Here is a 72,089-nt window from a genome sequence, read left to right as displayed (position 1 = left end):
CCTGCTGTAACTAAAAAATTAAAAAGCAAAAGTGCATTTAAATAACTCACGGTTCTTAATAATACTGCTTTTGATCAAAAATAGCATAAAAGCCATCCCACCATCAACAAGGTGACCCTGCCCGGGATGGGTCCTACGCTGTCTAATATTTAAAACCTTACCATGTGTAAGAGTTGACCTCAGTGTTTGAATAAGGGCAGACAAAAGGACCGGTTCCCAACCTGGAACCTGGGGAAGCCTTTAAATGTAATTTCCAGCTCAGGAGAGGGAGGCCACACCCTGGCTTGCACAGAATGCAAAATTACAAATAAAAAACACAAAAACCTAGCAGAAGGAGTCGTTTGGCTCCATAAAGTCTCTGTATCAACAGTGTCTTTTTTTAGACGGGCACAAAAGTATAGTAGACTGCGCTTTTGAGCTCACAGTAAACAAAGCAGGCTCTTGCACGATCTTGAGTTTCACCTAGTTTACCCCTGGAAGAAGCAATCACGCAAAACTTAGGATCGGATAAGTGCAGGAGTGCCAGGCATTTACCATTGATTTTACTACTCAATGCTTCTATCGAAAATGTAATTTTGTGAGTGAAATAAAACCCTCAGTTTGGATTAGTGTACCTGGTTATCCCTTACAAAGCTATTATGGAGTCAAATAACGTACCCGAACAGCACGAGTGACATTGGACATCTTCATACCGATGTTGCAAGTGTGTTGGAGAAAGAGGATTTAATGAACAAGTTTGGATGTGCCGAATAAAGACAATGGATGTGATAAAGTGTATTTAATTAATGTTTTTAGATTACCTTTATGTAGATTGAGTGTTGGATAATAAAGAGTTAAATAACGCCATTGTAAGACAAAATGCAGACTCAGCTCTGCTGCATTTATTAATCTCCAAGAGCCTTTGAGGCTTTTTATGCCACTTTTATGGCACTTTAGAAAAAAATATACCCTTCGCATTCTTATCCTATTACGTGAAATTTGACATCTTGCCACTGTCAGCTTTCACTCGGGAAGTTGGCAAAGATCTGCGCCGTACCATTTTCTGCCCGTAATGCTAACCAACAGACTAGTGTTTGCTGTAACACAACAGGTCTCATTCTTCAAAAAGAAAATAATGTAGTTGTAGAGGTACGACTGCAAATCTTCACAATGTACTTCTTGACATTAATAGTGGCATGTCATGACTATAGCCAGCGGGAGAAGAGCCAGATCGGTGTGTGAACCAGCAATTGCCACATCCGTTCATGGGCCTTGGGGGCTGCATTGATCGGTGAATTTATTTTTCTTTCTAGGGTTTTTCAATGCCGATGTCACCACTACTCCTGGCTTCTGAACAGAAAGTTTTTGTACATTACATTCCTGGATCCTGTCTGTCAATCATTTGCAGATTACCACACAGGAAGGGTCACTCACTGTGGTATGTTCTACACGAGGAAGTGATGTCATCTGGTCCACATTTCTTTCTCATATATTTAATATTAAAATTATGAAGAAATGTACATTTACAGAAGAGAATGGAATGTCCGGTGCATCTCATTAGACTGTCGAGACGCCATGCTAATATGTTGGCCTACATGGAATACTATATGTGCCAAGCTGATCTACATCTCTATTTTTGACGTTCACTTGTCCACCTGATCTGTCAAATATGTCACCAGTGTTGATCTTGAGACTTGAGATTTCAAAAAAGAATAATTACCGAATTTCTGGTTAAAGTAAGGCAGGACTTAGAAAAATGTGATATCAAGAACAGACGTTCGAGAAGGACAGATTTGGACTGGATTGGACATCAGTACCAGTAGATCCACTGGTGAGTCTCTAACTGAACAAGGCACTAAGCAGAAGAAAACCCCATTCCAAGGTAATTTTTATGAATGTCACGAGAGGCTTTTTGAGTTACAAATTTCAATGGGGTTTTTCAATTTTGTTTAATAAAGTTCAATTAAAGTGATGGCTAAATTTTTTTGACGAAAGTATCTCGTCCAGAGCTGGACATGGTGATGGATAATCCTGTCCTTAGCAAATAATATGGAACCATGGAGATAGTATGTTGCTGTTAATTTTTTGGCTTTGAACAATAACCTGAATAACCTGAAATTTGTGGCCCCGATGCAGTACATCCAAGAGAGCCCTCAAATAGCACATGCATCCTTTTATAGGATGCAGGTGTAACATCCCAGGTAACCGGTTGTTACAGTGATGTTGCCTTCCTTTCAGGGAGGGAGATGTCATGCCTGGAGGAAAGGAGGATTCCCTTTAACAGGTAGTACATCTACATGCAACACATTCTGAATCCTGGCCAGAAAGGGGAGCTCTAAACCCGGACTCAGGGGAGCTTCCCCCATATATATATTCTGATCTGGAGGAGGAGTTAGGTAGTTGGAGTTGAATGAGAGAAGAGTGAGAGCAGAGAGTGGGGCCGTGCAGCCACGTGTGGTGTTGCAGCTCCAAGACTGAAGAGAACCATTTAGGTTGCATTGATAGCAAGTGTCAGAGGGGAGAAGCAAAGGAGAACAAAGGAGCTGGAAGGGAACTGTGATTGGGCACCCTCTAAGCTGAAGCGCAGGAATCAGGCCCGGGAGCCCGAGGCTGAGTAGTACTTCACATCCCACAGCAGAACTGGAGGGCAGAAGACTCCAAGTTGTCTGTCCACACCCACACCAGAAAGGTGCAGCAATACACAGAGCCCGGGTCATGATAGAGACCCTGTAAAAAGGCTTGCATTGCCCACCATATGGATACTGTCCCAGAACAGGAGAGGACCTTGTAAAGGAGCCACAGGCAGCAAGGGACTCGCATAGAAGCACGATAATGAAGGCTTATGAACCTCACCTGGGAGTGGGATCCATCATTGCTTCCAGGCTGACCGGACCAAACTGACACCTGTTGCGAGTACCCTGGAGTGAACATGTCTTCTTTCAGTAAACCAGGTAAAGAGACTGCAGCCTTGTATCCTCCGTTTATTTCCGGCATCACACCATCCTTGCCAAACACACCGGGAGCCCTGGGGACCAAGCTTCACCTGTGGGAAGCCAAACCATCCCTGGTGCCGTAACACCACTCCAGAGGACCCCTTTATGCAGTGTTGGTCACCTCTGACCGAGTACCACAGGTGGCGTCACAAAATTTAATTACTTTACAAACCCCTTTAAAGACAGTCCCTTTTACTAGGACGCCCAAGGACACGGATTGGGTCACTGCCATCGTGACTTCCCCTTTAATAACTACTGGACCAGGTACTGAGTAACCCCAAGGCCCTGGCTGGGCGCTCCACAGGACCTTTTAATCCTCCAAGACTGCAACCACTAATGCTATGCCCCAGATCTTTGAGTACAAGGACATAACCTTGATGGTGCCATTGGAATCCATTTCCTAAAGCTAAACTAAGGTGATGACGCTACTTTTTCAAAAGTCCATACTTTTGCCCATCATGTTGGATGAACGGATCCTGACCTAAATATTATGGGAACAATGGAGGTAGATGTGGTTTGCTAGGTCACACAGTTTGGAGACTTAAACTGGCTATATGCATTCGAAGACTGTCGACCGAACAGTGCTTCAGCCGATTGTTTGGCCAACAGTCATCAATCTCTCCCATACACCAGAGTGCTTGCTCAGCTGCGCGTTCCTGTGTTCTGACAACTTCAGTAAGCGGCTTACATCTGGGAGTACAATGTGATCATCAGTCCAGAATCTGACATGGTCAATCAAAATGACTCTTTACCAACAGTCGGCCAGCATCCCCATACAGATATCAATGGGTACAACTGACATGAGTCTAATGTGTATCGGGGCCTTTATGTTATGCCAGCCACTCACATGCCTTCTAAGGGCCGCCCTACTCACCGTGTGTTTCACTCTGCTCCACCCAGTACCTGACGATTGCTCTGCTGTGTCTAAGTCATAGAGAGGCGTGGCCAAACAGGAATTTTCATCCTTTCTGTCCTTCAGAGATCTGCTTCTTTGGCCTATCACCTACCAGCAGGCCACCTCCACCCTCCATTCGTCACCTGAACTTAGGTTCTAGTTGCTCAGTCTCTAGCTTCCTGTACTGGTGTATTCCTGTTTTATCTCACGTGTTATCGACCCGGCTTGCATTCTCATTTATCCTGAACTCGGATACAAATTCTGAACCTGTGCTGCCTGCCTCGGTCATGTGACTATGTTTTTTTCTTGCCCATTTGTACCCCGTACCTGAGTCTCCGACCCTCCAGTCAGCTGCTGCAGTTCCGAAGACTGCCCTGGAGTGGTACTTGGTGGTTACTGATGGCCCAGCCTATCCTCACCATCAGAGGCTCTAAAGGTACCGTTACACTAAACGATTTACCAACGATCACAACCAGTGATACGACCTGGCCGTGATCGTTGGTAAGTCGTTGTCTGGTCGCTGGGGAGCTGTCACACAGACATCTCTCTCCAGCGACCAACGATCAGGGGAAAGATTTCGGCATCGTTGAAACTGTCTTCAACGATGCCGAAGTCCCCGGGTAACCAGGGTAAACATCGGGTTACTAAGTGCAGGGCCGCACTTAGTAACCCAATATTTACCCTGGTTACCATTGTAAAAGTAAAAAAAAAACACTACATACTCACATTCTGATGTCTGTCACGTCCCCCGGCGTCAGCTTCCCTGCATTGTGTAAGCGTCAGCCGTAAAGCAGAGCTGTGACATCACCGCTGTGCTCTGCTTTACGGCCGGCCGGCGCACTGTGCAGGGAAGCTGACGGCGAGGGACGTGACAGACATCGGAATGTGAGTATGTAGTGTTTTGTTTTTTTTTTACTTTTACAATGGTAACCAGGGTAAATATCGGGTTACTAAGCGCGGCCCTGCACTTAGTAACCCGATGTTTACCCTGGTTACAGGGGAACACATCGCTAGATCGGTGTCACACACGCCGATCTAGCGATGACAGCGGGTGATCAGCGACCAAAAAAAGGTCCTGATCATTCCCCAGCGACCAACGATCTCCCAGCAGGGGCCTGATCATTGGTCGCTGTCACACATAAAGATATCGTTAGCGGGATCGTTGCTATGTCACAAAAAGCGTGACGTTGCAACGATATCCTTAACGATATCGTTATGTGTGAAGGTACCTAAAGGAAGTCGTGCTGTGGTTCACTGGTTTACACTTTAGCCTGGAGGCCTTCAGACTGTGAGTCCCCCATTGTTCACATAGGCATTACATCCATGGCAACAGGCATTTCTGCTATCATAGGGTCCAGCAATTAATGGGAGACACCTTAATAAGATGTAACTGTTACGGAACTGCGACACAGAATTAGGATAGAAGGGAGAAAACTGAGTGGGCGACCCATTCCTTGCGAATAGACCCATGACAATCCTAGGTTAATCTCAGCGAAGAGCTATAAATAGGGGGAAGGAGGTCCCTGAAAGATCTAAGGACTGGGTATAAAAACAGGTCACCTCCTATAGAAACACAGAGACGGCTGCAGAAACCAACTGAAAACAGAAACTAAAGATAGCAGAACCAGAGACCCCAAACTGCACAATATCAAAAACAGAAAGCTATCAAAGCACCTAGCCAGAATTCAAGTGGAGTAACACTGTTGTCCAGCAAAGAATGGGAGGCAGGTGCTGGGTAAAAAAGGATGATACAATCACCTGACCTAAAGGTACTGTCACACTAGACGATATCGCTAGCGATCCGTGACGTTGCAGCGTCCTCGCTAGCGATATCGTCCAGTGTGACAGGCAGCAGCGATCAGGCCCCTGCTGGGAGATCGCTGGTCGGGGAAGAAAGTCCAGAACTTTATTTCGTCACTGGACTCCCCGTAGACATCGCTGAATCGGCGTGTGTGACACCGATTCAGCGATGTCTTCGCTGGTAACCAGGGTAAACATCGGGTAACTAAGCGCAGGGCCGCGCTTAGTAACCCGATGTTTACCCTGGTTACCATCCTAAAAAGTAAAAAAACAAACGCTACATACTTACCTACCGCTCTCTGTCCTCCAGCGCTGTGCTCTGCTCTCCTCCTGCTCTGGCTGTGAGCGTCGGTCAGCCGGAAAGCAGAGCGGTGACGTCACCGCTCTGCTTTCTGGCTGCCCGGCGCTCACAGCCAGACCAGAGAAGCAGAGCGCCGAGGACAGACAGCGGAAGGTAAGTATGTAGCGTTTGTTTTTTTACTTTTTAGGATGGTAACCAGGGTAAACATCGGGTTACTAAGCGCGGCCCTGCGCTTAGTTACCCGATGTTTACCCTGGTTACCGGGGACCTCGGGATCGTTGGTCGCTGGAGAGCTGTCTGTGTGACAGCTCTCCAGCGACCAAACAGCGACGCTGCAGCGATCCGGATCGTTGTCGGTATCGCTGCAGCGTCGCTATGTGTGACGGTACCTTAAGACAACCCAGCACCAGAGGAAGAAGACCAGCATCCAGAAAACCTCAACATGATGGCGGATGGTCAAAAAACAAAACAGATTCTAACAGTAACTAGTGATCACTTTGTAGGCTATAGTGAAATATGCAGCGGAGAAGACACGGAAATTCAAAGAGGATAAAACAAATAGGACATGTTTTAGACCAAAATGTCGACAAGATTTTTAAAACCTGAATTAATTGTCTGCTGATGGTTATCTTAATACAGGCCCATCCCAAGTTTTACTTGTCACACTCCATTCTCTGTACAGATGGGAGATGTCTAAGCTTTGTATTCTGGATGAAGCAAAAGAGTGATCAGAGTTTCAGCTGAGCACTGCAGCTGCTACGCCTTTTATAATCGCCAACTACTTTATATTTCTCCACATTATTATTGCTTTTATAGTTTTCTTAAATTTGCTGTTTAAGAACTGAGTACTGGACTTCACAAGAGCTTTTTGGATGACAAACTGTAAGTCACAGGGTGGCCAACACCTCCACTGGATGGGCACCAACAGGAGAGGTTAGTACAGAAGAAGGTGAAGGAGCTCCAACAGGAACATAATAATCCTGAAATGTTCTACGTCCTAACAACATTCATCATGACTGAATTTCTGGTGCTTTGGAAAGAGACTCAGTGACTTTTATGTCCACTATGTCTATACTACCCACAGTGCACCGACATTACCACGCAGACAAGGATATGAACTGGAAATCCATTGTTGAAGGGTATAAGGTGTGCATGGCTCAGTGTCAGTGCTGGGATTATCATCAACTTCTTTTGGTATTGTGAAGATAATATTTACCGTATATACTCGAGTATAAGCCGAGATTTTCAGCCCAAAATTTTGGGCTGAAAGTGCCCCTCTCGGCTTATACTCGAGTCACGGTGGGTGGCAGGGTCGGCGGGTGAGGTGGAGAGGGCGCTGAGGCATACTCTCCTAGTTCCGGCGATCCTAGCGCTCCCCCTGCCCGTCACACTGTCTTCGGTGCTGCAGTTCTTCTCTTCAGCGGTCACGTGGGACTGCTCATTAGAGAAATGAATACGCGGCTCCACCTCCCATAGGGGTGGAGCCGCATATTCATTTCTCTAATCAGCGGTGCCGGTGACCGCTGATAGAGGAAGAGCTGCGGCACTGAAGACCATGTGACAGGCAGAGGGAGCGGGACGCCTGGAGCAGGTAAGTATGTCATATTCACCTGTCCCCGTGCCACACGCCGGGCGCCGCTCCATCTTCCCGGCGTCTCTCCGCTCTGACTGTGCAGGTCAGAGGGCGCGATGACGCATACAGTGTGCGCGGCGCCCTCTGCCTGATCAGTCAGTGCGGAGAGACGCCGGGACCGGATGCTGGGAGCTGCAAGCAAGAGAGGTGAGTATGGCATTTTTTTTTTATTGCAGCAGCAGCAGCAATGGCAGAGCTTTCTATGGCACAGCTATGGGGCAATATTGAACGGCGCAGAGCACTATATGGCAGCTATGGGGCAATACTGAACGGTGCAGAGCACGATATGGCAGCTATGGGGCAATACTGAACGGCGCAGAGCACTATATGGCAGCTATGGGGCAATACTGAACGGTGCAGAGCACTATATGGCAGCTATGGGGCAATACTGAACGGTGCAGGGCACGATATGGCAGCTATGGGGCAATACTGAACGGTGCAGAGCACTATATGGCAGCTATGGGGCAATACTGAATGGTGCAGAGCACTATATGGCAGCTATGGGGCAATACTGAACGGTGCAGAGCACTATATGGCAGCTATGGGGCAATACTGAACGGTGCAGAGCACTATATGGCAGCTATGGGGCAATACTGAATGGCGCAGAGCACTATATGGCAGCTATGGGGCAATACTGACCGGCGCAGAGCACTATATGGCAGCTATGGGGCAATACTGAACGGCGCAGAGCACTATATGGCACAGCTATGGGGCAATACTGAACGGCGCAGAGCACTAAAATGGCACAGCTATGGGGCAATAATGAACGGCGCAGAGCACTATATGGCAGCTATGGGAAAATAATGAACGGCGCAGAGCACTATATGGCACAGCTATGGGACAATAATAAACGGTGCAGAGCACTATATGGCACAGCTATGGGGCAATAATGAACGGCGCAGAGCACTATATGGCACAGCTATGGGGCAATAATGAACGGTGCAGAGCACTATATGGCACAGCTATGGGGCAATAATGAACGGCGCAGAGCACTATATGGCACAGCTATGGGGCAATAATGAACGGTGCAGAGCACTATATGGCACATCTATGGGGCAATAATGAACGGCGCAGAGCACTATATGGCACAGCTATGGGGCAGTAATGAACGGTGCAGAGCACTATATGGCACATCTATGGGGCAATAATGAACGGCGCAGAGCACTATATGGCACAGCTATGGGGCAGTAATGAACGGTGCAGAGCACTATATGGCACATCTATGGGGCAATAATGAACGGTGCAGAGCACTATATGGCACAGCTTTATATGGCACATCTATGGGGCAATAATGAACGGTGCAGAGCACTATATGGCACAGCTTTATATGGCACATCTATGGGGCAATAATGAACGGTGCAGAGCACTATATGGCACAGCTTTATATGGCACATCTGTGGGGCAATGATGAACGGTGCAGAGCACTATATGGCACAGCTTTATATGGCACATCTATGGGGCAATAATGAACGGTATGGAGCATCTATTTTTATTTTTGAAATTCACCGGTAGCTGCTGCATTTCCTACCCTAGGCTTATACTCGAGTCAATAAGTTTTCCCAGATTTTTGTGGCAAAATTAGGGGGGTCGGCTTATACTCAGGTCGGCTTATACTCGAGTATATACGGTAGTTCATGGGGTGGCATGGGGTTATTAGCAATGGTTTTAAAATTAGAGATGAGAGGATCTGCCAAGATTCTAATTTGGCAAATAAAGTTTGCAACAAAAATTCGATTTACAGCTGAGCTATTTGATGTGAATTGAATGTTCCTTGTGATGTGTTGTGGCCTTTCCAGACCTCAGAGCATAAAAATTTAGAAATTAAAACAAATAATAATACTCGGCTCGCCATCTCAGCAACTGAATCTCTGTTCTTCTGGTAGTTTCCTTTTCACCTTCTCTTGTTGCGTGGATTCTCTTTGGCTTGTCCACTCCAGGCCAGGACTTCCAGGAACTATCAGACCTCAGACGTCACCATGTCTCCTGCCCTAACTAAGGCAGCACATTGTTTTTAGTTTTTTATGAATCCACTGTATTGTTCCAAAATGTGGGGCCCTTTTATTTAGTAATACTTTTTATGATCTTTACAACAGGGGCGTGGCCCACAAGATAATTATGCAAAGAAGCCTAAAGACACGCCCCTGCAGAGCAATTTGAGCACACTCTCTTGGTAAAGACCACAAACATTAGCACTAAATGAAAAGTCCAATATCTCTGGGATTATATGGCAGATGTATAAAAAACAGACAAGGAGAATTTCTGAGGCAGCAGTGAGAATAAAGTAAGGGCAAAAACTGGACACTTTTGACCAGGTAACAGGTCCTCTTTAAAGGGGCACTTTACAATTACTATTATATGCAGACTGCCTCTATATTACGTTCCTTGTTTATTAAGTATACACATGGAAAGAGATAGAAGACACAAAAGAGCACAGTGAGGTCAAAAATACTCTGTTGTAAAAAAAATCACAGTAATAAGCAAGTGCTAGTCAAAAGATGGAAAAAAACACAGGGTATTTAGTTGATACTTTTTTTTGCAAAAAAATGTATACTAAACTGCTCCACCATTTGTCAAGGTATACCCATACAGAGCAGTCCCAACTAATGTATATAATCCCTATCTGATGTATTTAAAACCCGATCTTCTGTATAGTACCTGTATAAGCAGGGTTCGGAGAAGGAATATCCATGTGGACCTGCTGGATGGAACTGCTTAAGTGCAAATAACCCACAAAGGAGTGGTGGACTCCCCAGTCTTGTAGAAACAAGAGAACAATTATAGAACCAGAAACACATGGGCTCCTTGCACATTGAACAAGTCTGTAGGAACCTGTTCACACCACCAACAAACTTGCAGACACAAAAGAGCACAGTGAGGTCAAAAATACTATGTTGTAAAAAAATCACAGTAATAAGCAAGTGCTAGTCAAAAGATGAAAAAAACAGGGTATTTAGTTGATATTTTTTTGCAAAAAAATGTATACTAAGCTGCTCCATCAATCGTCAAGGTATACCCATATAGAGCGGTCCTAACTAATGTATATAGTCCCTATCTGATGTATTTAAAACTTGATCATCTGTATAGTACTTGTATAAGCAGGGTTCAGAGAAGGAATATCCATGTGGACATGCTGGATGGAACAGCTTAAGTGCAAATGACCCACAAAGACAACAGAGTATTTTTGACCTCAATGTGCTCTTTTGTGTCTTCAAGTTTCTTGGTGGTGTGAACAAGTTCCTACAGACTAGTTCAATGTGCAAGTAGCCCGTGTGTTTCTGGTTCTATAATTGTTCTCTTGGTTCTACAAGACTGGGGAGTCCACCACTCCTTTGTGGGTCATTTGCACTTAAGCTGTTCCATCCAGCATGTCCACATGGATATTCCTTCTCTGAACCCTGCTTATACAGGTATTATACAGATTATCAAGTTTTAAATACATCAGATTTGCAAAAAAATGTATCAACTAAATGCCCTGTGTTTTTTTCCACCTTTTGACTAGCACTTGCTTATTACTTTGATTTTTTTTAACAACAGAGTATTTTTGACCTCACTGTGCTCTTTTGTGTCTTCAAGTTTCTTGGTGGTGTGAAAAGGTTCCTACAGGCTTGTTCAATGTGCAAATAGCCCATGTGTTTCTGGTTCTATAATAGAGATAGATAGATAGATAGATAGATAGATAGATAGATAGATAGATAGATAGATAGATAGATAGATAAATAGATAGACCAAAAAAACCTGACCAGCAACTCCTAAGTGTAAATATATGCAAGCTGTAGTGACTGCAAAATATGTATAAAAAAGCACAGCAGCACTATGTGAATACCAAGACATACAGTGCCTTGCGAAAGTATTCGGCCCCCTGGAATTTTTCCACCTTTTCCCACATATCATGCTTCAAACATAAAGATACCAAATGTAAATTTTTGGTGAAGAATCAACAACAAGTGGAACACAATTGTGAAGTTGTACGAAATTTATTGGTTATTTTTAATTTTTGTGGAAATTCAAAAACTGAAAAGTGGGGCGTGCAATATTATTCGGCCCCTTAACTTTCAGTGCAGCAAACTCCCTCCAGAAGTTCATTGTGGATCTCTGAATGATCCAATGTTGTCCTAAATGCCTAATGATGATAAATATAATCTACCTGTGTGTAATCAAGTCTCTGTATAAATGCACCTGCTCTGTGATTGTCTCAGGGTTCTGTTTGAAGCACAGAGAGCATCATGAAGACCAAGGAACACAACAGGCAGGTCCGTGATACTGTTGTGGAGAAGTGTAAAGCCTGATTTGGAAACAAAATGATTTCCAAAACTTTAAACATCCCAAGGAGCACAGTGCAGGTGATCATATTGAAATAGAAGGAGTATCATAACACTGCAAATCTACCAAGACCCGGCCGTCCCTCTAAACTTTCATCTCAAACAAGGAGAAGACTGATCAGAGATGCAGCCAAGAGGCCCATGATCACTCTGGATGAACTGCAGAGATCTACAGCTGAGGTGGGACAGTCTTTCCATAGGACAACAATCAGTCGCACACTGCACAAATCTGGCCTTTATGGAAAAGTGGCAAGAAGAAAGCCATTCCTCAAAGATATCCATAAAAAGTGTTGTTTATAGTTTGCAACAAGCCACCTGGGAGACACACCAAACATGTGGAAGAAGGTGCTCTGGTCAGATGAAACCAAAATCAAACTTTTTGGCAACAATGCAAAATGCTATGTTTGGCGTAAAGACAACACAGCTCATCACCCTGAACACACCATCCCCACTGTCAAACATGGTGGTGGCAGCATCATGGTTTGGGCCTGCTTTTCTTCAGCAGGGACAGGGAAGATGGTTAAAATTGATCGGAAGATGGATGGAGCCAAATACAGGACCATTCTTGAAGAAAACCTGTTGGAGTCTGCAAAAGACCTGAGACTGGGACGGAGATTTGTCATCCAACAAGACAATGATCTCAAACATAATGCAAAATCTACAATGGAATGGTTCACAAATAAACGTATCCAGGTATTAGAATGGCCAAGTCAAAGTCCAGACCTCAATCCAATCGAGAATCTGTGGAAAGAGCTGAAAACTGCTGTTCACAAACGATCTCCATCAAACCTCACTGAGCTCAAGCTGTTTGCCAAGGAAGAATGGGAAGAATTTCAGTCTCTCGATGTACAAAACTGATAGCGACATACCTCAAGCGACTTACAGCTGTAATCGCAGCAAAAGGTGGCGCAACAAAGTATTAAGTTAAAGGGGCCGAACAATATTGCACGCCCCACTTTTCAGTTTTTGAATTTCCACACAGGAAAGAAATATATCTTGGTATCAACCACTGAGGGCTTTCAATTCTAAATATTTTTGAATTTCCACAAAAATTTAAAATAACCAATAAATTTCATTCAACTTCACAATGGTATTCCACTTGTTGTTGATTCCTCACCAAAATTTACATTTGGTATCTTTATGTTTGAAGCCTAATATGTGGGAAAAGGTTGAAAGGTTCCAGGGAGCTGAATACTTTCAAAAGGCACTGTATAGTGTGAATGGAAAAAACTACCTCCAACCACATTGTCCCTCAGCAAGGTGTACTTACAAAAAAGTGAAGCTTCTTAGCGCATAAATTGGCCAATTCATGTATGTCCATCAACCATGGTAAGGTGTCACTTCTCTGATGGGTCCTACCATAACCCTTCCCTATCCTACTGTACATGCCACTTTCAGGCTTGAAAAAGGTTCGCTACACTGAACCGAAACGGCGCAATCATGGGCTAAATAAAATAGCTCCTTATTCAGAGACAGTGGTGTGCTGCTTCCTTTTTTGGACTACTGCATGCAAGGTTTGGTATATGCCTGTGGAAACTTTTTTGCACCCAGATTCTTTCCATGCTGAATGTGCTGCTCTACTTTTCTGTTTCTTAGATAGATAGATAGATAGATAGATAGATAGATAGATAGATAGATAGATGATAGATAGATAATAGATAGATAGATAGATGATAGATAGATAATAGATAGATAGATAGATAGATAGATAGATAGATAGATAGATAGATAGATAGATAGATAGAAACAGTAGATAGATGATAGAGAGATAGATAGATAATAGATAGATGATAGATAGATAGATAGATAGATAGATAGATAGATAGATAGATAGATAGATATATAGATGATAGATAGATAATAGATAGATAGATAGATGATAGATAGATAATAGATAGATAGATAGATAGATAGATAGATGATAGATAGATAATAGATAGATAGATAGATGATAGATAGATAATAGATAGATAGATAGATAGAAACAGTAGATAGATGATAGAGAGATAGATAGATAATAGATAGATGATAGATAGATAGATAGATACATAGATAGATAGATAGATAGATAGATAGATGATAGATAGATAATAGATAGATAGATAGATGATAGATAGATAATAGATAGATAGATAGATAGATAGATAGATAGATAGATAGATAGAAACAGTAGATAGATGATAGAGAGATAGATAGATAATAGATAGATGATAGATAGATAGATAGATAGATAGATAGATAGATATATAGATGATAGATACTAGGACAGGTACTGTCTTGTATCCAAAAACTGCAACTTTATTGCACTTTCTGCACTTGTAGGGTGTTTATTTTCCTTTAATAGCATTGGAACTTGAAGGATTTGGTGACTCAACAATTGAGAAAATAGGACTTCTCGCAGGAGAGGCCCATAATCCTCGTGTATCCTGTAACACAAAAAAAAAAACCTGAAAAGTTTATGTTCATAAGAACAAAAACATGACCAATGGATTGGACTGGAAAGGCTTCAAAATAAATTCTAATGATTTGGGTCTTTTCCGTCAAGACAGGTAAAGAAAACAGGTTGTACAAAGCAACTAATTAGGTCACTGATTATCCTCGCTACAGGGTAAGGCTGCCGTCACACTAGCAGTATTTGGTCAGTATTTTACATCAGTATTTGTAAGTCAAAACCAGGAGTGGCTGATAAATGCAGAAGTGGTGCATATGTTTCTACTATACGTTTCCTCTAATTGTTCTACTCCTGGTTTTGGCTTATAAATACTGATATAAAATACTGACCAAATACTGCTAGTGTGACGGCAGCCTAAGACAAGCTCACCAAAGACTTCTTCTAAGTTCTCTTCCAACAATGAGCTCCTTGGGTCCAGCAGTAGACCACCATGGTTTAAGACTCTTCCAGTCCATAACTGGTAATCCCTGATAACCTCTTTTAAATACACGTGACTCTTATTTTACCAGGACATTCTCCGTAACTTATCTCTTTCTTAAAGGGTCACCCTTAACGTCTTAAATTGGGAAGATTATAAAGTACTTGGGAAAACAAGCTATTTTGTAGTCTACCTCTTTTAAAATAATCTTTTCCGTCCTCAAGAATGGAGAGAATTTTAATTTTCTCATTTACTGGTCACTGCCTAGGTTACCAGCCACCTCTATGGTCTGTCAGAGGTGGCCAGTTTTCTAATCAAGGGGAGAGTGTTTACTAAACAGCATGTAAGCACTGCTCTGAAACTGGATGGATAAATTAATTCGGTCAGCCTCAGTTTCTCTGTGCTTCTCCCATATTGCAAAGGCTAAGCTACCTCTGCTTTTTTCATGGGAGAAAGCGGACATAATGGGAGAAGACACACTATTTAGACCAGTCACTCATCCATGTTTGAACTGTCTATCTTCAGGAGCATGCCACCTACAGTAGCAGCAAGCAGGAAGTTTACTAAATAGCTTGTAAGCACTACTCTGAAGCTAGCTTGATCACTGTATTTGGTCAGCCGCAGTTCCTCTGTGCTCCTTCCTTGTTGCAAAGGCAAAGTTATCCCCGCTTTTGGCATGAAAGTGCATACAACTTAAACCAGTAGCTCAGTCATGCATGAACTGTCTATTTTCAGGAACATGCTGCCTACCAGCAAGCATTTAATCAGAGGCAGGGGAGAGCCGTGCTCCTGAAGAAAGATAAGACAACTCTTAAGGAGGCTGGCTAATAACTATCCTAAAGATGAGCTAATCTGCTGACGTATACTTTAAAATTATACAACACCCCTTTAAATTATTGGTAGACATGAGTACCATGAGTGGGGGATCGTCTTGACAGAGCTTTCAGGTCTGGAAAATAGCGAGGGAGCTTGAAGGAGGTATTCCCTCAACAATAACCACTTACCTAATAGGACATAAGAGTTGTCAAGACAAGGGGATGAGAGTCTGGGAAAGCGCACCATAGCAAAACCGTAGCGCACCATATGTATAGGATTTGTTATTCCCACAATTTAGAAATAAAAGGATACCTGTTCCTAGACCAACAGGGATACAGCTATGCCCTAGACCACCCATTGGACCCCATATTTCTTTCTACTCCACTTTTTATAATCCGGCCCTCCTTAGGGAGGTTTTTGTAGAGCGTTGCTTTAAATAATTTATTCCAACTGATGGAAATGTTTTTTAGGGCATATAAAACATCTTCAAGATTTTGGTATTTATTTATTTTTAACATTTTAGTCATGAAAAGAAAAAAATATTTCCAATACCCCAAAAAATTTCTCCGAGAAAATCTTTCCCGTCGTTGTAAAAAAAATTCCAGTCTTTTCAATAAGGCTCCAAAGATTTTGGACAGATCTTCAAATTGGAGAAAAATGTCATAACTTGTATAATTATAAACCAGAAAATGAAACTTTTTGCAGTTGTGTTTTTGGACGACACCATTGGTGCACTCATATTGACAATTTCTCGTACGTTACATCTTGTGACATCAAAAAACCCGTTGGTGGAATAAGACTTTAACAGGTAGAAGCGGAAGGTGGAAAACATGGGTTGGATTTGTTAAAATAGCTGTCTAGTTTTTTTTTTTGTTCTAGTAAAAGATTTGCCAGCTCTTGTGTGAGAGAAAGTGATCGATGTTACACAGAACTTCTTAAGAAGTTTGGGTGGTCTGGTTCATCCAACAGGAGGGGCGGCTGATTATATCTATGACTGGGAATCACACCAGCGTATCTCATAGTAGGACATCAACATAGAAAACGTCAAAACATTTAACTTTGGCTATTTTTATAGGTTCAAACTGATTGTCCGCAACGTGCATCAATGAGCATTATAGCAAGTCAATCAGAACTCGTTTCATTTTGTTTTATGTAGTAATGATGAACATAAGGAAGTTTTTTCTCAGATTAAAAGAAAGGCATAGAGGTCAAGTCCTGGGGCCTCCACCATTTTGGGGATCTGGTGAATCTCCCCTGCCCACCCTTATGCTCATTCGGAGGTCCTATCCAATGATGGAAGAGAGAAGAAGCGATAGAGTGATGGCTATGTATACATGTGTGTGTCTCTTTTGTAGTCATTGGCCCCTCTCACCAATTTTTCCACATATAAAGTACGACCACTACCTTTAGGGCCTTTTACTACTTACTAGAATGCTGTAAAAAATAGTCCCCAATCACCTCTGCAGATTCCAAAAAGAGCTTTTATTATACCCACAGACAGTGTGGATGGATATCTCTGCTGTTGATCCAGCACCTCCTCACTTCCTACAATTGCTGGAATCCTAACGTCTCCAAAGAGAGCCAACGTCCCGGAAGTGAAGTTAACTCATGAACACTACAGTGTCTTGCTTTGCCCACAATAGGGCAGAAAGAAGTGTCCCTAGCAGGAACAAGATTTGGGGGGACACTGTGTAGATGACAGAGGATGTGTCATCTACATGAAGCAAGTTGATGTACGGCCATTGTAGAAAGATAGGTACTAGATCAAGACCATAGACACCCATCAGACTGCGCCATGCCGTCTGTGTGTATAATAAAAGCTGTTTTTTGGGATCTGCAAAGGGGATAAGGGACTTATTTACAGTATTTCAGTATGCTGTAAAAGAGACCTTAAAGATGGTAGTCATACTTTATATGGGGAAAACCTGGTGACAGGTTTCCTTTAATGAATTTAGCATATCTTACAGCTAACATTTGCCTTCACAAGAAATTTTACTCCAGCCACAAGCTGCTGCACAATACAATACAATACAGAATTTATTTTTGCGAAAAATAGGATGATTTCGATAGGTGGCTTTGCCACATCCCCGTCTCTCCACAGCTCTGTCTCTGCCAAGACTGGTGTAGAACCCTGAAAAGTCACAAAATCAGATAATCTTGTGCTAATTCAAGGAGTTTTACACTTGAAAACTGGTGAAACTTCTTTAAAGAATATATTCTTTGATAGAGACACAATGAAAAGAGTTCATTGTGACGGCTGTGGGTGTGGACCTAGTGCTCCACTGGTCGGGCTTACTGTGGAGGGGCATGATTAAGTGACTAGCTGGTCTTCTCCAGAGCAGTGTTTTTCAACTCCAGTCCTAAAGACCCACCATAGGCCACGTTTTCAGGATTTCCTTAGGTGATGGAATTAATGCTGAAGCAGGTGATGAAATTATCACCTGTGAAATACTTAAGGTACCTTCACACATAACGATTTCGTTAACGATATTGTTGCAACGTCACGCTTTTTGTGACGTAGCAACGATCCCGCTAACGATCTCGTTATGTGTGACAGCGACCAACGATCAGGCCCCTGCTGGGAGATCGTTGGTCGCTGGGGAATGATCAGGACCTTTTTTGGTCGCTGATCACCCGCTGTCATCGCTGGATCGGCGTGTGTGACGCCGATCCAGCAATGTGTTCACTTGTAACCAGGGTAAATATCGGGTTACTAAGCGCAGGGCCGCGCTTAGTAACCCGATATTTACCCTGGTTACCATTATAAAAGTTAAAAAAAAAAGGTACATACTCACATTTTGATGTCTGTCACGTCCCCCGCCGTCAGCTTCCCTGCACTGACTGTCAGCACCGGCCGTAAAGCAGAGCACAGTGGTGACGTCACCGCTGTGCTCTGCTTCACGGCCGGCGCTGACACAGTCAGTGCGGGAAGCTGACAGCGGGGGACGTGACAGACATCGGAATGTGAGTATGTAGTGTTTTTTTTTTTTACTTTTACAATGGTAACCAGGGTAAATATCGGGTTACTAAGCGCCGCCCTGCACTTAGTAACCCGATGTTTACCCTGGTTACCCGGGGACTTCGGCATCGTTGAAGACAGTTTCAACGATGCCGAAGTTGTTCCCCTGATCGTTGGTCGCTGGAGAGAGCTGTCTGTGTGACAGCTCCCCAGCGACCACACAACGACTTATCAACGATCACGGCCAGGTCGTATCGCTGGTCATGATCGTTGGTAAATCGTTTAGTGTAACGGTACCTTAAGAGATCCTGAAAACTTGACCTGTTGGTGGGTCTTGAGGACTGGAGTTGAGAAACACTGCTCTAGAGGGTGAGTTTAGACTTGGGCCATTAGAGTAGCCCCCTGGTGCCACTTCAGGGTAGTGTTCGGACCTGTAGCAGCTGACCAATAGGTCAAGGCAGCGATATGGCATAAAGAGGGCACAGGCAGAGACGAAGCCAGACAGTTTGAGGTCGGCGCAGGCAGCACAGGTTCAGAATACAAAGCTGTGGTCAGGAGTGAAGTGGTCTTACAGAACGGGTATACAAGATGGGTCAGTAACATAAGAGTTGATACAAACATGCACTTTTCTTAACAATAGGGACAGACTGCCACTAGGAACCTAAGTTCAGGGAAAGAGTTGAAGGTGGAACTGTCTATATGCCCTGCTAGAAGATTATGCACAAGGGAAACTGAGCTGTGCAAAACACAGCAGGATTACATTCCCACAAAGACTGGCTTCTCCTCCCTATAGCCAGGTGAAGAAAGAAGGAAGATGCAAGAGTGCTTCAAGTGGCAACTCAGCGAGATGGCCTGACAAGAGCAGAAGCGAGATGGCCTGACAAGAGCAGAAGCGAGATGGCCTGACATGAGCAGAAGCGAGATGGCCTGACAAGAGCAGAAGCGAGATGGCCTGAAATGAGCAGAAGCGAGATGGCCTGACAAGAGCAGAAGCGAGATGGCCTGACAAGAGCAGAAGCGAGATGGCCTGACATGAGCAGAAGCGAGATGGCCTGACATGAGCGCAGTGACTAGGACAGCGCTGAGAAGGAATGGGAGTTACCGGCATGACAGTCATAGGCCTGGCTTCAATGAAGAGAGTCATTTATAACTTCATCTCCTACTGTTTGTGTCTCTGGATGCCCACTGGGGTCCAAGAGGGGAGATGGGGACTTCACCAACATTAATTTACCTTCACTTAATAGTAAAGTATTGAAGAATATGCTGATAACATGTAATTATATTCCCAATGCATATAAACAAGGCCAGATTACCAGAGAGAAAAAAGGTCACATGCCCCTGGGTCTCTACTAATCATGTCCCTCTACTTTTTACTTGGTCATTGACTAGAAGTATTATTTGGATATTTTAAAAACAACAATTATTGCATTTTTGCCTCTTTTCTAAACTTTTTGTATCTTTTATATCACCATGTGGACCAGGGTGATAGCTTTATGTGACAAAGAACAAACAGTATTATACTTACTGTCTCTTTAAAGGACTATCAAGGTCCACACATAGCCATTAGGAGCCTTTATCTAGTACAAGGCCATTTGGTCTCATTTATGCTTTAAGCAAGCAATCCCTAATTGACTTTATGTTGAGCACAGTAAATCGAGGTGTTAAAGTCAATATGTGCATGGTCTTTGATTGCCAACATCTCATTGAGTCCCTTCATGGGGGGTATTCGGGCCTTTTATTTTACATGCTAAGTTGACAATTTACTTTAAAATTTAAAGCAATTGCTCCATAGTGAAGGGAAATGAAGTGCTCCTTTTATTTACAGGGACAGAAAAAGACAATTAGGATTCTGTTGATGTCTTGAAGACAGCTGATAAAGCACAGACAAGCTCCCAGGGTACAAAAAAGATTGTGCCCCCATCCCACCCAGAAAGGCTGATCATTGTTGAGTGGTTTAAAAAGATCAAAAAACAGTCATGCTCTTCTATTCCTGGACAACCCATTTAAGAGGAAAATAAATAAGATGCCAAAAACATATTTACCGTACTCTTTTCGTGTCTGCACCTCCACCTGCGGACATAGCAAAAAAAATAAAAATAATTTCAAAATCTATACAACTTCACAAAACCGAAGTCAAGATGTCATCGATGTCATGAGTCACCATGACCTTTTTCTTTTTGCATAGTTTGGACCCGATTTCACTCAATTAAATATGGAATTTTGTATTTAATTTATGTAATCATAAAAAAATCTACAAGGTTATTTTGAAGACAGAGCTCAGAATTTCAATTAAAGAAAAGATATTATCACCCGCTTGCTCTAAGCCAATGTGTGGTTTGGCAGGCATTAAAAAACACTGTAAACTGGTGGAAAATTGGATGTCAAGAATCACGTGCATCGAGGCTCAGGCTGGAAGCAGAGCTGTGACATACTACTTGCAGATGGGCTGCACTGGTGGAGATTTTGTCCTTTTTGCTCTAACTTTTGTGATGTATTTGTGAATGTTTTGTTGTTTTTTTGTGTTCGAGACATTAATCATATTGTTAGGCGCAACGGGTGAAGTGGATCCTCTAAGCCTAAGTCTGGGTGGGCACACTGACCCCGTTGATGCAGCAAGCAAGGAAGGCATGTGGGCAGCGAGAAATTGGCACATACAGGAATCAAAGAAACAGAAGACTGGATGGAGTGGAACTCAGCAGGGATAAATCCAAACTGAAAATGTAGGATGTTATCATGTGCGTAGGATGCAGTGACACACAGGAGGCAGAGCAAGGGCTAACAGGGATTTTTTGTAACTCAATAATAAATCTAGCAGGGGGTATTATTATAAAGGTAACAACAGTTCAACTTATCAGTCTCTGGGCCTTGGTCGGAGGTGGCTGGAAGTTCCCTCGGTGGCACTGCAGGCGGCGCGAGAAGTCTCCAATCCAGTCACGCAGAAAGGCGATGAACTGGCTCCTTGTGGTGATGAATCCTCTGGGTCCTTCAGCACGTGGTCTCCTGGTCCGGGCACAAGATGTTGTAGAGGTGTTGGTCCGCGATACAGCAGACGTAGAAAACAGTTCGTCAGACAAGGCCGCAGAAATAGTATGCAATCCAGCGGTCACGGCCACAGGTACAGGCCGGCACTCAGTAGGCACCGCAGGGATAGGACTGAGTGATGCCTCTGCAGTGGTGAGTGGAACAATGTTCTGAAGTCCGTACTGGTCACTGTACGGTCTGGGGATCTCTCTGGGCTCTGTGTCATCAGTCAGGAAGAGACTGCTAACCGAGTGAGAAGGCACGGATAGCTGGCTTGGGTAAGTCAAGAGGTAGTCAACCGTCTCTGTGCTCTCAAGCTGGTTCCCCGCCAAAAGCCCCGTCTTCTCTCACACACCGCTATTTAAGTTGGACACGCCCCATCAGTCAGGTGTCCTGAACTGCTCCAGACAGAAATCTCTTCCTCCGGAACAATGGCAACAGCCCTGACAGTTCCAGCCCGAACACGCAAGAGGGACCGTTAGCCTGGCTCTCCTCCCTACAAAAACCCGGGAAATGGAGTACACCAAACATGGAACACTAGAGACTCAATCTCAGAACACAGTTGTGTGTCTATTGAGCCTAGGGATATGATGCCATTGATCCACTCCGGGCATCCTGCAAAACCAGAGGTGGAGCACAACAAAGAGCGGCGAACCCAGGGGAAGGAAATAGAGCACAGGATACCCGGGAAGAGGGTGTAACATAAAAACATTACAAAGGAAAGGGATAGGTAATAATTAATAAAGTGATGTTTATTCACCCACTCTGACCTCTGTGGCTCCAACTCAGGCTGCTACGGTTGTCTACAGTAGGACAAGAAACAACACCTTCCAAGCTTTGGTCAATTGATCTCCAAAGTTTGTAACTGGCTTCAGCATTCAGGTTGTAACATCACTGCCGGCATCACTGCATGGCTTCCCATATTCCTTCTTACTTACCCCTCCGGGCCATGCTGTGAGTTCTGCCCTCTGCCTGCTCCATGCTGTGAACCTCATGTCTCCTACCTGCTGTTTGCATACTTCCTGGCTGTGTGCTCAGGGGGGCGGCGCTGGCACTCCTTGTTTCTTATAAAGACAGTGTGCACCTTCCTAAGGTGTCCCCAGCCAATCGCCAAGAGGCATCAGGTACTTAAGGCATCTTCACCCATAGGGAAATGCCTGAGCAACAAACTCTCAGTCTGTATTCCGCTACTGAGTTACCAGGTCCTGTCCTGGTTTCCGCCTCCCTGGGGGCTGCATACCCAGGCCCGTTTCTGTGCTCTTTGTGTCTAGTTTCTGCCACCCTGGGGGCTGTATACCCAGGCCTGAATCCTTTGTCCTGAACTTGTTCCCGTGTCTGTCCTTTTCTGAACTCTTCCCTATACTTGTACCTGTTTGTATCCTTGTTTGTTGCTTCCCCTACTCAGTTGTGTGTATCCTAGTGTCTACTCCTTCTGCTCTGCTCTGCTCTCGGCATCCTGTGGTTCTGCTCTGCGCAACCTGCAGCTCTGCTCTGCTCCCCACATGCTGCGGCTCTGCTCTGCTCCCCGCATCCTGTGGCTCTGCGCAACCCTCAGCTCTGCACTGTTCCCCGCATCCTGCGGCTCTTCTCTGCTCCACTCTCTGCATCCTGCAAATCTGCTCTGCTCTCTACATCCAGCGACTCTGCTCTGCTCTCCACATCCTGTGTCTCTGCTCTGCTCCGCTCTCCGTGTCCTCCAGTTCTGCTCTGCTCTCCGCGTTCTGCGGTTCTGCTCTGCTCTCTGTGTTCTGCGGTTTTGCTCTGCTCTTTGTGTCCTGTGGCTCTGCTCTCATCCCGCACCCAATGACTCTTTGTCCATCCAGTCTGTACTGGTTGCTACCCGTTCTCTCATCCCACTCGTACCTGCCTGTGTTCCCGTGCCTCCTGAAGCAGTTCCTGTCCCTCCAGTCTGAACTGGTTCCTATCTGTTCCCTTTTCCTACTCCTACCTGTCTGTGTTCCTGCCCTACCCCCTACCGTCTTGATTCCTCCAGTCTGTTCCGTGCCCACCTGCATGTCAGAGTGCCAGCCATGCCCGCCTGCCTGCCAGAGTGCCAGACGAGCCCACCAGAGTACCAGTCGTGCCCGTCTGTCCTTGCCAGCACCTGTTCCTAGTGTTCCGTCCTCCAGTGGGATCAGCTGCTACAGCCAGACACCGCCCTGGAGTGGTACCTGGCACCCGCCTGCCGCACAAGCCTGACCACACCACTAGAGGCTCCAGAAAACCCCAAGGTAGCTGCTTAGTCACGCCCGTCCAGGGTACTCTGGTTTGTGGCACAGCGTGGCCACAATACTCGCTCGCGCCATCCAGTCTTGGCGAGAGTGTTACTCAGGTATTCAGATGACTGGAATGGTTCCTCATCAGAGGCATTATCGGACTAATATGCCAAGGGCCCACTATTAACGTTGATTATGGGGGCCCACTATGCAGCTACATGCAAATATTGCATTATCCTCATTCACAAATTTACTTATGCATCAATATATTAATAGAATAGGTATGTTTTTACATGAATGAGATACTGCCTTTGTCTGTACATTGCAAATCTAGTTTTAATGTGCCAAGTACCAATCATGTAGGAGGGATGTGGGTCAATTCCAGTTCTGTCCAGTTCTGATCAGAGTCATTAATTATTGAGATACACTGCTAACAAATAAGAGTTAATTTAAGTAAGCAACTCCTATATATATATTTTGTTCTATATAGTCCGTCACCAATTTAAGTGTTCCTCTTATTTTTTTGAGCAGTATATATATATATATATATATATATATACTGCTCAAAAAAATAAGAGGAACACTTAAATTGGTGACGGACTGTATAGAACTAAATGTAAAAAAAACATGGAGTTGGTGGTGAGTTGTAGAAGGAAACAGGAGGATTACTTACCGATCAATATTGCTGGCCAGGAGGTTGAAATTGTTGAGAGATACAAATATTTGGGGGTTCACCTTGACAGTAAACTCGATTGGAGGTGTCATACAGAAAAGGATTACAAGAAGGGATTGCGCAGACTGTACTTTCTTCGGAAGCTCAGGTCATTCAATGTGTGCAGTAAAATGTGGTAAGCGCCATTTTTTTTGCTATCATATGCTGGGGCAGTAGTGTGCAAGTATCTGACGCTCAACAAACTTATCAAGTAAGGCAAGCGCGGTTGTTGGCCTCCATCTGGACTCTTTTGAGGAGGTATTGGAGGATAGGATTCAGAAGATGTGTAGGGCCATAATGATCAATAATACACACCCACTATACGAGCCGTTCTTGAAGCAGAAGAACACATTCAGCAGCCGTCCAATCCTACTAAGGTGCAAGAAGGAGAAATTCAGGAAATCGTTGGTACCTAATGCTATGGGGATGTATAATAATTTCCTAAGGGTGGTAGACAACAATGACTGATTGCTGGTGTACTAATGTCAATTAACAGTGACTTATATACCTGAACCACCCACATTTATTTGTTATGTAATGTTGACTTACTTGTGCAAGATTTGTGTCCTAATATTTTATGTACTGCTGTTTGAATTGCTGCTGTAATACCGTAATTACCCCGGGATCAAAAAAGTGTATTGTATCATATCGTAAACAACAGAATATAACTCCAAGTAAATCAAACTTCTGTTAAATCAAACTGTCCACTTAGGAAGCAACACTGTTTGACAATCAATTACACATGCTGTTGTGCAAATGGAATTGACACCAGATGGAAATTATTGGCAATTATCAAGACACACTCAATAAAGGAGTGGTTCTGCAGGTGGGGACCACAGACCACATCTCGGTACCAATGCTTTCTGGCTGATGTTTTGGTCACATTTGAATGTTGGTTGTGCTTTCACACCCGTGGTAGCATGAGACGGACTCTACAACCCACACAAGTGGCTCAGGTAGTGCAGCTCATCCAGGATGGCACATCAATGCGAGCTGTGGCAAGAAGGTTTGCTTTGTCTGTCATCTTAGTGTACAGAGGCTGGAGGCGCTACCAGGAGACATGACAGTACACCCGGAGACGTGGAGGGGGCCGTAGGAGGGCAACAACCCAGCAGCAGGACCGCTACCTCAGCCTTTGTGCAAGGAGGAACAGGAGGAGCACTGCCAAAGCCCTGCAAAATGACCTCCAGCAGGCCACAAATGTGCATGTGTCTGCACAATCGGTTAGAAACCGACTCCATGAGGATGGTCTGAGTGCCCGATGTCCACAGATGGGGTTGTGCTCACAGCCCAACACCATGCAGGACGCTTGGCATTTGCCACAGAAGACCAGGATTGGCAAATTTGACACTGGCACCCTGTGCTCTTCACAGATGAAGGCAGGTCCACACTGAGCACATGTGACAGAGTCTGGAGACGCTGTGGAGAGCGATCTGCTGCCTGTAACATCTTTCAGCATGACCGGTTTGGCAGTGGGTCAGTAATGGTGTGGGGTGGCATTTCTTTGGAGGGCCGCACAGCCCTCCATGTAGAGTTGAGCGACCTTGACCTTTTTAGAGTCGAGCCGGGTTTCGCGAAACCCGACTATCTCAAAAGTCGGGTCGAGTGAAATCGGCCGATTATGACGTAAAGTCGGGATTGACCGAAACACGAAACCCAATGCAAGTCAATGGGGCAGCATAGTCGGCAGTGAGTGGGGGCCAGGAAAACACCTAGAGTGCCCATTTTAATGTCAAAACCATCCATTCTTCTTAATGAAGCTTGTCAAGCGTAATTTACCTTATAATAATTGGAAGGCATTTGAAATTGGGGTTCATTTGGCTAAAGTTGTGGTGGGTAGGGCTGGTTCAAGTAATTAGTGGGCCCAGGAAATCTGGACCACGTCACGGCAGTGGAGCAGGGAGAGGTAAGTATTTCAACTTTGCAAGTGCTGTGAACCTGAGCAAGCAGGGGGGGCCCACTCGTTGGCATTGGCACTGGCACAGGGCCCCTGAAAGTACAGCGGTGTGTTTGCACGGCGGGGGCGCCTCCCACCGGCAGCAACACTTTTGCGTACTATGAGAGACCCTGTGCCAGTGACGTCGCCAACTAGTATTCCTCCCCCCACCTGATGAAGGAACCTGCACTTTCATCTGCACCTTCCTGTTTGTCCCCGTGTAAGGTGGTATGGTATGCCGGAAGGGGGACCTGACTTTCAGCAGGGTCACAATCTTGCAGTGTAGCGTGCACGGGAAATGTTGCGTTATGGGTCAATGTACCAGCAGACTCATCTATCACTGGCTGGGCAATGGGCAGGATGAGGAGGACACACAGATATAGGCCCAAAGAATAAAGTGGGCTAAATGCAGTTCAAAATTGGTGACACAGGACTAATCAGGGGGCATTGCAGTGGAGGACAACTGGAATGAGAGGCTGACACAGAGAGTAGGCCCAAATCAGTAAGTAGTCGAAATGCAGTTCAAAATTGGCAACAGTAGTAAACAGGCGGCACAGCTTTGTTCAGTGGAGGAGAACAGCAAGGAGTGGCAGACACCGATAGTAGGCCCCAACCCAACTAGTAGGCCAATTTGTAGGCCTAATGCAGCGTAGTTTCCAACAACTACTAAACGAGAGCCGGAAGATCGAAGCTCAGGAAAGGCAACCTGGAGAACACCTTGGAGTGGAACACACCATCTCTCTACACCCCATACCCAATTTGTAGGCCTAATACAGTGTAGTTTCCAAGAACTACTAAACGAGAGCCGGAAGATCGAAGCTCAGGAAAGGCAACCTGGAGAACACCTTGGAGTGGAACACACCATCTCTCTACACTCCATACCCAATTTGTAGGCCCAATGCAGCGTAGTTTCCAACAACTACTAAACGAGAGCATGATGATCGAAGCATTGGCGAGGAAACCTGGGGAACACCTTGGAGTGGAACACACCATCTCTCTACACCCCATACCCAATTTGTAGGCCTAATGCAGCGTAGTTTCCAACAACTACTAAACGAGAGCCGGAAGATCGAAGCTCAGGAAAGGCAACCTGGAGAACACCTTGGAGTGGAATACACCATCTCTCTACACCCCATACCCAATTTGTAGGCCTAATGCAGCGTAGTTTCCAACAACTACTAAACCAGAGCATGATGATCGAAGCATTGGCGAGGAAACCTGGGGAACACCTTGGAGTGGAACACACCATCTCTCTACAGTGGAACACACCATCTCTCTACACCCCATACCCAATTTGTAGGCCTAATGCAGCGTAGTTTCCAACAACTACTAAACGAGAGCCGGAAGATCGAAGCTCAGGAAAGGCAACCTGGAGAACACCTTGGAGTGGAACACACCATCTCTCTACACCCCATACCCAATTTGTAGGCCTAATGCAGCGTAGTTTCCAACAACTACTAAACGAGAGCCGGAAGATCGAAGCTCAGGAAAGGCAACCTGGGGAACACCTTGGAGTGGAACACACCATCTCTCTACACCCCATACCCAATTTGTAGGCCCAATGCAGCGTAGTTTCCAACAACTACTAAACGAGAGCATGATGATCGAAGCATTGGCGAGGAAACCTGGGGAACACCTTGGAGTGGAACACACCATCTCTCTACACCCCATACCCAATTTGTAGGCCTAATGCAGCGTAGTTTCCAACAACTACTAAACGAGAGCATGATGATCGAAGCATTGGCGAGGAAACCTGGGGAACACCTTGGAGTGGAACACACCATCTCTCTACACCCCATACCCAATTTGTAGGCCTAATGCAGCGTAGTTTCCAACAACTACTAAACGAGAGCATGATGATCGAAGCATTGGCGATGAAACCTGGGGAACACCTTGGAGTGGAACACACCATCTCTCTACAGTGGAACACACCATCTCTCTACACCCCATACCCAATTTGTAGGCCTAATGCAGCGTAGTTTCCAACAACTACTAAACGAGAGCCGGAAGATCGAAGCTCAGGAAAGGCAACCTGGAGAACACCTTGGAGTGGAACACACCATCTCTCTACACCCCATACCCAATTTGTAGGCCTAATGCAGCGTAGTTTGCAACAACTACTAAACGAGAGCCGGAAGATCGAAGCTCAGGAAAGGCAACCTGGGGAACACCTTGGAGTGTAACAAACCCTCTCTCTACACCACGGAAGGGCTGATTCTTAGGGAGGAAGGCTGTCGGAAAGAAGCAGGGCGCGTCCGAGGGTGATTATATTCTTATTAGGTATATACTCACCCTCGGACGCGCCCTGCTTCTTTATTTGTAATGAATGTTTATTTGCAATGTGGTTTTGACTTACTCTATTTTTTTGGTAAATAATGATTTTATTATTTTCATTGTTTTGCATCTTCTTGGCAATAATATAAAGAAGACGCGACAGGACAACACTCGGTGGATGCCATATCTGTGTTTAAAATTGAAAAAACCTTTCAGTTAACTACTTGCAGGAGAAAGTTATTGTAGCTGGTGGCCATTTTTAGTACTGTACCAGATTTTTGTTGTATGTGTTTGTTTTTAATGTTAAAATGTCTGCATTTGATATCTCTCCAGTATTTTCTTTTTTATAAGCAAAATACTTATTTTTATATTTTCTGATGTTGGTTCCAGGGGTACACGGGCAGCAGTGGTGTGGTCAGTGGAGGCCTAGTGGAAGGAGTGACCGCAGACAGGCATCGAAGGCCTAAGATAATAACACATGGCTGTAGGCAATTTTAAATTGGTTCCAGGGGTACACGGGCAGCAGTGGTGTGGTCAGTGGAGGCCTAGTGGAAGGAGTGACCGCAGACAGGCATCGAAGGCATAAAATAATAACACATGGCTGTAGGCAATTTTAAATTGGTTCCAGGGGTACACGGGCAGCAGTGGTGTGGTCAGTGGAGGCCTAGCGGAAGGAGTGACCGCAGACAGGCATCGAAGGCCTAAAATAATAACACATGGCTGTAGGCAATTTTAAATTGGTTCCAGGGGTACACGGGCAGCAGTGGTGTGGTCAGTGGAGGCCTAGTGGAAGGAGTGACCGCAGACAGGCATCGAAGGCCTAAAATAATAACACATGGCTGTAGGCAATTTTAAATTGGTTCCAGGGGTACACGGGCAGCAGTAGTGTGGTCAGTGGAGGCCTAGTGGAAGGAGTGACCGCAGACAGGCATCGAAGGCCTAAAATAATAACACATGGCTGTAGGCAATTTTAAATTGGTTCCAGGGGTACATGGGCAGCAGTGGTGTGGTCAGTGGAGGCCTAGTGGAAGGAGTGACCGCAGACAGGCATCGAAGGCCTAAAATAATAACACATGGCTGTAGGCAATTTTAAATTAGTTCCAGGGGTACACGGGCAGCAGTGGTGTGGTCAGTGGAGGCCTAGTGGAAGGAGTGACCGCAGACAGGCATCGAAGGCCTAAAATAATAACACATGGCTGTAGGCAATTTTAAATTGGTTCCAGGGGTACACGGGCAGCAGTGGTGTGGTCAGTGGAGGCCTAGTGGAAGGAGTGACCGCAGACAGGCATCGAAGGCCTAAAATAATAACACATGGCTGTAGGCAATTTTAAATTGGTTCCAGGGGTACACGGGCAGCAGTGGTGTGGTCAGTGGAGGCCTAGTGGAAGGAGTGACCGCAGACAGGCATCGAAGGCCTTAAATAATAACACATGGCTGTAGGCAATTTTAAATTGGTTCCAGGGGTACACGGGCAGCAGTGGTGTGGTCAGTGGAGGCCTAGTGGAAGGAGTGACCGCAGACAGGCATCGAAGGCCTAAAATAATAACACATGGCTGTAGGCAATTTTAAATTGGTTACAGGGGTACACGGGCAGCAGTGGTGTGGTCAGTGGAGGCCTAGTGGAAGGAGTGACCACAGACAGGCATCGAAGGCCTAACATAACAAAAATGTCAATACAATGGTATTGTCAGTGGCAGGCATTGAAGGATGTCAGCGCATAGACTAAACATTGGTGGAGCTGTGAGATAATTTTGCAAGTGGTAGAGCACTGTTTGAGCTGGGGGGGGGAACTGTCTTGTGGCCGGCGGTACAGGCCCAGGGCCCCTCATATTACAACGGTGTGTCTGACGTTGGGTGCGCACCACCACCGCCAGAGACACTTTATTGTACTAGGAGGGACCCAGTGGCAGTGCCGTCGACCAAAAGCGGGCAAACCCACCTCTTCAGACAAACTGCACTCTCACGGGTGCTGTCGCCAAGTGTCGATACCACGGCCCCGTGTGGGGAGTTTGGCCATTTAGTGAGGTGTAAACATGTCGTATGCTGGACAATCAGGTGCAGAAAATTACGAGATTGGAAAAGGCATTCAGAATACTCCACAGGCAAGACCTTTTCATAGGAAAGCTAGGTGTCAGCCGGGCAAGGTGGGGCAAAAGATTTCGAAATCCAGTTGTGGTTCATTTTAATGAAGGTTAGATCATCTACATTTTGGGTAGCCAGACGAGTCCTTTTTTCTGTTAGTATTGAACCTGCAGCACTGAATACTCTTTCTGATAGGACACTAGCTGCCGGGCAAGCAAGCTCCTGCAATGCATATTCTGCCAATTCTGGCCAGGTGTCTAATTTTGATGACCAGTAATCAAATGGGAATGACGGTTGAGGGAGAACATCGATAAGGGATGAAAAATAGTTTGTAACCATACTGGACAAATGTTGTCTCCTGTCACTTTGAATTGATGCTGCAGTACCTGTCCTGTCTGCGGTCATAGCAAAATCACTCCACAACCTGGTCAGAAAACCCCTCTGGCCAACGCCACTTCTGATTTCTGCCCCTCTAACTCCTCTGGTCTGCTGGCCCCTGCAGCTCGTGTGAGAACGATCACGGGCGCTGTGTGCAGGGAATGCCAGAAGCAAACGGTCAACAAGAGTTGATTGTTTGGTTGCTAATATTAGTTCCAAGTTCTCATGTGGCATTATATTTTGCAATTTGCCTTTATAGCGAGGATCAAGGAGGCAGGCCAACCAGTAATCGTCATCATTCATCATTTTAGTTATGCGTGTGTCCCTTTTGAGGATACGTAAGGCATAATCCGCCATGTGGGCCAAAGTTCCAGTTCTCAAATCTGCGGTTGTGCTTGGTTGAGGGGCAGTTTCAGGCAAATCCACGTCACTTGTGTCCCTCCAAAAACCAGAACCCGGCCTTGCCGCGCCACCAATTTCCAGTGGCCCCGGAAAAGCTTCCTCATTAAAAATATAATCATCCCCATCATCCTCCTCGTCCTCCTCCTCCTCTTCGCCCGCTAACTCGTCCTGTACACTGCCCTGGCCAGACAATGGCTGACTGTCATCAAGGCTTTCCTCTTCCTCAGCTGCAGACGCCTGATCCTTTATGTGCGTCAAACTTTGCATCAGCAGACGCATTAGGGGGATGCTCATGCTTATTATGGCGTTGTCTGCACTAACCAGCCGTGTGCATTCCTCAAAACACTGAAGGACTTGACACATGTCTTGAATCTTCGACCACTGCACACCTGACAACTCCATGTCTGCCATCCTACTGCCTGCCCGTGTATGTGTATCCTCCCACAAAAACATAACAGCCCGCCTCTGTTCGCACAGTCTCTGAAGCATGTGCAGTGTTGAGTTCCACCTTGTTGCAACGTCTATGATTAGGCGATGCTAGGGAAGGTTCAAAGAACGCTGATAGGTCTGCATACGGCTGGAGTGTACGGGCGAACGGCGGATATGTGAGCAAAGTCCACGCACTTTGAGGAGCAGGTCGGATAACCCCGGATAACTTTTCAGGAAGCACTGCACCACCAGGTTTAAGGTGTGAGCCAGGCAAGGAATGTGTTTCAGTTGGGAAAGGGAGATGGCAGCCATGAAATTCCTTCCGTTATCACTCACTACCTTGCCTGCCTCAAGATCTACAGTGCCCAGCCACGACTGCGTTTCTTTCTGCAAGAACTCGGACAGAACTTCCGCGGTGTGTCTGTTGTCGCCCAAACACTTCATAGCCAATACAGCCTGCTGACGTTTGCCAGTAGCTGCCCCATAATGGGAGACCTGGTGTGCAACAGTGGCAGCTGCGGATGGAGTGGTTGTGCGACTGCGGTCTGTGGATGAGCTCTCGCTTCTGCAGGAGGACGAAGAGGAGGAGGAGGGGGTGCGAACGGCTACAGCCAATTTGTTTCCTAGACCGTGGGCTAGGCAGAACTGTCCCAAACTTGCTGTCCCCTGTGGACCCTGCATCCACCACATTTACCCAGTGTGCCGTGATGGACACGTAACGTCCCTGGCCATGCCTACTGGTCCATGCATCTGTTGTCAGGTGCACCTTTGTGCTCACAGATTGCCTGAGTGCATGGACGATGCGCTCTTTAACATGCTGGTCGAGGGCTGGGATGGCTTTTCTGGAAAAAAAAGTGTCGACTGGGTAGCTCGTAGCGTGGTACAGCGTAGTCCATCAGGGCTTTGAAAGCTTCGCTTTCAACTAACCGGTAGGGCATCATCTCTAACGAGATTAGTCTAGCTATGTGTGCGTTCAAACCCTGTGTACGCGGATGCGAGGCTAAGTACTTCCTTTTTCTAACCATAGTCTCATGTAGGGTGAGCTGGACTGGAGAGCTGGAGATCGTGGAACTAGCGGGGGTGCCGGTGGACATGGCAGACTGAGAGACGGTGGGAGATGGTATTGTTGCTGCCGGTGCCCTAGATGCAGTGTTTCCTACTACGAAACTGGTGATTCCCTGACCCTGACTGCTTTGGCCTGGCAAAGAAACCTGCACAGATACTGCAGGTGGTGCGGAAAATGGTGGCCCTACACTGCCGGAAGGGATGTTGCGTTGCTGACTAGCTTCATTGGCCGAGGGTGCTACAACCTTAAGGGACGTTTGGTAGTTAGTCCAGGCTTGCAAATGCATGGTGGTTTAATGTCTATGCATGCAACTTGTATTGAGACTTTTCAGATTCTGTCCTCTGCTTAAGGTAGTTGAACATTTTTGACAGATGACTTTGCGCTGATCAATTGGATGTTGTTTAAAAAAATGCCAGACTGCACTCTTTCTAGCATCGGATACCTTTTCAGGCATTGCAGACTGAGCTTTAACCGGATGGCCACGCTGTCCTCCAACAGGTTTTGGCTTTGCCACGCGTTTTGGGCAAGATACGGGCCCGGCAGATGGAACCTGTTGCGATGTTGCGCCTGCACCCTGTTCCCCCAATGGCTGCCAATCGGGGTCAAGAACTGGGTCATCTATTACCTCTTCTTGTAGCTCGTGTGCAACTTCGTCTGTGTCACCGTGTCGGTCGGTGGTATAGCGTTCGTGATGGGGCAACATAGTCTCATCAGGGTCTGATTCTTGATCATTACCCTGCGAGGGCAATGTTGTGGTCTGAGTCAAAGGACCAGCATAGTAGTCTGGCTGTGGCTGTGCATCAGCGCACTCCATGTCAGATTCAACTTGTAATGGGCATGGACTGTTAACTGCTTCACTTTCTAAGCCAGGGACGGTATGTGTAAAGAGCTCCATGGAGTAACCCGTTGTGTCGCCTGCTGCATTCATCTCTGTTGTTGTTTTTGCTGAAGAGGACAAGGAAGCGACTTGTCCCTGACCGTGAACATCCACTAACGACGCGATGCTTTGACATTTACCAGTTTCACGAGAGGAGGCAAAAGAGCTAGAGGCTGAGTCAGCAAGATAAGCCAAAACTTGCTCTTGCTGCTCCGGCTTTAAAAGCGGTTTTCCTACTCCCAGAAAAGGGAGCGTTCGAGGCCTTGTGTAGCCTGACGACGAACCTGGCTCCACAGCTCCAGACTTAGGTGCAATATTTTTTTTCCCACGACCAGCTGATGCTCCACCACTACCACTACCCTCATTACCAGCTGACAATGAACGCCCCCGGACACGACCTCTTCCACCATACTTCCTCATTGTTTTAAAAACGTAAACAAACTAACGGTATTTGTTGCTGTCACACAAATTACACGGTGAGCTATAACTTCAGTATGATTTAGGTACCCCTTTACAGGTGAGTGAGACCACAACGAAAATCAGGCACAATGTTACACACTCTGTTGTTGGTGGCAACAAATGAGAGAGATGCCACACACGCAGGACTGTCACTGAAGCACAAATGTAAATATTAATCTCCCACTGATTTGATTTTTTTTTTTTTCAGGGAGACTTTAGGAAAAAAAAATAATAGAATAAAATGATTTTTTCAGGAAGAATTTAGAAACCAAATAAAATAAAATGATTTTTTCAGGGAGAATTTAGAAAACAAATAAAACAAAAAAAGGCTTTCTATGGCCCACTGAGTGAGAGATGACGCACACAGGAGTCAGGAGTGGCACACAAGCCCAGAGGCCAATATGTATCTCCCACTGATTGATGTAGTGATTTTTTCAGGTAGATTTTGGAACCCAAATCAAGCTAAAAAAATAATAGGCTTTCTATGGCCCACAATTGGAGAGAGAGAGAGAGATGGCACACCCAGGAGTCAAGACTGGCACACAAGCAGAAAGGGCAATATTAATCTCCCACTGATTTTTTTTTTTTTTTTTTCAGGGAGACTTTAGGAAAAAAAAAAATAGAATAAAATGATTTTTTCAGGAAGAATTTAGAAACCAAATAAAATAAAATGATTTTTTCAGGGAGAATTTAGAAAACAAATAAAACAAAAAAAGGCTTTCTATGGCCCACTGAGTGAGAGAGGACGCACACAGGAGTCAGGAGTGGCACACAAGCCCAGAGGCCAATATTTATCTCCCACTTTTTTTTTTTTGTTCCAGGGAAAATTTATAAACCCAATAAAAAAAATAATAAATAGGCTTTCTATGGCCCACTATCTGAGAGACAGAGAGAGATGGCACGCTTAGGACTGGCACACAAGCCCAAAGGCCAATATTAATCTCCCTTTTTTTTTTAAGGGAGAATTTATAAAACCAAAAAAAAATAAATAAATAGGCTTTCTATGGCCCACTATTTGTGAGAGAGATGGCACGCTCAGGACTGACACACAAGCCCAGAGGCCAATATTAATCTCCCACTTTTTTTTTTTTTTCCAGGGAAAATTTATAAACCCAATAAAAAAAATAAAAAATAAATAGGCTTTCTATGGCCCACTATCTGAGAGAGAGAGATGGCACGCTTAGGACTGGCACACAAGCCCAAAGGCCAATATTAATCTCCCACTGATTGATTTATTGATTTTTTCAGGTAGAATTTAGAACCCAAATAAAGCAAAAAAAAAAAAAAATGGGCTTTCTATGGCCCCCTGAGTGAGTGATGATGCACACAGGAGTCAGGAGTGGCACACAAGCCCTGAGGCCAATATTTTTCTCCCACTGATTGATGTAGTGATTTTTTCAGGTACATTTTAGAACCCAAATCAAGCAAAAAAATAAATAGGCTTTCTATGGCCCACTATTTGTGAGAGAGATGGCACGCTCAGGACTGGCACACAAGCCCAGAGGCCAATATTAATCTCCCACTTTTTTTTTTTTGGTTCCAGGGAAAATTTATAAACCCAATAAAAAAAAAAATAAATAGGTTTTCTATGGCCCACTATCTGAGAGAGAGAGATGGCACGCTTAGGACTGGCACACAAGCCCAAAGGCCAATATTAATCTCCCACTGATTGATTTATTGATTTTTTCAGGTAGAATTTAGAACCCAAATAAAGCAAAAAAAAAAAAAAAAATGGGCTTTCTATGGCCCACTGAGTGAGTGATGATGCACACAGGAGTCAGGAGTGGCACACAAGCCATGAGGCCAATATTTATCTCCCACTGATTGATGTAGTGATTTTTTCAGGTAGATTTTAGAACCAAAATCAAGCAAAAAAATAAATAGGCTTTCTATGGCCCACTGACTGAGAGATGGCACACACAGGAGTCAAGAGTGGCACACAAGCCCTGAGGCCAATATTTTTCTCCCACTGATTGATGTAGTGATTTTTTCAGGTAGATTTTATAACCCAAATCAAGCAAAAAAATAAATAGGCTTTCTATGGCCCACTGAGTGAGAGATGACACAGACAGGGATGGCACTCTAGCAGAAATGCCAATCTTAATCTCCCACAAAAAAAAAAAAAAACAGGGAGTGTCCTTCAATTACTATCTCCCTGCAGTAATCTCAGCCAGGTATGGCAGGCAGCAATAAGGAGTGGACTGATGCACAAATTAAATAAAAAGTGTGTACAAACCAAAAAGATAGCTGTGCAAAAAAGGAAGGAACAAGAGGATTTGTGCTTTGAAAAAAGCAGTTGGTTTGCACAGCGGCGTACACACAGCAATGCAGCTATCAGGGAGCCTTCTAGGGCAGCCCAATGAGCTACAGCGCTGAGGGGGAAAAAAAAAATGTAGCTTCCACTGTCCCTGCACACCGAAGGTGGTGTTGGGCAGTGGAAATCGCTACAGCACAAGCGGTTTGGTGGTTAATGGACCCTGCCTAACGCTATCCCTGCTTCTGACGAAGCGGCAGCAACCTCTCCCTAAGCTCAGATCAGCAGCAGTAACATGGCGGTCGGCGGGAACTCCCCTTTATAGCCCCTGTGACGCCGCAGACAGCAAGCCAATCACTGCAATGCCCTTCTCTAAGATGGTGGGGACCAGGACCTATGTCATCACGCTGCCCACACTCTGCGTTTACCTTCATTGGCTGAGAAATGGCGCTTTTTTGCGTCATTGAAACGCGACTTTGGCGCGAAAGTCGCGTACCGCATGGCCGACCCCGCACAGGGGTCGGATCGGGTTTCATGAAACCCGACTTTGCCAAAAGTCGGCGACTTTTGAAAATGAACGACCCGTTTCGCTTAACCCTACCTCCATGTGCTCGCCAGAGGTAGCCTGACTGCCATTAGGTAACTAGATGAGATCCTCAGACCCCTTGTGAGACCAAATGCTGGTGCAGTTGGCCTTGGGTTCCTCCTAATGCAAGACAATGCCAGACCTCATGTGGCTGGAGTGTGTCAGCAGTTCCTGCAAGATGAAGGCATTGAAGCTATGGACTGGCCCGCCCATTCCCCAGACCTGAATTTGATTGAACACATCTGGGACATCATGTCTCACACCATCCACCAAAGTCACATTGCACCACAGACTGTCCAGGAGTTGGCGGATGCTTTAGTCCAGGTCTGGGAGGAGATCTCTCAGGAGACCATCTGCCGCCTCATCAGGAGCATGCCCAGGCATTGTAGAGAGATCATACAGGCACGTGGAGGCCACACACACTACTAAGCATCATTTCCTTGTCTTGAGGCATTTCCACTGAAGTTGGATCAGCCTGTAACTTAATTTTCCACTTTGATTTTGATCATCATTCCAACTCCGGACCTCCATGGGATATTAGTTGTGATTTATGTTGATCATTTTTAGGTTTTATTGTTCTCAACACATTCCACTATGTAACGAATAAAGATTTACAACTGTAATATTTCATTCAGCGATATCTGGGATGTGGGATTTTAGTGTCCCCTTTTATTTTTTGAGCAGTGTATATATATATATATATATATATATATATATATATATATATAAACATCATACAAGCATAGCCATGTACACATTTTAGAAGAGTCAATGATGAAATTAATTTGTTGCTAGTGTTGAGCGATACCGTCCGATACTTGAAAGTATCGGTATCGGATAGTATCGGCCAATACCCGAAAAATATCGGATATCGCTGATACCGATATCCGATACCAATACAAGTCAATGGGACATCAAGTATCGGAAGGTATTCTCATGGTTCCCAGGGTCTGAAGGAGAGGAATCTCTCCTTCAGGCCCTGGGATCCATAGGGATGTGTAAAATAAAGAATTAAAATAAAAAATATTGATATATTTACCTCTCCGGCGGCCCCTGAACTCAGCGCGGGTAACCGGCAGGCTTCGTTGTTCAAAATCAGCGCTTTTAGGACCTGAGAATCACGTCCCGGCTTCTGATTGGTCGCGGGCCGCCCATGTGACCGCCACGCGACCAATCACAAGCCGCGACGTCACCGCAAGCTATTAACGCGCTCATTTTTAAAAATGAGCGCCGTAATGACTTTCAAAGACGTAGCGGCTTGTGATTGGTCGCGTGGCGGTCACATGGGCGGCCCGCGACCAATCAGAAGCCGGGACGTGATTCTCAGGTCCTAAAAGCGCTGATTTTGAACAACGAAGCCTGCCGGTTACCCGCGCTGAGTCCAGGGGCCGCCGGAGAGGTAAATATATCAATATTTTTTATTTTAATTCTTTATTTTACACATCTCTATGTATCCGATACCGATACCCGATACCACAAAAGTATCGGATCTCGGTATCGGAATTCCGATACCGCAAGTATCGGCCGATACCCGATACTTGCGGTATCGGAATGCTCAACACTATTTGTTGCAAAAAATGTTCCTAAAATTATACATTTCACAATTTTTCTGTGAAATATAGAACCTTTCCTAGAAAAGAAAATATTCTTCCATGTGTTTGAAGCCCATGTTGTCTTTGTTATATTGGAGCACTGTGTTCTCCTCAATGGAAATCCCTGTGAAAACCATGAATGGATTAATAGCGCTTGGGCCAGAGATCAATGAAAAGGCCATTACCTGATGTCTTTCCTTAGGTTGTGTTCAATCATGATCAGACGTGCAAAAAAGATCCAATTAAAGGGTCACATGTGTTTTTGATGAGCATTTAAAATATTCAAAGCTCTCCAGTATTAAAGAAGACCTACCATATGACAAAATAAAAATATTCACCCTGGAATATCGGCTTCTTGCATCAAAAAACACCACAAAAAAAAATTCCCAAGGCATTGATGCTGTGACCTCTCATAATCGCTATTTTCACACAAATTGTGAACAAATCGTGATCCCTAATACTGGTTATTTGACCCTTTGATCATTATGGTCTGTCTGTAACATGATTAGTCATATCACCTAAAAAAGCAGCGTGGCTCTCCTGTATGATGGGGGCTCAAGTAGGATTCCACTTCCAATGCAATAAAAATGAAGAACTTGGAACTCCAAAATAGATGTAAAGAAAAGAATTATTTCACACAAGTAATCCACTGGATATACAATTGACATTTTGGCCTATTGGACCTTCATCAGAACAGATCGCAGTATGAGACAAATAAATAAATATGTAGAAGCAAAATATATTATCACAGCTTGGAGAATACGTCAGATCCTACAGCATGATCCGGTATATGCGTTATTCCTACAGCATGATCCAGCATATGTGCTATTCCTACAGCATGATCCGGCATATGCACTATTCCTACAGCATGATCCGGCATATGCGCTATTCCTACAGCATGATCCAGCATATGTGCTATTCCTACAGCATGATCCGGCATATGCGCTATTCCTACAGCATGATCCAGCGTATGCACTATTCCTACAGCATGATCCGGCATATGGGCTATTCCTACAGCATGATCCGGCATATGTGCTATTCCTACAGCATGATCCGGTGTATGCGCTATTCCTACAGCATGATCCAGCGTATGCACTATTCCTACCGCATGATCCAGCATATGCACTATTCCTACCGCATGATCCAGCATATGCGCTATTCCTACAGCATGATCCAGCGTATGTGCTATTCCTACAGCATGATCCAGCATATGTGCTATTCCTACAGCATGATCCGGCATATGCGCTATTCCTACCGCATGATCCGGCGTATGCACTATTCCTACAGCATGATCCGGCATGTGCGCTATTAATACAGCATGATCCAGCATATGCGCTATTCCTACCGCATGATCCGGCATATGCGCAATTCCTACAGCATGATCCAGCATATGTGCTATTCCTACAGCATGATCCAGCATATGCGCTATTCCTACAGCATGATCCAGCATATGTGCTATTCCTACAGCATGATCCGGCATATGCGCTATTCCTACAGCATGATCCGGCATGTGCGCTATTCCTACAGCATGATCCAGCATATGTGCTATTCCTACAGCATGATCCGGCAAATGCCCTATTCCTACAGCATGATCCAGCGTATGTGCTATTCCTACAGCATGATCTGGCATATGCGCTATTCCTACAGCATGATCCGGCATATGCACTATTCCTACAGCATGATCCAGCATATGCGCTATTCCTACAGCATGATCCAGCATATGTGCTATTCCTACAGCATGATCCGGCGTATGCACTATTCCTACAGCATGATCCGGCATATGTGCTATTCCTACACCGTGATCCAGCATATGCGCTATTCCTACAGCATGATCCGGTGTATGCGCTAATCCTACAGCATGATCCAGCATATGCGCTATTCCTACAGCATGATCCAGTGTATGCACTATTCCTACAGCATGATCCAGTGTATGCACTATTCCTACAGCATGATCCAGTGTATGCACTATTCCTACAGCATGATCCGGTGTATGCACTATTCCTACAGCATGATCCAGTGTATGCGCTATTCCTACAGCATGATCCAGTGTATGCACTATTCCTACACCATGATCCAGCATATGAGCTATTCCTACAGCATGATCCGGTGTATGCGCTATTCCTACAGCATGATCCGGCATACGCGCTATTCCTACAGCATGATCCAGTGTATGCAATATTCCTACAGCATGGGCCGGCATATGCGCTATTCCTACAGCATGATCCAGCATATGCGCTATTCCTACAGCATGATCCAGTGTATGCACTATTCCTACGGCATGGTCTGGCATATGCGCTATTCCTACAGCATGATCCGGCATATGCGCTATTCCTACAGCATGATCCGGCATATGCGCTATTCCTACAGCATGATCCAGCATATGCGCTATTCCTACAGCATGATCCGGCATATGCACTATTCCTACAGCATGATCCAGTGTATGCACTATTCCTACACCATGATCCAGCATATGCGCTATTCCTACAGCATGTTCCGGCATATGCGCTATTCCTACAGCATGGTCCAGCATATGCGCTATTCCTACAGCATGATCCGGCATATGCCCTATTCTTACAGCATGATCCAGCGTATGCGCTATTCCTACAGCATGATCCAGTGTATGCACTATTCCTACAGCATGATCCGGTGTATGCGCTATTCCTACAGAACGATCCAGTGTATGCGCTATTCCTACAGCATGATCCAGTGTATGCACTATTCCTACACCATGATCCAGCATATGCGCTATTCCTACAGCATGATCCAGTGTATGCACTATTCCTACGGCATGGTCTGGCATATGCGCTATTCCTACAGCATGATCCGGCATATGCGCTATTCCTACAGCATGAACCGGCATATGCGCTATTCCTACAGCATGATCCAGCATATGCGCTATTCCTACAGCATGATCCAATGTATGCACTGTTCCTACAGCATGATCCAGCGTATGCGCTATTCCTACAGCATGATCCAGTGTATGCGCTATTCCTACAGCATGGTCCGGCATATGCGCTATTCCTACAGCATGATCCGGCATATGCCCTATTCTTACAGCATGATCCAGCGTATGCGCTATTCCTACAGCATGATCCAGTGTATGCGCTTTTCCTACAGCATGATCCAGTGTATGCAATATTCCTAAAGCATGGTCCGGCATATGCGCTATTCCTACAGCATGATCCGGCCTATGCCCTATTCCTACAGCATGATCCAGCGTATGCGCTATTCCTACAGCATGGTCCAGCGTATGCACTATTCCTACAGCATGATCTGGCATATGCGCTATTCCTACAGCATGATCTGGCATATGCGCTATTCCTACAGCATGATCCGGCATATGCACTATTCAAACAGCATCATCCAGCATATGCGCTGTTCCTACAGCATGGTCCAGCGTATGCATTATTCCTACAGCATGATCCAGCATATGCACTATTCCTACTGCATGATCCAGCATATGCGCTATTCCTACAGCATGATCCGGCATATGCACTATTCCTGCAGCATGATCCGGTGTATGCGCTATTCCTACAGCATGATCCAGTGTATGCGCTTTTCCTACAGCATGATCCAGTGTATGCAATATTCCTAGAGCATGGTCCGGCATATGCGCTATTCCTACAGCATGATCCGGCCTATGCCCTATTCCTACAGCATGATCCAGCGTATGCGCTATTCCTACAGCATGGTCCAGCGTATGCACTATTCCTACAGCATGATCTGGCATATGCGCTATTCCTACAGCATGATCTGGCATATGCGCTATTCCTACAGCATGATCCGGCATATGCACTATTTCTACAGCATCATCCAGCATATGCGCTGTTCCTACAGCATGGTCTAGCGTATGCACTATTCCTACAGCATGATCCAGCATATGCACTATTCCTACTGCATGATCCAGCGTATGCACTATTCCTACTGCATGATCCAGCATATGCACTATTCCTACAGCATGATCCAGCATACGCGCTATTCCTACAGCATGATCCAACGTATGCACTATTCCTACAGCATGATCCGGCGTATGCGCTATTCCTACAGCATGATCCGGCATATGTGCTATTCCTACAGCATGATCCGGCGTTTGCACTATTCCTACAGCATGATCCGGCAAATGCGCTATTCCTACAGCATGATCCAGCATATGCGCTATTCCTACAGCATGATCCGGCGTTTGCACTATTCCTACAGCATGATCCGGCAAATGTGCTATTCCTACAGCATGATCCAGCATATGCGCTATTCCTACAGCATGATCCAGCATATGCGCTATTCCTACAGCATCATCCGGCATATGTGCTATTCCTACAGCATGATCCAGCATATGCACTATTCCTACAGCATAATCCGGTGTATGCGCTATTCCTACAGCATGATCCGGCATATGTGCTATTCCTACAGCATGATCTGGCATATGCGCTATTCCTACAGCATGACTTTTGGATATGGGATGGACCCCACTCCTTCTTAAAACCACCATAACTACTGTAAACCTAGGTACTAAAATAAATACACAAAACACATTATTTTGGTTGTCAAAATGGCCACTGCTTTTATTCAAATCACAGGATTAAATAATCACAGTAGGAGTCAGGTGGAGTGCTAGTACATTGGGATTCACAAGTACTGCGATATCCCCAGCTGTCTGACATACAGCACCAGGACAGACAGCCATAAAGGGGCGGCACGCACTGGCTTGCCATTCAAGCAGAGCCAGTAAACTTTCAGGGCACCAATGACCCTATTATCCTCACTCCTGTGCTTAACCACTGTGCCCGCCCCTGATTGATGTTACCATTACAACGTCCTTGAGGCTGGCCACCAAAGCCGAGCCTGCTCACCACCATGAGGTTTTACATCCTCTATTAGTTAAAATGAGTCCACAATAACTTGTCTGCAACTTCCACCTGACTCCTAAACCACAAAGCCGTGACAGGTTATAAATTCCAAGTCTCATTTGACACCTTTTTTTTTTTTTTTATAATTAAATCATTTTTGCAAACTTAAAAATTAGGAGTCCCTGCAAAAGCATTAATGGGACTAAACTTGGCAAACCCCCGACTCACAAAGAGTCATCCTACAGCGCTCAGGAGAGGAAAAAACCCCTGTGGAGGAAACCTCCAGGGAACCATGGCTGAAGGATTGCCCTTCCCTTGGGCTTAGAAGGTTGCCACAAATAATAACTCTTTATAGCCAATATACAATTGAACCTGGTACAAGATATACAATGACAAATTCAAAAATACAAGAAAGCATTTATCATTATACAAGCAATAATTAAAAAGTTTAAGGACAGAGATTATAAACAGGGCGGGAGGGCGGGTAATGTTTCCTCCTGTCCATCGTGTGAGAGAAAGAGGGAGAGCCAGAGTTGCCTCTTCTATATAAGCCCCACCCTCCTCACAGTAATACACCAGGCACAAACATCTAAACTCCTTCCTCTTAAAGCAACATCACTCTTGTTTAAAATCTACACTGCAATACAAACAAAGGCTGCAGGAGTTCTCAGTCCACCCATCCCCAAGTCATGTCCACCTCCGTCTAGTCTCCGGTGGTTTCTTGATCCAGTGTATGCGCTATTCCTACTGCATGATCCGGCATATGTGCTATTCCTACAGCATGATCCGGCATATGTGCTATTCCTACAGCATGATCCGGCATATGCGCTATTCCTACAGCATGATGCAGCGTATGTGCTATTCCTACAGCATGATCCAGCATATGCGCTATTCCTACAGCATGATCCAGCGTATGTGCTATTCCTACAGCATGATCAGGCATATGCGCTATTCCTACAGCATGATCCAGCGTATGTGCTATTCCTACAGCATGATCCAGCATATGCGCTATTCCTACAGCATGATCCAGCGTATGTGCTATTCCTACAGCATGATCCAGCATATGCGCTATTCCTACAGCATGATCCGGCGTATGCACTATTCCAACAGCATGATCCGGCATCTGCGCTATTCCTACAGCATGATCCGGCAAATGCCCTATTCCTACAGCATGATCCATCGTATGCGCTATCCCTACAGCATGATGCGACATATGCGCTATTCCTACAGCATGATCCGGCATATGCACTATTCCTACAGCATGATCCAGCATATGCGCTATTACTACAGCATGATCCAGCGTATGTGCTATTCCTACAGCATGATCCGGCGTATGCACTATTCCTACAGCATGATCCGGCATACAGCATGATCCGGTGTATGCGCCATTCCTACAGCATGATCCGGTGTATGCGCTATTCCTACAGCATGATCTAGCATATGTGCTATTCCTACAGCATGACCCAGCATATGCGCTATTCCTACAGCATGATCCGGTGTATGCGCTATTCCTACACCATGATCCAGCATATGCGCTATTCCTACAGCATGATCCAGTGTATGCACTATTCCTACAGCATGATCCAGTGTATGCACTATTCCTACAGCATGGTCCGGCATATGCGCTATTCCTACAGCATGATCCGTCATATGCCCTATTCCTACAGCATGATCCAGCGTATGCGCTATTCCTACAGCATGATCCAGTGTATGCACTATTCCTACAGCATGATCCGGTGTATGCGCTATTCCTACAGCACGATCCAGTGTATGCGCTATTCCTACAGCATGATCCAGTGTATGCACTATTCCTACACCATGATCCGGCATATGCGCTATTCCTACAGCATGGTCCGGCATATGCGCTATTCCTACAGCATGATCCAGCATATGCACTATTCCTACACCATGATCCAGCATATGCGCTATTCCTACAGCATGGTCCGGCATATGCGCTATTCCTACAGCATGATCCGGCATATGCGCTATTCCTACAGCATGATCCGGCATATGCCCTATTCCTACAGCATGATCCAGCGTATGCGCTATTCCTACAGCATGATCCTGTGTATGCACTATTCCTACAGCATGATCCGGTGTATGCGCTATTCCTACAGCATGATCCAGTGTATGCGCTTTTCCTACAACATGATCCAGTGTATGCAATATTCCTATAGCATGGTCTGGCATATGCGCTATTCCTACAGCATGATCCGGCATATGCCCTATTCCTACAGCATGATCCAGCGTATGCGCTATTCCTACAGCATGGTCCAGCGTATGCGCAATTCCTACAGCATGGTCCAGCGTATGCACTATTCCTACAGCATGATCTGGCATATGCGCTATTCCTACAGCATGATCTGGCATATGCGCTATTCCTACAGCATGATCCGGCATATGCACTATTTCTACAGCATCATCCAGCATATGCGCTGTTCCTACAGCATGGTCTAGCGTATGCACTATTCCTACAGCATGATCCAGCATATGCACTATTCCTACTGCATGATCCAGCATATGCGCTATTCCTACAGCATGATCCAGCGTATGCACTATTCCTACAGCATGATCCAGCATACGCGCTATTCCTACAGCATGATCCAACGTATGCACTATTCCTACAGCATGATCCAGCGTATGCGCTATTCCTACAGCATGATCCGGCATATGTGCTATTCCTACAGCATGATCCGGCGTTTGCACTATTCCTACAGCATGATCCGGCAAATGCGCTATTCCTACAGCATGATCCAGCATATGCGCTATTCCTACAGCATGATCCGGCGTTTGCACTATTCCTACAGCATGATCCGGCAAATGTGCTATTCCTACAGCATGATCCAGCATATGCGCTATTCCTACAGCATGATCCAGCATATGCGCTATTCCTACAGCATCATCCGGCATATGTGCTATTCCTACAGCATGATCCAGCATATGCACTATTCCTACAGCATAATCCGGTGTATGCGCTATTCCTACAGCATGATCCGGCATATGTGCTATTCCTACAGCATGATCCGGCGTTTGCACTATTCCTACAGCATGATCCGGCAAATGCGCTATTCCTACAGCATGATCCAGCATATGCGCTATTCCTACAGCATGATCCGGCGTTTGCACTATTCCTACAGCATGATCCGGCAAATGTGCTATTCCTACAGCATGATCCAGCATATGCGCTATTCCTACAGCATGATCCAGCATATGCGCTATTCCTACAGCATCATCCGGCATATGTGCTATTCCTACAGCATGATCCAGCATATGCACTATTCCTACAGCATAATCCGGTGTATGCGCTATTCCTACAGCATGATCCGGCATATGTGCTATTCCTACAGCATGATCTGGCATATGCGCTATTCCTACAGCATGACTTTTGGATATGGGATGGACCCCACTCCTTCTTAAAACCACCATAACTACTGTAAACCTAGGTACTAAAATAAATACACAAAACACATTATTTTGGTTGTCAAAATGGCCACAGCTTTTATTCAAATCACAGGATTAAATAATCACAGAAGGAGTCAGGTGGAGTGCTAGTACATTGGGATTCACAAGTACTGCGATATCCCCAGCTGTCTGACATACAGCACCAGGACAGACAGCCATAAAGGGGCGGCACGCACTGGCTTGCCATTCAAGCAGAGCCAGTAAACTTTCAGGGCACCAATGACCCTATTATCCTCACTCCTGTGCTTAACCACTGTGCCCGCCCCTGATTGATGTTACCATTACAACGTCCTTGAGGCTGGCCACCAAAGCCGAGCCTGCTCACCACCATGAGGTTTTACATCCTCTATTAGTTAAAATGAGTCCACCTTAACTTGTCTGCAACTTCCACCTGACTCCTAAACCACAAAGCCGTGACAGGTTATAAATTCCAAGTCTCATTTGACACCTTTTTTTTTTTTTATAATTAAATCATTTTTGCAAACTTAAAAATTAGGAGTCCCTGCAAAAGCATTAATGGGACTAAACTTGGCAAACCCCCGACTCACAAAGAGTCATCCTACAGCGCTCAGGAGAGGAAAAAACCCCTGTGGAGGAAACCTCCAGGGAACCATGGCTGAAGGATTGCCCTTCCCTTGGGCTTAGAAGGTTGCCACAAATAATAACTCTTTATAGCCAATATACAATTGAACCTGGTACAAGATATACAATGACAAATTCAAAAATACAAGAAAGCATTTATCATTATACAAGCAATAATTAAAAAGTTTAAGGACAGAGATTATAAACAGGGCGGGAGGGCGGGTAATGTTTCCTCCTGTCCATCGTGTGAGAGAAAGAGGGAGAGCCAGAGTTGCCTCCCCTATATAAGCCCCACCCTCCTCACAGTAATACACCAGGCACAAACATCTAAACTCCTTCATCTTAAAGCAACATCACTCTTGTTTAAAATCTACACTGCAATACAAACAAAGGCTGCAGGAGTTCTCAGTCCACCCATCCCCAAGTCATGTCCACCTCCGTTTAGTCTCCGGTGGTTTCTTGATCCAGTGTATGCGCTATTCCTACTGCATGATCCGGCATATGTGCTATTCCTACAGCATGATCCGGCATATGTGCTATTCCTACAGCATGATCCGGCATATGCGCTATTCCTACAGCATGATCCAGCGTATGTGCTATTCCTACAGCATGATCCAGCATATGCGCTATTCCTACAGCATGATCCAGCGTATGTGCTATTCCTACAGCATGATCAGGCATATGCGCTATTCCTACAGCATGATCCAGCGTATGTGCTATTCCTACAGCATGATCCAGCATATGCGCTATTCCTACAGCATGATCCAGCGTATGTGCTATTCCTACAGCATGATCCAGCATATGCGCTATTCCTACAGCATGATCCGGCGTATGCACTATTCCAACAGCATGATCCGGCATCTGCGCTATTCCTACAGCATGATCCGGCAAATGCCCTATTCCTACAGCATGATCCATCGTATGCGCTATTCCTACAGCATGATGCGGCATATGCGCTATTCCTACAGCATGATCCGGCATATGCACTATTCCTACAGCATGATCCAGCATATGCGCTATTCCTACAGCATGATCCAGCGTATGTGCTATTCCTACAGCATGATCCGGCGTATGCACTATTCCTACAGCATGATCCGGCATACAGCATGATCCGGTGTATGCGCCATTCCTACAGCATGATCCGGTGTATGCGCTATTCCTACAGCATGATCCAGCATATGTGCTATTCCTACAGCATGACCCAGCATATGCGCTATTCCTACAGCATGATCCGGTGTATGCGCTATTCCTACACCATGATCCAGCATATGCGCTATTCCTACAGCATGATCCGGTGTATGCGCTATTCCAATAGCATGATCCAGCATATGCGCTATTCCTACAGCATGATCCAGTGTATGCACTATTCCTACAGCATGATCCAGTGTATGCACTATTCCTACAGCATGGTCCGGCATATGCGCTATTCCTACAGCATGATCCGTCATATGCCCTATTCCTACAGCATGATCCAGCGTATGCGCTATTCCTACAGCATGATCCAGCGTATGCGCTATTCCTACAGCATGATCCAGTGTATGCACTATTCCTACAGCATGATCCGGTGTATGCGCTATTCCTACAGCACGATCCAGTGTATGCGCTATTCCTACAGCATGATCCAGTGTATGCACTATTCCTACACCATGATCCGGCATATGCGCTATTCCTACAGCATGATCCAGTGTATGCACTATTCCTACACCATGATCCAGCATATGCGCTATTCCTACAGCATGATCCGGTGTATGCGCTGTTCCTACAGCATGATCCAGCATATGCGCTATTCCTACAGCATGATCCAGCATATGCGCTATTCCTACAGCATGATCCAGTGTATGCACTATTCCTACACCATGATCCAGCGTATGCGCTATTCCTACAGCATGATCCAGTGTATGCACTATTCCTACACCATGATCCAGCATATGCGCTATTCCTACAGCATGATCCGGTGTATGCGCTGTTCCTACAGCATGATCCGGCATATGCGCTATTCCTACAGCATGATCCAGCATATGCGCTATTCCTACAGCATGATCCAGTGTATGCACTATTCCTACACCATGATCCAGCATATGCGCTTTTCCTACAGCATGGTCCGGCATATGCGCTATTCCTACAGCATGATCCGGCATATGCCCTATTGCTACAGCATGATCCAGCGTATGCGCTATTCCTACAGCATGATCCAGTGTATGCACTATTCCTACAGCATGATCCGGTGTATGCGCTATTCCTACAGCATGATCCAGTGTATGCGCTTTTCCTACAGCATGATCCAGTGTATGCAATATTCCTATAGCATGGTCTGGCATATGCGCTATTCCTACAGCATGATCCGGCATATGCCCTATTCCTACAGCATGATCCAGCGTATGCGCTATTCCTACAGCATGGTCCAGCGTATGCACTATTCCTACAGCATGGTCCAGCCTATGCACTATTCCTACAGCATGATCCGGCATATGCGCTATTCCTACAGCATGATCTGGCATATGCGCTATTCCTACAGCATGATCCGGCATATGCACTATTCCTACAGCATCATCCAGCATATGCGCTATTCCTACAGCATCATCCAGCATATGCACTATTCCTACAGCATGGTCCAGCGTATGCACTATTCCTACAGCATGATCCAGCATATGCGCTATTCCTACAGCATGATCCAGCGTATGTGCTATTCCTACAGCATGATCCGGCGTATGCACTATTCCTACAGCATGATCCGGCATACAGCATGATCCGGTGTATGCGCCATTCCTACAGCATGATCCGGTGTATGCGCTATTCCTACAGCATGATCCAGCATATGTGCTATTCCTACAGCATGACCCAGCATATGCGCTATTCCTACAGCATGATCCGGTGTATGCGCTATTCCTACACCATGATCCAGCATATGCGCTATTCCTACAGCATGATCCGGTGTATGCGCTATTCCTATAGCATGATCCAGCATATGCGCTATTCCTACAGCATGATCCAGTGTATGCACTATTCCTACAGCATGATCCAGTGTATGCACTATTCCTACAGCATGGTCCGGCATATGCGCTATTCCTACAGCATGATCCGTCATATGCCCTATTCCTACAGCATGATCCAGCGTATGCGCTATTCCTACAGCATGATCCAGCGTATGCGCTATTCCTACAGCATGATCCAGTGTATGCACTATTCCTACAGCATGATCCGGTGTATGCGCTATTCCTACAGCACGATCCAGTGTATGCGCTATTCCTACAGCATGATCCAGTGTATGCACTATTCCTACACCATGATCCGGCATATGCGCTATTCCTACAGCATGGTCCGGCATATGCGCTATTCCTACAGCATGATCCGGCATATGCGCTATTCCTACAGCATGATCCGGCATATGCCCTATTCCTACAGCATGATCCAGCGTATGCGCTATTCCTACAGCATGATCCTGTGTATGCACTATTCCTACAGCATGATCCGGTGTATGCGCTATTCCTACAGCATGATCCAGTGTATGCGCTTTTCCTACAACATGATCCAGTGTATGCAATATTCCTATAGCATGGTCTGGCATATGCGCTATTCCTACAGCATGATCCGGCATATGCCCTATTCCTACAGCATGATCCAGCGTATGCGCTATTCCTACAGCATGGTCCAGCGTATGCACTATTCCTACAGCATGGTCCAGCGTATGCACTATTCCTACAGCATGATCCGGCATATGCGCTATTCCTACAGCATGATCTGGCATATGCGCTATTCCTACAGCATGATCCGGCATATGCACTATTCCTACAGCATCATCCAGCATATGCACTATTCCTACAGCATGGTCCAGCGTATGCACTATTCCTACAGCATGATCCAGCGTATGCGCTATTCCTACAGCATGATCCGGCATATGCGCTATTCCTACAGCATGATCCAGCGTATGCACTATTCCTACAGCATGATCCAGCATACGCGCTATTTCTACAGCATGATCCAATGTATGCACTATTCCTACAGCATGATCCGGTGTTTGCACTATTCCTACAGCATGATCCGGCAATTGTGCTATTCCTACAGCATGATCCAGCATATGCGCTATTCCTACAGCATGATCCGGCATATGTGCTATTCCTACAGCATGATCCGGCATATGTGCTATTCCTACAGCATGATCCAGCATATGCACTATTCCTACAGCATAATCCGGTGTATGCGCTATTCCTACAGCATGATCCGGCATATGTGCTATTCCTACAGCATGATCCGGCTTATGCGCTATTCCTACAGCATGATCCAGTGTATGCGCTATTCCTACAGCATGATCCAGTGTATGCACTATTTCTACAGCATGATCCGGTGTATGCGCTATTCCTACAGCATGATCCGGCTTATGCGCTATTCCTACAGCATGATCCAGTGTATGCGCTATTCCTACAGCATGATCCGGCATATGTGCTATTCCTACAGCATGATCCGGCATATGCACTATTCCTACAGCATGATCCAGCATATGCGCTATTCCTACAGCATGATCCAGCATATGCGCTATTCCTACAGCATGATCCAGCGTATGCACTATTCCTACAGCATGATACGGCATATGCACTATTCCTACAGCATGTTCCGGTGTATGCACTATTCCTACAGCATGATCCAGTGTATGCACTATTTCTACAGCATGATCCGGCGTATGCACTATTCCTACAGCATGATCCGGTGTATGCACTATTCCTACAGCATGATCCAGTGTATGCACTATTCCTACAGCATGATCCGGTGTATGCGCTATTCCTACAGCACGATCCAGTGTATGCGCTATTCCTACAGCATGATCCAGTGTATGCACTATTCCTACACCATGATCCAGCATATGCGCTATTCCTACAGCATGATCCGGTGTATGCGCTGTTCCTACAGCATGATCCGGCATATGCGCTATTCCTACAGCATGATCCAGCATATGCGCTATTCCTACAGCATCATCCAGTGTATGCACTGTTCCTACACCATGATCCAGCATATGCGCTTTTCCTACAGCATGGTCCGGCATATGCGCTATTCCTACAGCATGATCCGGCATATGCCCTATTGCTACAGCATGATCCAGCGTATGCGCTATTCCTACAGCATGATCCAGTGTATGCACTATTCCTACAGCATGATCCGGTGTATGCGCTATTCCTACAGCATGATCCAGTGTATGCGCTTTTCCTACAGCATGATCCAGTGTATGCAATATTCCTATAGCATGGTCTGGCATATGCGCTATTCCTACAGCATGATCCGGCATATGCCCTATTCCTACAGCATGATCCAGCGTATGCGCTATTCCTACAGCATGGTCCAGCGTATGCACTATTCCTACAGCATGGTCCAGCCTATGCACCATTCCTACAGCATGATCCGGCATATGCGCTATTCCTACAGCATGATCTGGCATATGCGCTATTCCTACAGCATGATCCGGCATATGCACTATTCCTACAGCATCATCCAGCATATGCGCTATTCCTACAGCATCATCCAGCATATGCACTATTCCTACAGCATGGTCCAGCGTATGCACTATTCCTACAGCATCATCCAGCATATGCGCTATTCCTACAGCATCATCCAGCATATGCACTATTCCTACAGCATGATCCAGCGTATGCGCTATTCCTACAGCATCATCCAGCATATGCGCTATTCCTACAGCATCATCCAGCATATGCACTATTCCTACAGCATGATCCAGCGTATGCGCTATTCCTACAGCATGATCCGGCATATGCGCTATTCCTACAGCATGATCCAGCGTATGCGCTATTCCTACAGCATGATCCGGCATATGCGCTATTCCTACAGCATGATCCAGCGTATTCACTATTCCTACAGCATGATCCAGCATACGCGCTATTCCTACAGCATGATCCAATGTATGTATGCACTATTCCTACAGCATGATCCGGTGTTTGCACTATTCCTACAGCATGATCCGGCAATTGTGCTATTCCTACAGCATGATCCGACATATGTGCTATTCCTACAGCATGATCCAATGTATGCACTATTCCTACAGCATGATCCAGTGTTTGCACTATTCCTACAGCATGATCCGGCATATGTGCTATTCCTACAGCATGATCCAGCATATGCACTATTCCTACAGCATAATCCGGTGTATGCGCTATTCCTACAGCATGATCCGGCATATGTGCTATTCCTACAGCATGATCCGGCTTATGCGCTATTCCTACAGCATGATCCAGTGTATGCGCTATTCCTACTGCATGATCCGGCATATGTGCTATTCCTACAGCATGATCCGGCATATGCACTATTCCTACAGCATGATCCAGCATATGCGCTATTCCTACAGCATGATCCAGCGTATGCACTATTCCTACAGCATGATCCAGCATATGCGCTATTCCTACAGCATGATCCAGCGTATGCACTATTCCTACAGCATGATACGGCATATGCACTATTCCTACAGCATGTTCCGGTGTATGCACTATTCCTACAGCATGATCCAGTGTATGCACTATTTCTACAGCATGATCCGGCGTATGCACTATTCCTACAGCATGATCCGGTGTATGCACTATTCCTACAGCATGATCCAGTGTATGCACTATTCCTACAGCATGATACGGCATATGCACTATTCCTACAGCATGATCCAGAGTATGCGCTATTCCTACAGCATGATCCGGCATATGTGCTATTCTTACAGCATGATCCAGCGTATGCACTATTCCTACAGCATGATCCGGCGTATGCTCTATTCCTACAGTATGATCCGGCATATGTGCTATTCCTACAGCATGGTCCGGAATATGCGCTATTCCTACAGCATGATCCAGCCTATGCGCTATTCCTACAGCATGAACTGGCGTATGCACTATTCCTACAGCATGATCCGGCGTATGCGCTATTCCTACAGCATGATCCGGCGTATGCACTATTCCTACAGCATGATCCGGCATATGCGCTATTCCTACAGCATGATCCGGCATATGCGCTATTCCTACCGCATGATCCAGCCTATGCGCTATTCCTACCGCATGATCCAGCCTATGTGCTATTCCTACCGCATGATCCGGCATATGCGCTATTCCTACTGCATGATCCGGCATATGCACTATTCCTACAGCATTATCCAGCATATGCCCTATTCCTACAAAATGATCCGTCATATGCGCTATTCCTACAAAATGATCCGGCGTATGCGCTATTCCTACAGCTTGATCTACTATGATCTGCTTCTGCATTTATGTCTTTGTACTGCAACCTGCTCTGATTAAGGCCAAATAGGACAAAAACATTAATTGTTCAGTGGCATGCAAAAGTTAGGGCACCCCTGGTCATAATTACTATTATTGTGAACAGTTAAGCAAGTTGAAGATGAAATGATCTCTGAAAGGCCTAAAATTAATGTATTTTAAGCAAACAGAAATCGATACCGTATATATATATATATATATATATATATATATATATATATATATATATATATATATATATAAAATATTGCAAAAAGAAAAACGAGCAAATGCAAAATTTGGAGATTTGTGTGCTCAGATAACTTTCACCAAGGTTTTAGACCTTAATTAGCCTGTTAGGGTTATGGCTTGTTCACTATCATTGTTAGGAAAGACCATGTGATGGAAATTTCCCAGCTTTATAAAAACCAACCTCCTCTAACCTTGTGCCAAAAACAGCAGCCATGGGTTCTTCTAAGCAGCTGTCTAGCACTCTGAAAATGAAAATGGTGGAGGCCTACAAAGCAGGAGAAGACTATAAGAAGATAGCAAAGCATTTTCAAGTTGCCGTTTCCTCAGTTCGAAATGCAATTTAGAAATGGCATTTAACAGGAACAGTGGAGGTCAAGATAATGTGTGGAAGACCAAGTAAAATGTCAATGTGAGCTGCTAGTACGATTGCTAGAGAGACAAATCAGAACCACCGCTTGATTGCAAAAATCCTTCAGAAAGATTTAGCAGAATCTGGAGTTATAGTACATTGTTCCACTGTTCAGAGACATCTGCACAAATATGGCCTTCATGAAAAAGTCATCAGAAGAAAACTGCTCCTGTGTAGTGTTGAGCGATACTTTCCGATATTTGAAAGTATCGGTATCGGATGGTATCGGCCGATACCGGCAAAATATCGGATCTCGCCGATACCGAGTTCCGATACCAATACAAGTCAATGGGACACAAATATCGGAAGGAATTCCTCGATGTTTCCCAGGGTCTGAAGGAGAGGAAACCTGACCGCGACGTCATCGAAGGTCCTTCACAACCTACATTCTTAAGGACGGAGGCGGATGCTTGCAGCCGTGACAGCCAGGGTCCTTCGGAGCACCCGGCACGACCTGATAGTTAAACTGACACAGGACAAGCTCTGGGATGTGGGAGCTCTGCTGACCGCAACCCCTAATCCTATCACAACAACTAGAAATAGCCGTGGAGCGTTCCTGACTCTCCCTAGACGCCTCTTCACAGCCTAAGAGCTAGCTAGCCCTAGAGATAAAAAATAAAGCCTACCTTGCCTCAGAGAATTTCCCCAAAGGAAAAGGCAGCCCCCACATATATTGACTGTGAGTAAAGATGAAAGTCACAAACACAGAAATGAAACAGGATTCAGCAAAGGGAGGCCAGACTTACTAAACAGACAGAGGATAGGAAAGGTATCTTTGCGGTCAGCACAAAAAACTACAAAAGACCACGCAGAGTGTGCAAAAAGACAACCGCAACGACTAACGGTGCGGAGATGCCACTCTGCATCCCAGAGCTTCCAGCTAGCAAGATAAAATCATGATAACCAGCTGGACAAGGAAACAATGAACAAATAATAACTATCAGGAACTTAGCTTCTGCTGGAGAAGACAGGTCACCAGAAAGATCCAAGAGCGAACAGAACCAATGCAGGAACATTGACAGCTGCCATGGAGTAACGATCTGAGTGGAGTTAAATAGAGCAGCCAACCAAAGGATAAACCACGTCACCTGTGTAAGGAACTTCAGAAGCAGCAGCTTCACTCACAGCCACCAGAGGGAGTCCATGGACAGAACTCGCCGAAGTACCATTCATGACCACAGGAGGGAGCTTAACAACAGAATTCACAACAGTACCCCTTCCTTGAGTAGGGGTCACCGAACCCTCACCAGAGCCCCCAGGCCGATCAGGATGAGCCAAATGAAAGGCACGAACTAGATCGGCAGCATGAACATCAGAGGCAAAAACCCAGGAATTATCTTCCTGACCATAACCCTACCACTTGACCAGGTACTGGAGTTTCCGTCTCGAAACACGAGAATCCAAAATCTTCTCCACCACATACTCTAACTCCCCCTCGACCAACACCGGGGCAGGAGGATCAACGGAGGGAACCATAGGCGCCACGTATCTCCGCAACAACGACCTATGGAACACATTATGGATGGCAAAAGAAGCTGGAAGGTCCAAACGAAATGACACAGGATTAAGAACTTCAGAAATCTTATATGGCCCAATGAAACGAGGCTTAAACTTAGGAGAGGAAACCTTCATAGGAACATGACGAGATGACAACCAAACCAAATCCCCAACACGAAGTCGGGGACCAACACAGCGCCGGCGGTTAGCAAAACGTTGAGCCTTCTCCTGGGACAATGTCAAATTGTCCACCACATGAGTCCAAATCTGCTGCAACCTGTCCACCACCGTATCCACACCATGACAGTCCGAAGGCTCAACCTGCCCTGAAGAGAAAAGAGGATGGAAACCAGAATTACAGAAAAAAGGAGAAACCAAAGTAGCCGAGCTGGCCCGATTATTAAGGGCGAACTCAGCCAAAGGCAAGAAGGACACCCAATCATCCTGATCAGCAGAAACAAAGCATCTCAGATATTTTTCCAAAGTCTGATTAGTTCGTTCGGTTTGGCCATTAGTCTGAGGATGGAAAGCCAAAGAAAAAGACAAATCAATGCCCATCTTAGCGCAAAAGGACCGCCAAAACCTCGAAACAAACTGGGAACCTCTGTCCGAGACGATGTTCTCTGGAATGCCATGCAAACGAACCACATGGTGGAAAAACAATGGCACCAAATCAGAGGAGGAAGGCAATTTAGACAAGGGTACCAAATGGACCATCTTAGAGAAGCGATCACAAACCACCCAAATGACCGACATCCTTTGAGAAACAGGGAGATCAGAAATAAAATCCATGGAAATATGCGTCCAGGGCCTCTTCATGACCGGCAAGGGCAAAAGCAACCCACTGGCACAAGAACAGCAGGGCTTAGCTCGAGCACAAGTCCCACAGGACTGCACAAAAGAATGCACATCCCGTGACAAAGAAGGCCACCAAAAGGATCTAGCCACCAAATCTCTGGTGCCAAAGATTCCAGGATGACCAGCCAACACCGAACAATGAACCTCAGAGATAACTCTACTAGTCCATCTATCAAGGACAAACAGTATCTCCGTAGGACAACGGTCAGGTCTATCAGCCTGAAACTTCTGCAGCACGCGCCGCAAATCAGGGGAGATGGCAGACAACATTACCCCCTCTTTAAGAATACCCGCCGGCTCCGGAACACCTGGAGAGTCAGGCACAAAACTCCTTGACAGGGCATCAGCCTTCACATTCTTAGATCCCGGAAGGTATGAAACCACAAAATCAAAACGGGAGAAAAAGAGCTACCATCGAGCCTGTCTAGGATTCAACCATTTGGCAGACTCGAGATAAGTCAAATTCTTGTGATCCGTCAAGACCACCACGCGATGTTTAGCTCCTTCAAGCCAATGTCGCCACTCCTCGAATGCCCACTTCATGGCCAACAACTCTCGATTGCCAGCATTATAATTGCGCTCAGCAGGCGAGAATTTTCTAGAAAAGAAGGCACATGGTTTCATCACCGAGCCATAAGAACTTCTTTGCGACAAAACAGCCCCTGCTCCAATCTCTGAAGCATCAACCTCGACCTGAAACGGGAGTGAAACATCTGGCTGGCACAACACAGGGGCAGAAGAAAAATGATGCTTCAACTCCTGAAAAGCCTCTACAGCCGCAGAGGACCAATTGACCACATCAGCACCTTTCTTGGTCAAATCAGTCAACAGTTTAGCAATACTAGAAAAATTAGCGATGAAGCGACGGTAAAAATTAGCAAAGCCCAGGAACTTCTGCAGGCTCTTCACAGATGTCGGCTGAGTCCAATCATAAATGGCCTGAACTTTAACAGGGTCCACCTCGATAGTAGAAGGGGAAAAAATGAAACTTTCTGAACTCCAAAGAGACACTTTGACCGCTTCACAAACAAGGAATTCGCACAAAGCACCTGGAACACCATTCTGACCTGCTTCACATGAGACTCCCAATCATCCAAAAAGACCAAAATGTCATCCAAATATACAATCATGAATCTATCCAGGTACTCTCGGAAGATGTCATGCATAAAGGACTGAAACACAGATGGAGAATTAGAAAGCCCGAATGGCATAACCAGGTACTCAAAATGGCCCTCGGGCGTATTAAATGCTGTTTTCCATTCATCACCCTGTTTAATTCGTACAAGATTATACGCCCCTCGAAGATCTATCTTGGTGAACCAACTAGCCCCCTTAATCCGAGCAAACAAATCAGACAGCAGCGGCAAAGGATACTGAAATTTGACTGTGATCTTATTAAGAAGGTGGTAATCAATACAAGGTCTCAAAGAGCCATCCTTCTTGGCCACAAAAAAGAACCCTGCTCCCAATGGTGACGACGACGGGCGAATATGACCCTTCTCCAAGGATTCCTTTATATAACTCCGCATAGCGGCGTGCTCTGGCACAGATAAATTAAACAGACGGCCCTTAGGAAACTTACTACCAGGAATCAAATTAATAGCACAATCGCAATCCCTATGAGGAGGTAGGGCACCGGATTTGGGCTCTTCAAATACATCCCGGTAATCTGATAAAAACTCAGGGACTTCAGAAGGAGTGGAAGGCGAAATTGACAACAATGGTCCATCACCATGTACCCCCTGACAACCCCAGCCGGACACAGACATAGATTTCCAATCCAACACTGGATTATGGACCTGTAGCCATGGCAACCCCAAAACGACCACATCATGCAGATTATGCAACACCAAAAAGCGAATATCCTCCTGATGTGCAGGAGCCATGCACATGGTCAATTGAGTCCAGTACTGAGGCTTATTCTTGGCCAAAGGCGTAGCATCAATTCCTCTCAATGGAATAGGATACTGCAAGGGCTCCAAGAAAAAAACCACAGCGCCTGGCAAACTCCAAGTCCATCAAATTCAGGGCAGCGCCTGAATCCACAAATGCCATAACAGAATAGGACGACAGAGAGCAAATCAGAGTAACGGACAAAAGAAATTTAGACTGTACTGTACCAATGGTGGCAGACCTAGCGAACCGCTTAGTGCGCTTAGGACAATCGGAGATAGCATGAGTGGATTCACCACAGTAAAAACACAGCCCATTCCGACGTCTGTGTTCTTGCCGTTCAGCTCTGGTCAAAGTCCTATCACACTGCATAGGCTCAGGCCTATGCTCAGAGAATACCGCCAGATGGTGCACAGCTTTGCGCTCACGCAAGCGCCGATCGATCTGAATGGCCAAGGACATAGACTCATTCAGACCAGCAGGCGTGGGAAATCCCACCATGACATCCTTAAGGGCTTCAGAAAGACCCTTTCTGAAAATTGCCGCCAGGGCACACTCATTCCACAGACCAATTTTCTAAACTTCTGACAGTACACCTCTGCTTCATCCTGACCCTGACACAAAGCCAGCAAGATTTTCTCTGCCTGATCCACTGAATTTGGTTCATCATAAAGCAATCCAAGCGCCAGAAAAAACGCATCAACATCACGCAATGCAGGATCTCCTGGCGCAAGGGAAAATGCCCAGTCTTGAGGGTCACCACGCAACAAAGAAATAATGAATCTTACTTGTTGAACGGGGTCACCAGAGGAGCGGGGTTTCAAAGCTAGAAACAGTTTACAATTATTTTTGAAATTCAGAAACTTAGATCTATCCCTAGAAAATAAATCAGGAATAGGAATTCTAGGCTCTAACATCGGATTCTGAACCACAAAATCTTGAATGTCTTGTACCCTTGCAGTGAGATGATCCACACAAGAGGACAGACCTTGAATGTCCATATCTACACCTGTGTCCTGAACCACCCAAAGGTTTAGGGGAAAAGAAAGACAAAACACAGTGCAAAGAAAAAAAAATGGTCTCAGAACTTCTCTTATCCCTCTATTGAGCTGCATTAATACTTTGGGCCAGCTGTACTGTTATGGACCTGGTGGTTAGGAGCACCCGGCACGACCTGATAGTTAAACTGACACAGGACAAGCTCTGGGATGTGGGAGCTCTGCTGACCGCAACCCCTAATCCTATCACAACAACTAGAAATAGCCGTGGAGCGTTCCTGACTCTCCCTAGACGCCTCTTCACAGCCTAAGAGCTAGCTAGCCCTAGAGAAAGAAAATAAAGCCTACCTTGCCTCAGAGAAATTCCCCAAAGGAAAAGGCAGCCCCCACATATATTGACTGTGAGTAAAGATGAAAGTCACAAACACAGAAATGAAACAGGATTCAGCAAAGGGAGGCCAGACTTACTAAACAGACAGAGGATAGGAAAGGTATCTTTGCGGTCAGCACAAAAAACTACAAAAGACCACGCAGAGTGTGCAAAAAGACCTCCGCACCGACTAACGGTGCGGAGATGCCACTCTGCATCCCAGAGCTTCCAGCTAGCAAGATAAAATCATGATAACCAGCTGGACAAGGAAACAATGAACAAATAATAACTATCAGGAACTTAGCTTCTGCTGGAGAAGACAGGTCACCAGAAAGATCCAAGAGCGAACAGAACCAATGCAGGAACATTGACAGCTGGCATGGAGTAACGATCTGAGTGGAGTTAAATAGAGCAGCCAACCAATGGATAAACCACGTCACCTGTGTAAGGAACCTCAGAAGCAGCAGCTTCACTCACAGCCACCAGAGGGAGTCCATGGACAGAACTCGCCGAAGTACCATTCACGACCACAGGAGGGAGTTCGACAACAGAATTCACAACAGTGAGTATAGCCATATTTTTTATTTTTATGCTTTATTTTTTACATTAATATGGATCCCAGGGCCTGAAGGAGAGTTTCCTCTCCTCCAGACCCTTGGAAACATACGCACCGCACACGCTGAAGATGACTGGGAACACTTCCGATACCGATTTCCGATATCACAAAAATATCGGATCTCAGTATCGGAATTCCGATACAGCAAATATTGGCCGATACCCGATACTTGCAGTGTCGGAATGCTCAACACTGCCCTGTGTCCTCACCATAAAATTCAGTGGGAGAAGTATGAAAAAGGAAATCTAAACAAGCCTGGTGCATTTTGGAAACAAGTCCTGTGGACCGATGAGGTTACAATAGACCTCTTTGGCCACAATGATCAAAGGTGTGAGTGGAGAAACAAGGGAACAGAATTTCAGGAAAAGAACATCCCGCCAACCAGTAAGCATTGGGATGGATCAACCATGCCTTTCATTTTATACCGAACACCTCCACCAATTACCACTGCCATTTCATTACAAAGTTATGCCACGTCTGGAAATAAAGATACAAATTATTCCTTCAACCAACTAGTCGTATAGTCAGAGAACTTTTCTATGGGTGAGGCTGTGTTTAGATTGGCCAGAGTCAGAGGAGGAGAAGTATAACTTGCAGCTCTGGGGTCCGGGGTTCAAATCCCACCTTGGACAACATCTGCAAGGAGTTTGTATGTTCTCTCCGTGTTTGCGTGGGTTTCCTCTGGGTTCTCCGGTTTCCTCCCACATTCCAATGACAAACTGATAGGGATTCTAGATTGTGAGCCCCATCGGGGACAGCGATGATAATGTGTGCAAACTGTAAAGCGCTGCGGAATATGTTGGTGCTATATAAATAAAGAGATTATTATTATAAAAGTACTCAGCATAAATGAAAACTTCCAGTGAAAGATCCTCTTGAAGACGCTATTGGCAAGAGGGGTTCCTGGAAGTGGAAACACTTTTCAAGTAAGATTGGTGATCATCATTGCACTGGATACTACTTCCACGTAAAAAGATTTCTAAACATAAAGTCCTTGTTTTCCAAACTTTAGGTTATCCTACTTCACTCAGATATATGATGTGTTGTGATGGTACATTAGTAATAGTTTTGCCATGATAATGCCCCTTTTAAAACAGAATCCACCTTAAAGGGAATCTGTCAGCAGTTTCTTGCTATTAAATCTGAGAGCAGGGGCTGAGACCCCGATTCCAGGTATGTGTCACTTATAAAGCTGTGCGCCGTATTTCCATGACAAGTAGTGTTTTATTAGCAGGTGATTATCACTGCAGGACTAAGTCTCACATGTATGGCAGTCAGACTAATCTGTGTAACCCCGCCCGCACCAATGATTGTCAGCCTGCTGACAATGCACAGTGTACAACGGAAACTGTCAATCAGGGGCATGGACAGGGTTCTATACAGAATGCAGAGATTCTATAAAAACTGCACCAAGGAACTCAGTGATCCATAGGTGGAATCAGGGTCTATGTCCCTACTTTAAGTTGCTATCAAATTCCATAGCTAAAATCTGCTCACAGATTCTCTTTCACCCCTTCCCGACCTTTGACGCCACGTAGGTGTCATGAAAGTCGGTGCCAATCCGACCTGTGACGCCTATGTGGCGTCATGGAGGGATTGCGCCCCTGCGGATCGGGTGAAAGGGTTATCTCCAATTTCACCCGATCTGCAGGGACAGGGGGAGTGGTATTACAGCCCAGGGGGGGTGGCTTCACCCCCCCCCTCTCCCCGTGGCTACGATCGCTCTGATTGGCTGTTGAAAGTGAAATAGCCAATCAGAGCGACCTGTAATATTTCACCTCTGCAAATTGGTGAAATATTACAATCCAGCCATGGCCGATGCTGCAATATCATCGGCCATGGCTGGAAACCCCGATCTGGCCCCCCACGACTGACGGCAGCGATCTGCAGCCGCCGTCAGTGTTCCGTACCCCTCCGTTCTGTCCTAAGCGCTTTCTTCTCCCCTCCGACCCTCCCCGTCCTCCTCTCCGCCCCCCCCCCCCCACTGTCCAATCGCACCCCCATACTTACCCCATACCTAGTCCCGATGTCCCTCCCGGTGTCCTCAGTCTTCTCACATGGGCGCCGCCATCTTGGAAAATGGCGGGCACATGCGCAGTGCGCCCGCCGAATCTGCCGGCCGGCAGATTCGTTCCCTGTATATTCGTTCCCTGAACATTTTAGGTTCTATCACAGCGATCAAAATAAAAAAAATAGTAAATAAACACCCCCCTTTATCCCCCCTTAGGTAGGGAAAATAATAAAGTGCAGAAAATATATTTATTTTTGTTTTTCCGTTAGGGTTAGGGGTAGGGTTAGGGTTGCACTTAGGGTTCGGGTTGCACTTAGGGTTGCACTTAGGGCTAGGATTGCACTTAGGGCTAGGGTTGCACTTAGGGTTGCACTTAGGGTTGGGGTTGCACTTAGGGTTGCACTTAGGGCTAGAGTTGCACTTAGGGCTAGGGTTGCACTTAGGGTTAGGGTTGCACTTAGGGTTAGGGTTGCACTTAGGGCTAGGGTTGCACTTAGGGTTAGGGTTGCACTTAGGGTTAGGGTTGCACTTAGGGCTAGGGTTGCACTTAGGGTTAGGGTTGCACTTAGGGTTAGGGTTGCACTTAGGGAAAGGGTTGCACTTAGGGTTGCACTTAGGGTTAGGGTTGCACTTAGGGTTGCACTTAGGGCTAGGGTTGCACTTAGGGTTAGGGTTGCACTTAGGGTTGCACTTAGGGCTAGGGTTGCACTTAGGGCTAGGGTTGCACTTAGGGTTGCACTTAGGATTAGGGTTGCACTTAGGGTTAGGGTTGCACTTAGGGATATCATTGCACTTAGGGTTGCACTTAGGGTTGGGGTTGCACTTAGGGTTGGGGTTGCACTTAGGGTTAGTGTTGCACTTAGGGCTAGGGTTGCACTTAGGGATATCGTTGCACTTAGGGTTGCACTTAGGGTTGGGGTTGCACTTAGGGTTGGGGTTGCACTTAGGGCTAGGGTTGCACTTAGGGCTAGGGTTGCACTTAGGGTTAGTGTTGCACTTAGGGCTAGGGTTGCACTTAGGGCTAGGGTTAGAGTTAGGGTTAGAATTAGGGTTAGGGTTGCAATTAGGGTTAGGGTTAGAATTAGGGCTAGGGTTGGAATTAGGGTTAGAATTAGGCTATGTGCACATGGTGTGGATTTGGCTGTGGATCCGCAGCGGATTGGTCGCTGCGGATTCGTAGCAGTTTTCCATCACGTTTACAGTACCACGTAAAACTATGGAAAACCAAATCCGCTGTGCCCATGGTGCGGAAAATACAGCGCGGAAATGCTGCGTTGTATTTTCCGCAGCATGTCAATTCTTTGTGCGGATTCCGCAGCGTTTTACACCTGCTCCATAATACGAATCCGCAGGTGAAATCCACACAAAAAACACTGGAAATCCGCAGGTAGAGCGCAGTGCGTTTTACCTGCAGATTTTTCAAAGACGGTGCCGAAAAATCCGCACACAAACCTGCAACGTGGGCACATAGCCTTAGGGTTAGGGCTGGAATTAGAGTTAGGGTTGGAATTAGGGTTGGGATTAGGGTTAGGGGTGTGTTGGGGTTAGAATTGAGGGGTTTCCACTGTTTAGGCACATTAGGGGGTCTCGAAACGCGACACGGCGCCACCATTGATTCCAGCCAATCTTGCGTTGAAAAAGTCAAATGGTGCTCTCTCCCTTCCGAGCCCCGACGTGTGCCCAAACAGTGATTTACCCCCACATATGGGGTATCAGCGTACTCAGGAGAAACTGGACAACAACTTTTGGGGTCCAATTTCTCATGTTACCCTTGGGAAAATAAAAAATTGCGGGCTAAAAAATTATTTTTGAGGAAAGAAAAAAATTTTTTTTCCACGGCTCTGCGTTATGAACTTCTGTGAAGCACTTGGGGGTTCAAAGTGCTCACCTTACATCTAGATAAGTTCCTTTGGGGGTCTAGTTTCCAAAATGGGGTTACTTGTGGGGGGTTTCTACTGTTTAGGCACATCAGGGGCTCTGCAAACGCAACGTGACGCCCGCAGAGCATTCCATCAAAGTCTGCATTTCAAAACGTCACTACTTCACTTCCGAGCCCCGGCTTGTGCCCAAACAGTGGTTTACCCCCACATATGGGGTATCAGTGTACTCAGGACAAACTGGGCAACAATTATTGGGTCCAATTTCTCCTGTTACCCTTGGGAAAATAAAAAATTGCAGGCTAAAAAATTATTTTTGAGGAAAGAAAACGTATTTATTATTTTCATGGCTCTGCGTTATAAACTTCTGTGAAGCACTTGGGGGTTCAAAGTGCTCACCACACATCTAGATAAGTCATTTGGGGGTCTAGTTTCCAAAATGAGGTCACTTGTGGGGAGTTTCTACTGTTTAGGCATATCAGGGGCTCTGCAAATGCAACGTGACGCCCGCAGAGCATTCCATCAAAGTCTGCATTTCAAAACGTCACTACTTCACTTCTGAGCCCCGGCATGTGGCCAAACACTGGTTTACCCCCACATATGAAGTATCAGTGTACTCAGGAGAAACTGGACAACAACTTTTGGGGTCCAATTTCTCCTGTTACCCTTGGGAAAATAAAAAATTGCGGGCTAAAAAATCATTTTTGAGAAAAGAAAAATTATTTTTTATTTTCATGGCTCTGCATTATAAATTTCTGTGAAGCACTTGGGGGTTCAAAGTGCTCACCACACATGTAGATTAGTTCCTTTGAAGGTCTAGTTTCCAAAATGGGGTCACTGGTGGGGGATCTCCAATGTTTATGCACACAGGGGCTCTCCAAACGTGACATGGTGTCCACTAATGATTGGAGCTAATTTTCCATTCAAAAAGCCAAATGGCATGCCTTCCCTTCCGAGCCCAGCCGTGCGCCCAATCAGTAGTTTACCCCCACATATGGGGTATCAGCGTACCCAGGAAAAACTGGCCAACAACATTTGGGGTCCAATTTCTCCTGTAACCCTTGGGAAAATAAAAAATTCTGGGCTAAAAAATCATTTTTGAGGAAAGAAAAATTATTTTTTTATTTTCACGGCTGTGTTATAAACTTCTGTGAGGCACCTGAAGGTTTAAAGTGCTCACTATGCATCTAGATAAGTTACTTGGGGGGGACTAGTTTCCAAAATGGGGTCACTTGTGGGGGGGGCTCTAATGTTTAGGCACACAGAGGCTCTCCAAACACGACATGGTGTGCGCTAACGATTGGAGCTAATTTTCCATTCAAAAAGTCAAATTGCACACCTTCCCTTCTGAGCCTTGCCGTGCGCCCAAACAGTGGTTTACTCCCACATATGAGGTATTAGCGTACTCAGGAGAAATTGTCCAACAAATTTTAGGATCCATTTTATCCTGTTGCCCGTGCGAAAATGAAAAAAATTGAGGCTAAAAGAATTTTTTTGTGAAAAAAAGTACTTTTTCATTTTTACGGATCAATTTGTGAAGCACCTGAGGGATTAAAGTGCTCACTATGCATCTAGATAAGTTCCTTGGGGGGTCTAGTTTCGAAAATGGGGTCACTTGTGGGGGAGCTCCAATGTTTAGGCACACGGGGGCTCTCCAAACGCGACATGGTGTCCGCTAACGATGGAAACAATTTTTCATCCAAAAAGTCAAATGGCGCTCCTTCCCTTCCGAGCCTTACCATGTGCCCAAACAGTGGTTTAGCCCCACATGTAAGGTATCGGTGTACTCAGGAGAAATTGCCCAACAAATTTTAGGATTCATTTTATCCTGTTGCCCATGTAAAAATGAAAAAATTGAGGCTAAAAGATTTCTTTTGTGAAAAAAAATTACTTTTTCATTTTTACGGATCAATTTGAGAAGCACCTGGGGGTTTAAAGTGCTCACTATGCATCTAGATAAGTTCCTTGGGGGGTCTAGTTTCCAAAATGGGGTCACTTGTGGGGGAGCTCCAATGTTTAGGCACACAAGGGCTCTCCAAACGCGACATGGTGTCCGCTAAAGATTGGAGCCAATTTTTCATTAAAAAAGTCAAATGGCGCTCCTTCCCTTCCAAGCCCTGCCGTGCGTCCAAACAGTGGTTTACCCCCACATATGAGGTATCAGCATACTCAGGACAAATTGGACAACAACGATAGTGGTCCAGTTTCTCATTTTACCCTTGGGAAAATAAAAAAATTGTTGCTAAAAGATAATTTTTGTGACTAAAAAGTTAAATGTTCATTTTTTCCTTCCATGTTGCTTCTGCTGCTGTGAAGCACCTGAAGGGTTAATATACTTCTTGAATGTGGTTTTGTGCACCTTGAGGGGTGCAGTTTTTAGAATGGTGTAACTTTTGGGTATTTTCAGCCATATAGACCCCTCAAACTGACTTCAAATGTGAGGTGGTCCCTAAAAAAAATGGTTTTGTAAATTTCTTTGTAAAAATGAGAAATCGCTGGTCAAATTTTAAACCTTCCTAGCAAAAAAATGTTGTTTCCAAAATTGTGCTGATGTAAAGTAGACATGTGGGAAATGTTATTTGTTAACTATTTTGTGTCACATAACTTTCTGGTTTAAGAGAATAAGAATTAAAAATGTGAAAATTGCGAAATTTTCCAAATTTTTGCCAAATTTCCGTTTTTTTCACAAATAAATGCAGAAATTATCGACCTAAATTTACCAATAACATGAAGCCCAATATGTCACGAAAAAACAATCTCAGAACCGCTAGGATCCATTGAAGCGTTCCTGAGTTATTACCTCATAAAGGGACACTGGTCAGAATTGCAAAAAACGGCCAGGTCATTAAGGTCAAAATAGGCTGGGTCATGAAGGGGTTAAATAGTACAGATCTTACAAGAGTCAACGACATTCAAGATTAATACGCATGAAACTATACTGTGTTTAGGAAAAAATATAAAATGTCACAGAACTTTAAAACAAAGAAAATTCTGCTGGGGCTTAATGCATATATTATGGAAGGAATATAGGAAGAATGGGTTATTCCCTCGGAGGCACAATGACCTTAGTTTCATCTTGCAGAATTTACGTTCGACGCAGCTGGAAACAATAAGGAAGGATCAAGGGTTGGACATGATACCGTTACTTTAGTCAAATGCCATAATCCATAACCTCAAATGATGGTATAATATATGCACCTGTATGACATCTGTTACACGACTGAGGTTTCTGGTAGAGTTCACAGCTTCCAATGGGCCCTTGTATATTTACATGTTAGAGCTACGCCGTCACCAATCAACCATAATAATATTTCTGCCTCCTCTGCACTTTGTTTCAAAACCATCTAAAGTACATTAAAATGAATTTGTCAGACCCTGATTCCAGCGGTGTGTCACTTACTAGGCTGTTTGCTGTAGTTGTGTTAGAATCCCATTTTTTTCTGCTGCAGATGTAGCTGTGCTCAAATACTGAGCTTTGAATAAACCCCGCCCACACCACTGATTGGCAGTTTCCTGTGTGCACTATCAGCAAGCTGCCAATCAGTGGTGGGGGCGGGGTTACACAGATTAGTTGGACTGTCTGGCACATGAAACCTAGTCCGGCAGTGATAATCTCCTACTGGTAAAACACTGATTGTATTGAAACCACAGCACACCGCCTAATAAGCGACTTATCCCTGGAATCGGGCTCTTTGTCCCTACATCATGCTGCTCTCAGATTAAATACCAAAAATGTGCTGACATATTCCCTTTAAAGTGTAGTCACCATCCAATAGTGAGAAAAATAAGAATCAGTTCAGACATAGGTGGCATGTGCCCATCCAGAGCAGGATGGGCACTATTTCCTAGTGAGGATAGAGAGGATGTGGTCAAGGTTGAAAAACCCCTGCAAGACATTATTATCAAAAGGGTATTATTAATATTATGGCCGACCTTCAAGGATGAAAGATCCCCAGTTAGGGTTTGGTCCTTTCACAATAACAAGCCCTAAATACTACAAAACTTCAAGAGAACCAAGAGAGAAAAATCTGAATATGTGGTCAAGAGAAATAACACCAAGGTAGAGATGGAAAAAATAAAACATCTTTATTGGGACAAATTGGTGAGAAGGTGGCACTAGCGACAGGAAACAGTGCCTGCACGTACATACAACGATAAAAAATGAATAAAATACAAAAAAGTGAGAAACCAGTTAATTGCAATCTACTCAGACTACACACCTAAACAGGACAAATGCTCTAAAAGCCAACATTGAAATAAGTGTAGGGGCATCCATGAAGGTCAGGGCAAGGACATTGTCCTCTACTTATGTCAGAATGATGATAGGACCAATGTAGTACAGTGTGCAAAAGCAAAATGCAAAAGCAAAGATCAAAAGGCACAGAAGTTTGTAACAGCAGTGTGCGGTGTAGGGAATAAGAGGATTCTACATATACCTGGGTTTAATACAGCTCCTGCTTTACGCACTATGTGGTATATAAGCCAACACATGGGAAATAGGCATGGAAAGGATCACAAGTACTAAATAGTACAGCCATGATAGGAGTACAAGTGAAACAAGTGGTGGATGGAGTGTGCGCGGTAATAAGCACAGGCAGCAGCAGCAGAGACTTAGTCCAGGACCAGGGGAGGGTGAGTAAAGCTCAGGGTTTGCTTTTTTTCCAAACTGAACCTGGCAACACAATTTTTATGAAACCAGAAAAACACTTTAAGGGTACGTGCACACGTCCGGAATGCATGCAGAATTTTCCTGAGATAAACCTAAGGTTTTCCGCAGGAATTCTGCATGTGTTTTTTTCACGTTTTTTTGTGCGTTTTTTGCGTGTATTTTGTGCGTTTTTTTGTGGATTTTATGCAGATTTTTTGCGTTTTTTTTTTCCGGACACTCCAATATAATGGAAAATCCGCAAAAAATCCACAAAAATAATGAACGTGATGCTTCTTTTTCCGGAATGCGGGTTTTTTTTTTTTTGCGGAAAAAAAACGCATCATGCATGCATAAGGTATGCGTTTTTATAGCGTTTTTGTCTAAAAAAAAACGCAAACATTTCTGAATGTGTGCACATACTCTCAGGATTCAGAATTTTCATCCATCTTGTTGCTTTTAAGCCAAGTCCTGACGCCAGAGTAGACGTTACCGCACCTCCTGACGGGGGCGGAAGTACTGCGGTTGCGGCTATCACCCTACGACCGGCCCCAGCGGGTGAAGGACCCACCGACGCAAGCAAATACTTCAGCTGAATGTACGTCATTGGATAGGACCGTATTGCAATACCCAAATTGTCAATTCACAAGAGTGGCGGAAAAGAAGATAGATTTTCTTTCCAACCACAGACAACCCAAATCAATGTCTATCCCGGCACTAAAGAGACATTGGGTTCATTTTTCAGTTTTATTTCGGATATCAATTGACTTTTTTTTAATTCCCCATAAACACATTGGATGTAAAGTATTCTTGTATTGCTGCATGTATGTGCACATATAGCGGAAATGTATGATCAGATATTGGAAAAACTGCACAATGGAGCAAAGCAAACAAGGCAGGAATCCGTCATTTCCCTTGATCCATTCACTTTATGCTCCACAGCAAATGTGGATGGTTGACAGCAGGAAATATTTCTCCTTGGTGCAAGAAACACCTGGCTTATTGATCCAACAAAGCACGTCTATATGACTGACAGCGACGGGAGACTGCAAGCTACGGCAAGAATTTTAAGTTCAAACACATTACGTAAATGTCGTAAAGCGATGGTTTTTGTTAAATACATTTCAAACATATTTTCATGGTGGTGGGCAAAGATTGAGTATTTAAAGAAAACCTTTTTCCTCTTATTTTATTCCCATTGCTCCACTGATTACTCCATTTTTTGTTTTTCCTAAATCCGCCATATGGTTCCAGAGATATGGAGATTTTTATTTAGTGCCAATTTCCTTGGTCTTTAGGGGCGGTGCTTACAGGTTAATTATGCAGAGCATCGTAAAGACACGCCCCCGAGGATCCTGTGACTCATATTACCTTGTAAAGACCAAAAAACTTGCACTAACTAAAAAGACCCATATCTCAGGAACTGAAATTTATATATATTTGTACGTTATTGGTATTTTTATCTTATTTTGGGATTTTGTTCTATAGATAATTATTGATCAGTTTGCTAATATTATTGATGTATATTCTTTTTTTCGGTGGTGGTGTTGTTACAATATTGTATGCCATCTTCTAATATATATTACAGTATATGGAGAAACTTATTACGCCACGATTGTACTTATTACATTTTACTGATAAAATTAAGAATTGGCTCGAGTCAGGACCAGTGCACACTATTTATATGTGAA

Source organism: Ranitomeya imitator, chromosome 6, assembly GCF_032444005.1.
Source record: "Ranitomeya imitator isolate aRanImi1 chromosome 6, aRanImi1.pri, whole genome shotgun sequence".
Taxonomy (NCBI): domain Eukaryota; kingdom Metazoa; phylum Chordata; class Amphibia; order Anura; family Dendrobatidae; genus Ranitomeya; species Ranitomeya imitator.
The sequence above is the reverse complement of the archived record's forward strand: the minus strand, read 5'-3'. Positions refer to the sequence as shown.